This window comes from Hyperoodon ampullatus (genome assembly GCF_949752795.1).
Source record: "Hyperoodon ampullatus genome assembly, chromosome: X".
Taxonomy (NCBI): domain Eukaryota; kingdom Metazoa; phylum Chordata; class Mammalia; order Artiodactyla; family Ziphiidae; genus Hyperoodon; species Hyperoodon ampullatus.
The window spans coordinates 51,497,470-51,569,558 of NC_136913.1; the positions used below are offsets into that span (position 1 = coordinate 51,497,470).

At 41.7% G+C, this 72,089-nt stretch overlaps 1 long non-coding RNA gene and 1 pseudogene across 2 annotated transcripts; both read right to left on the reverse strand.

The window, feature by feature from the left end:
* Window positions 1-9,018: 9,018 nt before the first annotated feature.
* On the reverse strand, window positions 9,019-12,037 carry LOC307069652 (germ cell-less protein-like 1; annotated as a pseudogene). Its single transcript has 2 exons — window positions 11,944-12,037; window positions 9,019-10,318 (listed from the first exon to the last, which is right to left on the reverse strand). The product of its transcript is annotated as a germ cell-less protein-like 1 (transcript).
* A 22,378-nt stretch (window positions 12,038-34,415) lies between these two features.
* Window positions 34,416-37,097, reverse strand: LOC307069507. The gene is made up of 3 exons (XR_013811499.1): window positions 36,972-37,097; window positions 35,233-35,304; window positions 34,416-34,456 (listed from the first exon to the last, which is right to left on the reverse strand). It is a non-coding gene; the product is annotated as an uncharacterized lncRNA (long non-coding RNA).
* Window positions 37,098-72,089: the final 34,992 nt, after the last annotated feature.

Genomic DNA, 72,089 nt, shown 5'->3' on the forward strand with positions numbered 1-72,089 from the left:
TTGAGGACACAGTGCCAAGAAGAATTTTCAATGCTCCCTCCTGTGATCGTAACTGCTTTGTGTGAACACAAGTCACCTCCCTCCTCAGTCAGTAAGGACTTCCCGCACTCAAGGAACAACACGAACCCAGGATTTCTTTCCCACATGCAGCAATGAACCAACTCCCGCCTTCCTTGTAGGAGCAGTATCTTCCAACTTGCTGCTGAAAGGCTTTCTCGTCCCGTCCCCTGGAGCACCCTTTGCTAAGCTCCACCTCCAAGAAGCATGCACAAATGATAAGTTTTTAATTCAAACCACTCATCACCACAGGTGTCACTGCACTCGGTATGACCTTCTATTGTTGAAGGAACCCTTGTGGGAGAAACGTTTGCAAACCCTTCTGTGTCCACAGGGCTTCGTATTGGAGACCGGCAATGTTTTGTTGTGATGCGCTCAATCTGCTATTCTGCTACTAGTCTCTACAGATTGCTCCATGAGAGCAGAGTGTTTTGAGGGAGCCGATGCACCACAGTGGCAGAGGATGTCTGTGACTGAAGACACTGCATGCTCCCCGGACCAGTGTCCAGTTCCCTTTATACTGAATGAATTCTGCATTTGAAATTTCCTTCATCAAGACTCTCAGGTACACATCCCATTTACCCTGTGAGAAACTGCCTTCCTAGGCAGTTTGAAAGGCTGTCACTAGTTATCACCCTGAGAAACAAGGAGCGTAGTGCTGTTTGCATTAACCGGGGACTGGCGTGTAGGGAAAAGGGGCGCAAACCTTTCAGAACCTGCTTGGAACCAGCCGGCTCATAACTGCCTGATCCCGTAAGAATCGTGGATGTCACATTGCTTTCACCTAGCTTGTCAGATGCACGTGCACATCTGGGGAACGAGCCTGGCCGTGCTTTCTGCACAAGGCTTCATTCACTCCATTTGGAATATTGAACACAGAGCTCAGGGCAGCACGACGGCACCTCTGGCGAAAGTGCTATTTCCAGGTCTACCAAATAATTCACTCCCGTATGGAATTCTGTGGCTAAGCTCCAGATCCAGAAAGGGCCAGATGCCTAACATTCCTTTCACCTAGCTTTAAGGACACATATTTGTTTTCCATAAGGGAGACCCGTTTGCCAAGCCGTCAGTAAGGCTTTCCCAAACACATAGGCTCCAATATTGGGGCCATCCTGGCCCTGATAGTCAAATTTGCTCATGGTATTCCGTTTGTTCATGATAGTCAGCCTGCTTTGTGCAACTGGTTAACTATGCTAAATACATAGTTTACCTTGAGGAACACAAACTTGGTTTCTCTTGTTGTGATAAATGATACTTATACTCCGGATACAGTCTGTGCCACACTGGGGTACTATTTCTTACATAACATCTTACATAACACCCATATGGCATATGCTAACTTATCTTGTGTGTTCAGGATAATTGTTAGAGATGTTCAGATATGTAAAACTGAACATTCCAGCAGATCTTGTTCCCCTGGGGTGGCTGGGTGGGGGGGGGGGTTTATCCAGTAACAGTCAAACCAATTTCTTTTTAAAAAACTCCCAGGAAGAGTAACTGACTCCCTATTCACATATGCTTTGTGACCTGCTATCCTCACATTAGGGAAAATAATAACTAGCAAGGAGGGCCCCAAACTTGTCTTTGATTCTGACAAAAGTCATGTGGCTCTCAGAAGTGAACACAGCTAGATTCATCGCCCTGGTTTTTATAATCTAGGCCCTTGACGTCAAGACTTGCTTCAAGGACTAATAATCATTGTGTTTTGTATGATTACTTGTTTTGCAGTTGGCCAGTGCATCCTGTCCAGAGTCTTAAATGCTATTGCACAGCCAGTGTCACATCAGAGCACTCAACGATGCATTCTGCAACGAAAGGAGTGGGAGAGATCAGCCCATGTCCAACTAAAGACTACATTCTCTAAATAAATTCCTCACCAGCAAAATCAGAGCAATGGTTGAAGACTAGATAACATGGATTAAGGTCTTGTGGCCAAAGAGGGGTACTAAAATTATCTCTTGACATCCAGGCTAGGGCATGTGATTCTCCCATTAGACATTAAAAAATCTCACAGAATGCCAACTTCAGATGAGATCATGAGATCTCTTCACTCTGAGATCATGATAAAGTGAGACACAACAAAGGTCGCTTCATCATTTTTTTTCTAAGCACAGACAAAAGCAAGATCACTGTACAAATCACCAGATGTCCCTCTCCTAGTTAATATGAGTGACAGTTAGTTGGGGGTTTTTGTTTTTGCTTTTCTGCTTTGTTTGTTTGTTTGTTTTCACCAATTGCATCTTTAACCTCACTCTAATCTATTCTCTCTCTACAAGAGGTTTATGAAGATACTCAGTCATAGGAATACCCTGTCTTCCTGACAGTATCCAATCCAGATCAAAACTCTGCTTCCTTAAAACCTCACCCAAATCACCTAAAACAAGTCCGAGTGTTTTAATATCCCTTTTCTATCACCCTCTTACTTATATGGCCCACAGTTCCTCACTGTGTGTGTTCTCCTTCACTGCTAGGAAAAGTAAACCCAGCTTGTTCAACTACAGATGTGTTCCTGGTGGTCGTTAGCTGGGAGGCATTGATAAATTTTGTCGCGTTAAACTTGATGACAAAGCAAAACGAAGAATCAGATGTGTTTACTACAATAACCCCACATGCTAATATTTCTAACATAATTTTCAGTTCACAAAGACATTTATTTTGTAACCTTTCAACTGGCAAGGTTGAACAAGGCCTTGAGACTGAGAAGTGGGCTGGCATACTGGTGGAGATATTAACAAGATGAACAGTAAAAAAAAATCAAACATAAAATATATTGAAAATAGATTTTCATGATAGTGGAATGGGAGAAGGAAGGAAAAAGTTGAGTTTTGGACAATGAGTTTGAGATGATGGTCTGACTACCAGGTCACATGCTCTATGGGCCACAGAAGATAAGACCCCAATTCCCCAAATTCCAGAGCATGGGGCTTCAGAACAAACCATCCCTGTGGCTGGCTACCAACCTTCCTCAAGCCCAGGCCCCAGCCTCCATAACATCTCAACAAGCACGGTGAGACAGATGAGATCCTGATGAGACCCTGCAAATCCAAACGTGACCACTTTGTATTTCCATTGTTCTAATTCCTCCCCACCCCCACAAACATCATCAACGCACTTCGAGGTTATCCAGGAAACCTATGTATTCAGAAGTAGAAAGAAACGTAAAATTTACTCGGGGCAACTGATTATAGAACAGCACTATCTAACAGAACTCTCTGCACTGATAGAAATGTCCCATATCTGTGCTGCACACAGTGCAGTAGCCACTGTTTACACGCAGCCACTGAGCACTTCAAATGTCGCTAGTGAGACTGAGAGACTGAATTTTCAACTTTACTTAATTGTAATCAATTTAAATAGTCACATATGACTATTTAGGGGCTACCATTTTGGAGAATGTAGCTCTTACAGGAAGTCTCCTCACCTGCTGGTGGACCATACTCAGCCACCAGCCTTCATTCAAAACATGCTCTTCGTGACTGCTTGGAAATTTTTAATTCACTTAGAGTCACCGTTCTTCACAAAATTCCATGTGCTTCAAACATGCTAATGAAAACAATCAGTTGCTTGTAGATTCCTATTTTTACCATCACCTTGTAATATTTTTATTTTTTTAAAAAATTACTTGACAGGGGCTTCCCTGGTGGCGCAGTGGTTGAGAGTCCGCCTGCCGATGCAGGGGACACGGGTTGGTGCCCCAGTCCATGAAGATCCCACATGCCACGGAGCGGCTAGGCCCGTGAGCCATGGCCGCTGAGCCTGCGCGTCCGGAGCCTGTGCTCCGCAATGGGAGAGGCCACGACAGTAAGAGGCCCGCGTACCGCAAAAAAAAAAAAAAAAAAAAAAAAATACTTGACAGGTATCACCAATGCAATGCATTGTGTTTATGTGATGAATACTTTTCAGAGACTTAAGGATCTTTTGGGTATTCAAATCTTAGCATGAATTTGCACACATTGTTTTTATCCCTTCCACTGCATCATATCATCCTGCTAGTCCTTAAACCAAGTTTGATAGTTGAATTTTGCTACAATATGGAGTGAAATTATTCTTTGTTGTCCAATCTCAGAATCTGATCATAACAATCGATGTGGAAAATGTGTTCACAGACTAAACCAAACTTTCCCCTGCACCGTTAGAACAAATCTTTCCAAAGACTGTTCATTTATCAATTGGCTATTTGTTGTCTAAGTAAATGAGGTAAATTTCAGTTCTCTGGCCTACTAGAGAAAACGCCACCTATCTTTAGAACATCATGAACAGACAAATTTGATTCCGGAAACTCAAACAAACACTTGAGGAAGTATAACTTTCAGCCAACGTCTTGGTTGTTATCTCCTTACCACCATCAATGTCTTTCTATTTATTTATTCAAGTGAGGAAGGAAGCTACAGTTAGATTAAAATTGGTTGCCTGGACCATAAGTTCGATTTTGTTCCTTTGTAGATTGCAGCACCTTTGAGATTTCCATGTTGTGGGGCAGACCGTTGCCTATAGGTCTGGATGCAAAGAAGAGGTCCGTGCATGGGCTATGAATTTGAGAGTCTATGACATTTAGATGGTAACAGGAGTCAAGCAAGTAAACCTTGGAACGTGAGGCAGGTGATACACCCCTTTCAAGAGATTTATCCTGAATAAAGGGAAGGGCATCAAGGCCCAGGTAGCTGAGTAGACAAGGAAAGGGCGGAACCTTATGTGGGCTCATAAAATATGAATGTCTTAGGAGTCATGTTACTAGCTAAACAGGTGATGACATTGGAAACTTGGATCTTGTTTCAATCCACTTATTTCAATGTGTTTCTTACTGACCCCAATTCAAAATTTTATGTTTAATCCCATGGTTTGTGCTGTGTACTTACATAAAATAGGTGCATTTTGCTATTTTAACTCTCATCAGGCAGCTTCATGTCCAAATTCTGAGGTTGAGACTTGGCAAGCACCTTCCTGTAGACCCTGTGGCTAGACACTCCCTCTTGTTTTTCTTTTCCTCTTAAAGAAGATGGTTTTCTTTTTCTAGGACATGATGCATCTTTCACTAAAATTCCAATGTCATCTTTGTGCTGTTTCTATATAGACCCTTTCCACAGTAGCATACTTTACACTTGTGTGCTGTCTGTGTCCAGCCCACCTACATCCCTGGGACACCGCTTTCTCCTTCATAGGCCATTGTTTATTTAGGTCTCTTATGTCTTTGAACATGAATGCTAACCTTTATCTTCTTACAGCGTCTGTCTCTGGGACGCCACTGGAAGGGAACATAGGAGAAGAGGGTTTGTGTACTGAATTGTAATAATCTTTCATCCCAGTCTCCTTAAGACAGGCAGAGACAGAGACAGACTCCCTAAAGATATGTAACAGAGCCAGAGGCAGAAACAGCCAGAGACAGGACAGCCTGACAGAAAAACAGAGACAGCTGGTTGGGCAGGCTGAGAAAGTCCAACAGATGGACAGAGCCAGATATTACACCTCCTCCCCAAAAAGAGACAGGTAGAAAGGGATACACAGAAAGGGGCAGACACAGACAGATAGAAATAGATATATAGAGAGACAGGGAGACAGAGAAAGACAGACCCAGACAGGCACAGACAGACACATGTACAAACTAAGAAAGAGAGTGACGGTTACAGACAGAGACAGGGAGACAGGCAAAGGCTGATAGACACAGATGGGAAGACAGAGACAGACAGACTGAGAGACAGATGCAGAGACAGAGAAAGACAGAGAAAGAGAGAGGCACATTGAAATGGAGATGTAGAGATAGTGATGGAGAGAGACAAAGACAGAGACAGAGAGAGGGAGGGAGGGACAGAGAGAGAGAGAGGAGAGGGACAGAGACAGAGATAGAGGCAGAGGCAGATGGAGAAAGAGACAGACGAAGACAGAAAGGGAAAGACAGAGACAGACAGATAGAGAAAGAGACACATGGACACAGACAGATACAGAAACAGACGGATATAGAAACACCAGGGAGATACAGAGACAGAGATAGAAAGATAGAGACCCAGACAGAGACAGTCAGTCAGGCACAGATTGTCAGATACAGAGGGAAACAGAAAGATAGGGACGGTAAGACAGAGACAGAGAGTGACAAAGATAGACACACTGAGACAGACAGAGGTAGACAAAGGCAGACGTAGATAGAGATAGGGATGCAGACAGAGACAATAGAGACAGAGATAGGAAATGACAGGCAGACAGAGACAGACATACAGAGAGGGAAAGACAGAGACAGGGATAAATCCTCATCATTGTCAAGGACTGCACTGTATCCCATAGGGGTACACCTCCTTTGGTGTGGTGTTTACTTTGCTGTTATTTAGTGTGATTGTTTCCTGTAGCATTACCATGACTATACATCTGGTTCTGTCTCCCCATCTCCCCACGCCTTGAGTAAGTGGCTGCAAAACAAAGTGAGTGTCAAGGTGGGAGAAGCTTTCCTCCTCATCCTTAGCAGTCAAAAAGAAACGAAAAAAAAAAACAAAAACAAAAACACCATTGAAGTAAAAAAATAGGGACTGATATTGGATAAATTGCCCAAACTGGCAAATGGCAACACTCACGGATTGTGAGAATTTAAATGTTTATTAAATGAGTGTATTTCAGCTGTCACTGTGTGCACATTATTGAACATCTTTCTATTGTAAACATCAAAAAGCAATTTAAGAATTTAAAGTTAGTTGGGGAGGAAAACAAAAGCAGATCTCTCATTCAAGGTGCATTTCCAGATAACCTGTCTTTAGATGAAATGGCATCCTGGCATTCAGTTCAAGAAAAAATAATTGGAAATTGCTTAGAGATTTTATATAAACGAAGTGAAATTGTTACATAAAAAATACGTAATAATTTTTACCTTTCTACTGAATCAATAACTTACTCTTTCCTTCAGTTTAGTTATTAAAAAAATGTAATGAAGTTTATTGTTTGTAATTGGTCAGATATACAGAGTATAAGGGAACACTGGGAAGGGGGGCGGAATGAGAAATTAAGGGCAAACATCAAAGGATGCAACAGCAGCTTCCTGATTGAACTATTTCTTATAACTAACTGTTATGTAAATATTACTCTAATACTAGTATGTGGGTTTGGGTTAATGAAGCCTTTAAAACCTCCTTAAAGGGTAAAAATGAATAAATGAATGAGTGAATGAAGAAAGAAAAAAAGAAAATCAAAAGTAACTTGTTCACTGGATGACAAAGGATAAAATCTCATTGGGAAGAGAAATATAAGCAAACGGTAAGGAAAATTCTGGTTTCAACTAAGTAAAACATTAAATCTGGTGATTATTCTTTTTAATTTATTTGTTCATCTTGTATGAACTTTTCACACTCCTTCCAAGCATGTATTTATAATTTGTATGGATTCTTAAACAGAGCTTTCCATTCCTTGACCTTCTTTAACCACAAAAATCACTCAGTGAAATGCAAACAAGTAGGGCATTTAAAAGGGAATGGGATGGGGCCAGTTGGCAAGTTAACAATAATCAGAAACCAACATGTTGGAATCATAACTGGTGTGTTTCTACTTTTGTGACAAAAACACATTCTACCTTATCCTTTTGATTAGTGGCTTGGACTGCTTGTCTTTTGATCCCATTTCCAGATGCCAAGTAATTCCCACTATAATTCAAAGGCATTCCATTCCAGAGGTTACCAGTCCTGTCCTTAAGTGGGAAAGAGTTTTTCCTAATACAATTTGAACGTCAAAGGTATCTGAAGAGCAAAGGCCATCAACTTGCTTAAAGAGTACTTTCTCTGGTGCATAAATAATTCATGACTGTATGCCACAGAAAAAAACTATAGTACAGGAATAATCTCACAGAATTCATCTGCTTCCTTCCACTCCACTCCCAATATAGGGAGTTATAAGACTTGAAATGTTTCTCTGGGGTTAAAATGCTAGGGAAGTTTAAGTCTAACTAACATCAAGATATGTTTAGGTTCATAAAAAGAAATGAAATTGGGTTATTTGTGGTGAGGTGGATGGACCTAGAGTCCATCATACAGAGTGAAGTAAGTCAGAAAGAGAAAAACAAATGCCATATGCTAACACAAATATATGGAATCTAAAAAAAAAAAATGGTTCTGATGAACCTAGGGGCAGCACAGGAATAAAGACGCTGATGTAGAGAATGGACTTGAGGACACGGGGAAGGGGAAGAGTAAGCTGGGACGAAGTGAGACAGTAGCATTGACATACATACACTACCAAATGTAAAACAGAGAGCTAGTGGGAAGCAGCCGCATAGCACAGGGAGATCAGCTTGGTGCTTTATGACCACCTAGAGGGGTGGGATAGGGCGGGTGGGAGGGAGACACCAGGGGTAGGGGATATGGGGATATATGTATACATATAGCTGATTCACTTTGTTATACAGCAGAAACCAATACAACATTGTAAAGCAATTATGCTCCAATAAATATGTTTAAAAAAGATATGCTTAGGTTGAAGAGCAACCAATAAAAAAGGAAGATCATCAGTGTGGTCTGGGTGGTGTGCTCACATAGTGAGAGACCATGGAAACCAAGTAGCAGCTCTAAACACACCAATTGAAAGAGAAATGAAACTGTTACTTTAACATTCATTTAATCAAACTAAAGGAAACACATATATTAAGAGAGTTTCACTAAGAGTAGTAGAGTAGGTAGGCTCACAGTTTCTCTCTAAAGTCAATAGCTCTTTGGCTTCACAGAAGTGATGGGCGGGGCGGGGGGTGGTGTCGATGGATCCTAAACCAGGATGACAGGTTGCCACATTAACAGCCCAAATGAGTTCTCGAGGTGTCTGCGGGGCTTCAAAATTTGTCCTCTTCATATGCTCATGTAAACAATCTCAAGTATTATGAGCTACAGTTCAACAAAGCCTCTGACAGAGTTGGTTACCAGAGATGGGCAAGCCTGGTTGGTCCCACAGAAGGAGCTGGCATCTGGACCAAGCTGGTCGTCCCTGACCCCAGGAAAGAGCTGCTCAGTTCTCTGAGGTTTTTTGCAGGGGCAAACGCCCTGGGAAACGCCCCTCTCGGTGGCGGTACCGGAAGTTGCAGGCCACATATTTGGGGAAAACCACGTCTTGGTTTTCCAGGTCCATTACCTCTAGCTCTTGATTCTGTCTCAGGGAAAGCATCCGGTATTCTGTGCGCTTCCTGAAAACGGCTCTCCCAGCCCTGTCCAAGGAGGACAGGCGCAGGTGGAACGTGACTTTTCTCTGCCAGAGTAAGGTGACCCCGAGGCTGCGGGACTTGTTCCGTGCACTGCACCGGAAAATGATGTGCTGGTTGGCGTAGCACACCACCAGGTCCCAGCTGAAGTCGAAGCCTTCCCACTGCCAGCTGCACTGCTTGTCCATATGGAGGTGGCCCCTGCACCGCATGCTGTTCCCCTGGGGGTCGGACACATAGACGTCCACGGGCCAGAGCTTTCTGGTCTGCTCAGCCCGGAGGGGGCCAAGCCAATGCTCTTTGTACACTGGGGACAGCCAAGCAGCAGGGATTGCGCATCCTGGTGGATGACACGTGCTGACGTCAGGTCCCAGATTATGTAGGTAAGCCGCAGCTGCTGGAACACTGGCACGAAGGCTCTGCCCTGCTCGGTCTCCAGGAAAGCGGTGCCCTCCGAATCCCTCCTGGACCTGGCAAACCGTGAGTCGGTGTCAGGCAATAGGGCCCTGCGCGGGCCCCTGCATGTCGGCTGCAGCTGCAAGAACATCCACTTTTTCAGCATGGCGTACACGTCCATCTCCACCCCCATCACCAAGAGCCGTGAAGAGGCAACGACCTCTTTCATGAGATCCAGGCTGACTTCTCGCAATAGCCCCTCACTACACTGGGTCATCATGTTGTCCAGCAGCCACTGAAGACACCTGGTCCTGATGGTCGGGAGTCCGTAGCTTTCAGCAGAGTAGTAGTAGCTGCATACGGTCTGGGCACTGACAGTCTCCTTCATGACCTCCCCGCACTGCTGAATCACCTCGTCCAGCTGCAGCATGCTGGCTGTGGCCAGGATGGCGACGACTCGACCGGATGGGATGAGCATGGAGTCTCAGTACAGGGAACCTAAAGCCTCGTGCAGTGCCTCATGATCAATGTTCTCGTCAGGCACCTGCAACTCTATAGTATCCATGGTTTTCTCCCGTCAAGCGCCACTGAACATGCTAGCAAAGTACCCTGACTGGCACAAGGAGACCTTATGCAAGTTCCACTCCTCCCCCTGTGCGCAGATCCGCACGTCGCTCTGTTCTCCTCTCAGGAAGAGTGCCTCATAAACGGACCCTGAACAATCTGTAGCATGTTTCCGGCAGCTCTCTTTTGTGAGCGGCCCCACTGGGCCTGTCTCCCGCTTGCGGCTCCCCTGACTGGCGGCAGGTCTGGCCTCTTCACTCTCCTTCCCGTCCTCTCTCTCTGCCACTACTGCCTCCTCAGCCTACTCCTCCCCGCCACTGGCACCTGGCTCCTCTGGGGCACGCCCCCACCAGTGCCATGGGATCCCACTGCTTCGTGCTCCCATGGCCTATACCTCAGTGGTGCAGTGGACAAGCTTCCTTTTCAGGCGCCGTTGCCGCGGGCACGAGCTCAGCCCAGAGTGCTGTTGGGTACAGATGACGTTTGCTCTAACGGTCTCTCGAGAGTGCGCCACGCTAAGCCACACCCACTAGGCCCCACCCCGCCGGGTAAGGGCACTCCGTACCAGGGATTCCACTCTGTTTATCTTTCCCTCCTGGGATGATTGCTGTCAGGCTCCCTTCATAGGATGATGGTGGAACAGGGGCCTTTGTGTGAGAATTTTCCCCATTAATTCCAAGAACACAATTCGCTCTTCCCCATCTAAAACAGTTAGTGATTATTCCTTTATGGAGAATTACATCTTGGTTCCAGCTCTGTCCTCTAGGCACCTTAATTTCCATAATTAACTTCTTAGGCTATCTCATCACTTGACCTGTGAAACCATGTTTTTGTGATAAAAGTGGCAATTTTGCCCCAGTCTTTGCTTTGGTCTTTAACTTTTGTTTTAATATAGCATTGCCAATTATAGAATCATTTGGAACTCTGTGTGTGTGTGCATGCCCGTGTGCACGTGCATTCACATGTGTGTCCAATCAGCTTCTCAGAGCGCATGACTCCATTTTCCATAGGCACACATACCTTTAGTTTGTGGGAAGATCTTATGTTCCCAAAATAATTTTAGCTTTTCTTAATGTTTTTATTTTTGTTCCCACTCCACCTGTGTGAACATCTTGAGCTCTCTTGGCACTTTCCTTGTTTCTTGCAAACAACTACTCATTCCTCGTGGTTTGAGCTCTGGATCAAAGACCACCGTTTCTCACACCTCCAAGGCAGTTATATATATCTTTCTTCAACTGTACTCCCATCAGGCCTTGATAAAACATTTCTCCCCATATGGCTGTAGTTATTTCATTGTATTATTTTTCAGCACTAGATTTTTGAATGTTTGAGGCAAGGACTTTGAATTACCAGCACCAGACACAAGGCTTAGCAAGTAACAAACTTACAGTGAAAGAAAATGAGGAATGAATGGGATGTTTTCCATTTTTGAGGAAATGAATAATATTAAATACTGCACTGACAAGTGTAATATGCTAAACAAATGATGTGTTGCAGAGAGAGTCTGGATCTTTCAATGACAAGGGAAGTACAGTATAAGAGAAAATACAAACAAACAAAATCCTCTTGAAAATGGCAAGCCTCTAAGTTCATTTGATCCTGCCTAAGGAGAATGTTTACATAATTTGAATAGTGCAGTATAACCATATGTTACATTTTAAGAATTCTCTGTTATATAGCTTTACAGAGGTGCTGATAAGAGGGTCTACAAAAAGGCTGCATGTTCAGTGGCGCTTGACGGGAGAAAACCATGGATACTATAGAGTTGCGGGTACCTGACGAGAACATTGATCGTGAGGCACTGCACGAGGCTTTAGGTTCCCTGTACTGAGACTCCATGCTCATCCCATCCGGTCGAGTCGTCGCCATCCTGGCCACAGCCAGCATGCTGCAGCTGGACGAGGTGATTCAGCAGTGCGGGGAGGTCATGAAGGAGACTGTCAGTGCCCAGACCGTATGCAGCTACTACTACTCTGCTGAAAGCTACGGACTCCCGACCATCAGGACCAGGTGTCTTCAGTGGCTGCTGGACAACATGATGACCCAGTGTAGTGAGGGGCTATTGCGAGAAGTCAGCCTGGATCTCATGAAAGAGGTCGTTGCCTCTTCACGGCTCTTGGTGATGGGGGTGGAGATGGACGTGTACGCCATGCTGAAAAAGTGGATGTTCTTGCAGCTGCAGCCGACATGCAGGGGCCCGCGCAGGGCCCTATTGCCTGACACCGACTCACGGTTTGCCAGGTCCAGGAGGGATTCGGAGGGCACCGCTTTCCTGGAGACCGAGCAGGGCAGAGCCTTCGTGCCAGTGTTCCAGCAGCTGCGGCTTACCTACATAATCTGGGACCTGACGTCAGCACGTGTCATCCACCAGGATGCGCAATCCCTGCTGCTTGGCTGTCCCCAGTGTACAAAGAGCATTGGCTTGGCCCCCTCCGGGCTGAGCAGACCAGAAAGCTCTGGCCCGTGGACGTCTATGTGTCCGACCCCCAGGGGAACAGCATGCGGTGCAGGGGCCACCTCCATATGGACAAGCAGTGCAGCTGGCAGTGGGAAGGCTTCGACTTCAGCTGGGACCTGGTGGTGTGCTACGCCAACCAGCACATCATTTTCCGGTGCAGTGCACGGAACAAGTCCCGCAGCCTCGGGGTCACCTTACTCTGGCAGAGAAAAGTCACGTTCCACCTGCGCCTGTCCTCCTTGGACAGGGCTGGGAGAGCCGTTTTCAGGAAGCGCACAGAATACCGGATGCTTTCCCTGAGACAGAATCAAGAGCTAGAGGTAATGGACCTGGAAAACCAAGACGTGGTTTTCCCCAAATATGTGGCCTGCAACTTCCGGTACCGCCACCGAGAGGGGCGTTTCCCAGGGCGTTTGCCCCTGCAAAAAACCTCAGAGAACTGAGCAGCTCTTTCCTGGGGTCAGGGACGACCAGCTTGGTCCAGATGCCAGCTCCTTCTGTGGGACCAACCAGGCTTGCCCATCTCTGGTAACCAACTCTGTCAGAGGCTTTGTTGAACTGTAGCTCATAATACTTGAGATTGTTTACATGAGCATATGAAGAGGACAAATTTTGAAGCCCCGCAGACACCTCGAGAACTCATTTGGGCTGTTAATGTGGCAACCTGTCATCCTGGTTTAGGATCCATCGACACCACCCCCCGCCCCGCCCATCACTTCTGTGAAGCCAAAGAGCTATTGACTTTAGAGAGAAACTGTGAGCCTACCTACTCTACTACTCTTAGTGAAACTCTCTTAATATATGTGTTTCCTTTAGTTTGATTAAATGAATGTTAAAGTAACAGTTTCATTTCTCTTTCAATTGGTGTGTTTAGAGCTGCTACTTGGTTTCCATGGTCTCTCACTATGTGAGCACACCACCCAGACCACACTGATGATCTTCCTTTTTTATTGGTTGCTCTTCAACCTAAGCATATCTTTTTTAAACATATTTATTGGAGCATAATTGCTTTACAATGTTGTATTGGTTTCTGCTGTATAACAAAGTGAATCAGCTATATGTATACATATATCCCCATATCCCCTACCCCTGGTGTCTCCCTCCCACCCGCCCTATCCCACCCCTCTAGGTGGTCATAAAGCACCAAGCTGATCTCCCTGTGCTATGCGGCTGCTTCCCACTAGCTCTCTGTTTTACATTTGGTAGTGTATGTATGTCAATGCTACTGTCTCACTTCGTCCCAGCTTACTCTTCCCCTTCCCCGTGTCCTCAAGTCCATTCTCTACATCAGCGTCTTTATTCCTGTGCTGCCCCTAGGTTCATCAGAACCATTTTTTTTTTTTAGATTCCATATATTTGTGTTAGCATATGGCATTTGTTTTTCTCTTTCTGACTTACTTCACTCTGTATGATGGACTCTAGGTCCATCCACCTCACCACAAATAACCCAATTTCATTTCTTTTTATGAACCTAAACATATCTTGATGTTAGTTAGACTTAAACTTCCCTAGCATTTTAACCCCAGAGAAACATTTCAAGTCTTATAACTCCCTATATTGGGAGTGGAGTGGAAGGAAGCAGATGAATTCTGTGAGATTATTCCTGTACTATAGTTTTTTTCTGTGGCATACAGTCATGAATTATTTATGCACCAGAGAAAGTACTCTTTAAGCAAGTTGATGGCCTTTGCTCTTCAGATACCTTTGACGTTCAAATTGTATTAGGAAAAACTCTTTCCCACTTAAGGACAGGACTGGTAACCTCTGGAATGGAATGCCTTTGAATTATAGTGGGAATTACTTGGCATCTGGAAATGGGATCAAAAGACAAGCAGTCCAAGCCACTAATCAAAAGGATAAGGTAGAATGTGTTTTTGTCACAAAAGTAGAAACACACCAGTTATGATTCCAACATGTTGGTTTCTGATTATTGTTAACTTGCCAACTGGCCCCATCCCATTCCCTTTTAAATGCCCTACTTGTTTGCATTTCACTGAGTGATTTTTGTGGTTAAAGAAGGTCAAGGAATGGAAAGCTCTGTTTAAGAATCCATACAAATTATAAATACATGCTTGGAAGGAGTGTGAAAAGTTCATACAAGATGAACAAATAAATTAAAAAGAATAATCACCAGATTTAATGTTTTACTTAGTTGAAACCAGAATTTTCCTTACCGTTTGCTTATATTTCTCTTCCCAATGAGATTTTATCCTTTGTCATCCAGTGAACAAGTTACTTTTGATTTTCTTTTTTTCTTTCTTCATTCACTCATTCATTTATTCATTTTTACCCTTTAAGGAGGTTTTAAAGGCTTCATTAACCCAAACCCACATACTAGTATTAGAGTAATATTTACATAACAGTTAGTTATAAGAAATAGTTCAATCAGGAAGCTGCTGTTGCATCCTTTGATGTTTGCCCTTAATTTCTCATTCCGCCCCCCTTCCCAGTGTTCCCTTATACTCTGTATATCTGACCAATTACAAACAATAAACTTCATTACATTTTTTTAATAACTAAACTGAAGGAAAGAGTAAGTTATTGATTCAGTAGAAAGGTAAAAATTATTACGTATTTTTTATGTAACAATTTCACTTCGTTTATATAAAATCTCTAAGCAATTTCCAATTATTTTTTCTTGAACTGAATGCCAGGATGCCATTTCATCTAAAGACAGGTTATCTGGAAATGCACCTTGAATGAGAGATCTGCTTTTGTTTTCCTCCCCAACTAACTTTAAATTCTTAAATTGCTTTTTGATGTTTACAATAGAAAGATGTTCAATAATGTGCACACAGTGACAGCTGAAATACACTCATTTAATAAACATTTAAATTCTCACAATCCGTGAGTGTTGCCATTTGCCAGTTTGGGCAATTTATCCAATATCAGTCCCTATTTTTTTACTTCAATGGTGTTTTTGTTTTTGTTTTTTTTTTTCGTTTCTTTTTGACTGCTAAGGATGAGGAGGAAAGCTTCTCCCACCTTGACACTCACTTTGTTTTGCAGCCACTTACTCAAGGCGTGGGGAGATGGGGAGACAGAACCAGATGTATAGTCATGGTAATGCTACAGGAAACAATCACACTAAATAACAGCAAAGTAAACACCACACCAAAGGAGGTGTACCCCTATGGGATACAGTGCAGTCCTTGACAATGATGAGGATTTATCCCTGTCTCTGTCTTTCCCTCTCTGTATGTCTGTCTCTGTCTGCCTGTCATTTCCTATCTCTGTCTCTATTGTCTCTGTCTGCATCCCTATCTCTATCTACGTCTGCCTTTGTCTACCTCTGTCTGTCTCAGTGTGTCTATCTTTGTCACTCTCTGTCTCTGTCTTACCGTCCCTATCTTTCTGTTTCCCTCTGTATCTGACAATCTGTGCCTGACTGACTGTCTCTGTCTGGGTCTCTATCTTTCTATCTCTGTCTCTGTATCTCCCTGGTGTTTCTATATCCGTCTGTTTCTGTATCTGTCTGTGTCCATGTGTCTCTTTCTCTATCTGTCTGTCTCTGTCTTTCCCTTTCTGTCTTCGTCTGTCTCTTTCTCCATCTGCCTCTGCCTCTATCTCTGTCTCTGTCCCTCTCCTCTCTCTCTCTCTGTCCCTCCCTCCCTCTCTCTGTCTCTGTCTTTGTCTCTCTCCATCACTATCTCTACATCTCCATTTCAATGTGCCTCTCTCTTTCTCTGTCTTTCTCTGTCTCTGCATCTGTCTCTCAGTCTGTCTGTCTCTGTCTTCCCATCTGTGTCTATCAGCCTTTGCCTGTCTCCCTGTCTCTGTCTGTAACCGTCACTCTCTTTCTTAGTTTGTACATGTGTCTGTCTGTGCCTGTCTGGGTCTGTCTTTCTCTGTCTCCCTGTCTCTCTATATATCTATTTCTATCTGTCTGTGTCTGCCCCTTTCTGTGTATCCCTTTCTACCTGTCTCTTTTTGGGGAGGAGGTGTAATATCTGGCTCTGTCCATCTGTTGGACTTTCTCAGCCTGCCCAACCAGCTGTCTCTGTTTTTCTGTCAGGCTGTCCTGTCTCTGGCTGTTTCTGCCTCTGGCTCTGTTACATATCTTTAGGGAGTCTGTCTCTGTCTCTGCCTGTCTTAAGGAGACTGGGATGAAAGATTATTACAATTCAGTACACAAACCCTCTTCTCCTATGTTCCCTTCCAGTGGCGTCCCAGAGACAGACGCTGTAAGAAGATAAAGGTTAGCATTCATGTTCAAAGACATAAGAGACCTAAATAAACAATGGCCTATGAAGGAGAAAGCGGTGTCCCAGGGATGTAGGTGGGCTGGACACAGACAGCACACAAGTGTAAAGTATGCTACTGTGGAAAGGGTCTATATAGAAACAGCACAAAGATGACATTGGAATTTTAGTGAAAGATGCATCATGTCCTAGAAAAAGAAAACCATCTTCTTTAAGAGGAAAAGAAAAACAAGAGGGAGTGTCTAGCCACAGGGTCTACAGGAAGGTGCTTGCCAAGTCTCAACCTCAGAATTTGGACATGAAGCTGCCTGATGAGAGTTAAAATAGCAAAATGCACCTATTTTATGTAAGTACACAGCACAAACCATGGGATTAAACATAAAATTTTGAATTGGGGTCAGTAAGAAACACATTGAAATAAGTGGATTGAAACAAGATCCAAGTTTCCAATGTCATCACCTGTTTAGCTAGTAACATGACTCCTAAGACATTCATATTTTATGAGCCCACATAAGGTTCCGCCCTTTCCTTGTCTACTCAGCTACCTGGGCCTTGATGCCCTTCCCTTTATTCAGGATAAATCTCTTGAAAGGGGTGTATCACCTGCCTCACGTTCCAAGGTTTACTTGCTTGACTCCTGTTACCATCTAAATGTCATAGACTCTCAAATTCATAGCCCATGCACGGACCTCTTCTTTGCATCCAGACCTATAGGCAACGGTCTGCCCCACAACATGGAAATCTCAAAGGTGCTGCAATCTACAAAGGAACAAAATCGAACTTATGGTCCAGGCAACCAATTTTAATCTAACTGTAGCTTCCTTCCTCACTTGAATAAATAAATAGAAAGACATTGATGGTGGTAAGGAGATAACAACCAAGACGTTGGCTGAAAGTTATACTTCCTCAAGTGTTTGTTTGAGTTTCCGGAATCAAATTTGTCTGTTCATGATGTTCTAAAGATAGGTGGCGTTTTCTCTAGTAGGCCAGAGAACTGAAATTTACCTCATTTACTTAGACAACAAATAGCCAATTGATAAATGAACAGTCTTTGGAAAGATTTGTTCTAACGGTGCAGGGGAAAGTTTGGTTTAGTCTGTGAACACATTTTCCACATCGATTGTTATGATCAGATTCTGAGATTGGACAACAAAGAATAATTTCACTCCATATTGTAGCAAAATTCAACTATCAAACTTGGTTTAAGGACTAGCAGGATGATATGATGCAGTGGAAGGGATAAAAACAATGTGTGCAAATTCATGCTAAGATTTGAATACCCAAAAGATCCTTAAGTCTCTGAAAAGTATTCATCACATAAACACAATGCATTGCATTGGTGATACCTGTCAAGTATTTTTTTTTTTTTTTTTTTTTTTTTGCGGTACGCGGGCCTCTTACTGTCGTGGCCTCTCCCATTGCGGAGCACAGGCTCCGGACGCGCAGGCTCAGCGGCCATGGCTCACGGGCCTAGCCGCTCCGTGGCATGTGGGATCTTCATGGACTGGGGCACCAACCCGTGTCCCCTGCATCGGCAGGCGGACTCTCAACCACTGCGCCACCAGGGAAGCCCCTGTCAAGTAATTTTTTAAAAAAATAAAAATATTACAAGGTGATGGTAAAAATAGGAATCTACAAGCAACTGATTGTTTTCATTAGCATGTTTGAAGCACATGGAATTTTGTGAAGAACGGTGACTCTAAGTGAATTAAAAATTTCCAAGCAGTCACGAAGAGCATGTTTTGAATGAAGGCTGGTGGCTGAGTATGGTCCACCAGCAGGTGAGGAGACTTCCTGTAAGAGCTACATTCTCCAAAATGGTAGCCCCTAAATAGTCATATGTGACTATTTAAATTGATTACAATTAAGTAAAGTTGAAAATTCAGTCTCTCAGTCTCACTAGCGACATTTGAAGTGCTCAGTGGCTGCGTGTAAACAGTGGCTACTGCACTGTGTGCAGCACAGATATGGGACATTTCTATCAGTGCAGAGAGTTCTGTTAGATAGTGCTGTTCTATAATCAGTTGCCCCGAGTAAATTTTACGTTTCTTTCTACTTCTGAATACATAGGTTTCCTGGATAACCTCGAAGTGCGTTGATGATGTTTGTGGGGGTGGGGAGGAATTAGAACAATGGAAATACAAAGTGGTCACGTTTGGATTTGCAGGGTCTCATCAGGATCTCATCTGTCTCACCGTGCTTGTTGAGATGTTATGGAGGCTGGGGCCTGGGCTTGAGGAAGGTTGGTAGCCAGCCACAGGGATGGTTTGTTCTGAAGCCCCATGCTCTGGAATTTGGGGAATTGGGGTCTTATCTTCTGTGGCCCATAGAGCATGTGACCTGGTAGTCAGACCATCATCTCAAACTCATTGTCCAAAACTCAACTTTTTCCTTCCTTCTCCCATTCCACTATCATGAAAATCTATTTTCAATATATTTTATGTTTGATTTTTTTTTACTGTTCATCTTGTTAATATCTCCACCAGTATGCCAGCCCACTTCTCAGTCTCAAGGCCTTGTTCAACCTTGCCAGTTGAAAGGTTACAAAATAAATGTCTTTGTGAACTGAAAATTATGTTAGAAATATTAGCATGTGGGGTTATTGTAGTAAACACATCTGATTCTTCGTTTTGCTTTGTCATCAAGTTTAACGCGACAAAATTTATCAATGCCTCCCAGCTAACGACCACCAGGAACACATCTGTAGTTGAACAAGCTGGGTTTACTTTTCCTAGCAGTGAAGGAGAACACACACAGTGAGGAACTGTGGGCCATATAAGTAAGAGGGTGATAGAAAAGGGATATTAAAACACTCGGACTTGTTTTAGGTGATTTGGGTGAGGTTTTAAGGAAGCAGAGTTTTGATCTGGATTGGATACTGTCAGGAAGACAGGGTATTCCTATGACTGAGTATCTTCATAAACCTCTTGTAGAGAGAGAATAGATTAGAGTGAGGTTAAAGATGCAATTGGTGAAAACAAACAAACAAACAAAGCAGAAAAGCAAAAACAAAAACCCCCAACTAACTGTCACTCATATTAACTAGGAGAGGGACATCTGGTGATTTGTACAGTGATCTTGCTTTTGTCTGTGCTTAGAAAAAAAATGATGAAGCGACCTTTGTTGTGTCTCACTTTATCATGATCTCAGAGTGAAGAGATCTCATGATCTCATCTGAAGTTGGCATTCTGTGAGATTTTTTAATGTCTAATGGGAGAATCACATGCCCTAGCCTGGATGTCAAGAGATAATTTTAGTACCCCTCTTTGGCCACAAGACCTTAATCCATGTTATCTAGTCTTCAACCATTGCTCTGATTTTGCTGGTGAGGAATTTATTTAGAGAATGTAGTCTTTAGTTGGACATGGGCTGATCTCTCCCACTCCTTTCGTTGCAGAATGCATCGTTGAGTGCTCTGATGTGACACTGGCTGTGCAATAGCATTTAAGACTCTGGACAGGATGCACTGGCCAACTGCAAAACAAGTAATCATACAAAACACAATGATTATTAGTCCTTGAAGCAAGTCTTGACGTCAAGGGCCTAGATTATAAAAACCAGGGCGATGAATCTAGCTGTGTTCACTTCTGAGAGCCACATGACTTTTGTCAGAATCAAAGACAAGTTTGGGGCCCTCCTTGCTAGTTATTATTTTCCCTAATGTGAGGATAGCAGGTCACAAAGCATATGTGAATAGGGAGTCAGTTACTCTTCCTGGGAGTTTTTTAAAAAGAAATTGGTTTGACTGTTACTGGATAAACCCCCCCCCCCACCCAGCCACCCCAGGGGAACAAGATCTGCTGGAATGTTCAGTTTTACATATCTGAACATCTCTAACAATTATCCTGAACACACAAGATAAGTTAGCATATGCCATATGGGTGTTATGTAAGATGTTATGTAAGAAATAGTACCCCAGTGTGGCACAGACTGTATCCGGAGTATAAGTATCATTTATCACAACAAGAGAAACCAAGTTTGTGTTCCTCAAGGTAAACTATGTATTTAGCATAGTTAACCAGTTGCACAAAGCAGGCTGACTATCATGAACAAACGGAATACCATGAGCAAATTTGACTATCAGGGCCAGGATGGCCCCAATATTGGAGCCTATGTGTTTGGGAAAGCCTTACTGACGGCTTGGCAAACGGGTCTCCCTTATGGAAAACAAATATGTGTCCTTAAAGCTAGGTGAAAGGAATGTTAGGCATCTGGCCCTTTCTGGATCTGGAGCTTAGCCACAGAATTCCATACGGGAGTGAATTATTTGGTAGACCTGGAAATAGCACTTTCGCCAGAGGTGCCGTCGTGCTGCCCTGAGCTCTGTGTTCAATATTCCAAATGGAGTGAATGAAGCCTTGTGCAGAAAGCACGGCCAGGCTCGTTCCCCAGATGTGCACGTGCATCTGACAAGCTAGGTGAAAGCAATGTGACATCCACGATTCTTACGGGATCAGGCAGTTATGAGCCGGCTGGTTCCAAGCAGGTTCTGAAAGGTTTGCGCCCCTTTTCCCTACACGCCAGTCCCCGGTTAATGCAAACAGCACTACGCTCCTTGTTTCTCAGGGTGATAACTAGTGACAGCCTTTCAAACTGCCTAGGAAGGCAGTTTCTCACAGGGTAAATGGGCTGTGTACCTGAGAGTCTTGATGAAGGAAATTTCAAATGCAGAATTCATTCAGTATAAAGGGAACTGGACACTGGTCCGGGGAGCATGCAGTGTCTTCAGTCACAGACATCCTCTGCCACTGTGGTGCATCGGCTCCCTCAAAACACTCTGCTCTCATGGAGCAATCTGTAGAGACTAGTAGCAGAATAGCAGATTGAGCGCATCACAACAAAACATTGCCGGTCTCCAATACGAAGCCCTGTGGACACAGAAGGGTTTGCAAACGTTTCTCCCACAAGGGTTCCTTCAACAATAGAAGGTCATACCGAGTGCAGTGACACCTGTGGTGATGAGTGGTTTGAATTAAAAACTTATCATTTGTGCATGCTTCTTGGAGGTGGAGCTTAGCAAAGGGTGCTCCAGGGGACGGGACGAGAAAGCCTTTCAGCAGCAAGTTGGAAGATACTGCTCCTACAAGGAAGGCGGGAGTTGGTTCATTGCTGCATGTGGGAAAGAAATCCTGGGTTCGTGTTGTTCCTTGAGTGCGGGAAGTCCTTACTGACTGAGGAGGGAGGTGACTTGTGTTCACACAAAGCAGTTACGATCACAGGAGGGAGCATTGAAAATTCTTCTTGGCACTGTGTCCTCAAGTCCATTGCAAGGGAGGACTCTCCCGTGGCATGGGAAAAGAGTTTGTCCCCAGTTCAGAAATGCATATGACTGAGGTGGGCCGGACGGAAGCAATGGTATACCATGTTGCTTTCCGTGCAGGAAACACATAAGCCAAGGGTCTAGAATGTAGTGAAACCTATTGGAGAACTGTGGTAACCGGTTTCCACAAGGGCTCCCATAAGCTGCACTAAGCCCTCGGTTCTGAAGCCCACAGGGAGCAAAAGCATTTAAAGGCACTTGGCCACGTGCTGCTTGCCCACCTCGGCAAAGGATGGTACTTTCACTCAGTAGATGGATGGCCCACGTGGAACACAAATTTCATTCACTCCTTGACCACTGAGCCTAGTGGCAGAGGCAAAAGCTGGGTCATTTCAGAGGATTCTCCACCGAAGTTTTCGAGAGGTGCCTGCCTTTGAATTGAAGCTACACACAAGCGGGGACCTCAGGCCCAGGGGCAGCTTGTGCTTTCTCCACCTGCCTATCATGAAGACGGCCCTAAGGAATGGGATCCCTTTGATGTCAGCACTCAGCACCAAGGATTCCCGAGAGTGCTCCTTCGGTGACCAGAAGCTATCCCTTGTGAGGGACACATGCAGTGATTACTTTTGAACCTTCTAAACCCAGACACTGTAACTCTTAGGTCTTTGGAAGCTGAGCGAAGCTAACAAGGTGCGCTGAAGCCCCATGGGTGAAAAGAGGCTCATGGATCTCAACAGGAGGCCTGTTGAAATGTGTGGCTCCTAGAAAGATTGCAGAAGTTCGTTACCGGCTATACGAAAGAAATGTGATGCAGGCTGATAGAAATCCCTGGAGTGGTCCCATACTGAAAGTGTCATGCATGCACGGGGTTGTTTCTTCTACATTCCCAAACCCCACATATACCTAACCGACGTGTGCCCCTGCTCCAGGCTAGGCATGGTGAAACCACATGTTTGGCAAATCCTTACAGATAAACTGGCACATGCGTCCCCCAAATGGGAAATGCTTATGTGTCCTTCAAGTTTGCTGAAAGGAATCGATGGAAGATGAATTATCTGCAGTTGTGTGGCAGTGGCAGTTTTGAGGGAAAAAAAGTTGAGTTGTGAGGCAAATAAAAGGTCACTTTGCTATGGTTGAACATGGCCCGGGGTCTCATAAGTTTAACTGTTCAATGTGAGAGGCCTCATGTGGCTACGGTCTATGTATCTACCTTTGAAGTCAATGTGGAATATTGGGAAGCCCCTGATGTTTACAGTCAAAGGGACCTAGATTCACTCCAGAAATTACTAGCTATGTCATAAGGGAAAGGTTAACCTCTCTGATTCTCACTTTTCCCATTTCGAATGAGGATATAAGAATGCCTACCTGGTATGGTGTTTGTGGGGGTCAAATGAGAAAAATGCATATAAAGTGCTTGGAATATTAAAGCTGTTCAGTAAATGTTAGCTCCCTGCTCTACTACAACCCTTCCACCCCCAAATCAGAACAACTGAGTTTAAATCTTTGTCATGATGTCCATTAGATTGTGCTGATGTCTTAAATTTGCCCTAAGGAATACTGGGTTAGGGTAAAGCAGTCTATGAACAAGTATTTACTCATAGCATCACACCTGACTTGGCAACACTGGACAGCATGTTAAAATGTCATGGGTAGTTCACCCATTTCTTGAGAAATAGAAATAAGATATATTACTTCCAAACCACTAGAGGGAATAAGGTACTAAAGAACACTCAGTCCATCCAACAGAGACTCAATCAGTGCAATACAAAACAGAAGAAGAGAATAATACATGAGAAGTGTAGGGAAAAAATCACAATAAATAGGAAGCAGAAATAAGATGACAGGAACAACTGCAAACTACAGATTACTAGGAAAAATTCAAAATGGAGCCATATGATCTTTAAAAGAGCACTATCTAAACCATAAGGGCATGGAAGGGTCAAAAGTATATAGTTGTGAACATTTTTTAAATGATTATTTCAGTTCTTAAATTATTAAAAAGAGGGATTCAGGGCTAATGAGTGTGATTATAATTCTGAAGGCTCAAAATACACATATGCCAAAAATTCAGTGAATTTGAGAAATTCACAGAGTGGGAACTTTTAGTGTCTCAGTAACTGATTTATTAAGAAAACAATAACTATCAGCAATGACAAGGAAGATTTGAAGAACCCTATTAAAATCTTGACCTAATGGGTATGTACAGAATACTAGGTCCGAAGATTAGAGAATATATATTCTTTGGAAGCACAATTGGAACATTTAGAAAAGCTGGTCATACACTAGGTCACAAATATGTCAGCAATTTTCAAAAAAGAGTTGTGAAGGTGGAAACCACGCTCTCTGAACACAATGTAATTAAGTTAAAAAAATAATAACCCAAGGAAAACAGAAACAAACCACTTAGGGTGGAAACGTTTAAAAATACGACCTGAACCAAGTGATAAATATGACCAACAAGGGATAAATTGTAATTATTAATCATAATAGAAATTAGGAAATATTGCAACCAAATGATAATGAAAATAGCACCTATAAAATCTTGTGGAATACAACAAAATGGTAGTTTGAGGGACATTTATAACACATCCCCCCGTCTACTGGATATCAACTCCATCTGAAGACCTTAAACTGAGGATTCTTAGCAGTCTTCTAGGTGACACTGACTTCAGAAGTGGACAGATTCCTCCCAAGATGACAGAATAAGATTAATTTTCTGATTCTCTAAGACCTTTTTCTCCTCCTTTACTCTACTATTAATATTGTCTATCATTACACTGTGATGTCTTCTAGCACATTACTGTGACCTTCCCTTATCTTTACTGTATTATTTTTTTACTCCTGTGACCTCCTTCTACCACTTAAGGAAAAACATCTGACATTCCCAATCAGACCCTGCAGACAAAAGAAACAAATGCTGCTCCTTTAAACACTCTTAAAGACAGACTTCTTTTTGAAGGCCCCTTCTGATTTGTCAGTTTCACTTACAGCATTAATCCCAACCTCCGGACTTTGAAAATTGAACACTGACCTCCTGCTGAGGTCAGTACAATCCTATAAGCAAGTCCTACTCAATCAGGGGTAGTCTCCAATATTGGGGCCATCCTGGCCCTGATAGTCAAATTTGCTCATGGTATCCCGTTTGTTCATGATAGTCAGCCTGCTTTGTGCAACTGGTTAACTCTGCTAAATACAGCTTGTTTGCCTTGAGGAACACAAAATTGGCTTTCTCTTGCTGTGATAAATGATACTTATATGACGGATACAGTCTGTGCCACACTGGGGGTACTATTTCTTACATAACATCTTACATAACACCCATATGGCATATGCTAACTTATCTTGTGTGTTCAGGATAACTGTTAGAGATGTTCAGATATGTAAAACTGAACATTCCAGCAGATCTCGTTCCCCTGGGGTGGCTGGGTGGGGGGGATAATCCAGTAACAGTCAAACCAATTTCTTTTTAAAAAACTCCCAGGAAGAGTAACTGACTCCCTATTCATATATGCTTTGTGACCTGCTATCCTCACATTAGGGAAAATAATAACTAGCAAGGAGGGCCCCAAACTTGTCTTTGATTCTGACAAAAGTCATGTGGCTCTCAGAAGTGAACGCAGCTAGATTCATTGCCTGGTTTTTATAATCTAGGCCCTTGACTTCAAGACTTGTTTCAAGGACTAATAATCATTGTGTTTTGTATGATTACTTGTTTTGCAGTTGGCCAGTGCATCCTGTCCAGAGTCTTAAATGCTATTGCACAGCCAGTGTCACATCAGAGCATTCAATGATGCATTCTACAACAAAAGGAGCGGGAGAGATCAGCCCATGTCCAACTACAGACTACATTCTCTGAATAAATTCCTCATCAGCAAAATCAGAGCAATGGTGGCAATCTAGGTAACATGGATTAATGTCTTGTGGCCAAAAGGGGGTACTAAAAATATCTCTTGACATCCAGGCTAGGGCATGTGATTCTCTGATTAGACATTAAAAAATCTCACAGAATGCCAACTTCAGAAGAGATCATGAGACCTCTTCACTCTGAGATCATGATAAAGTGAGACACAACAAAGGCCGCTTCATCATTTTTTTCTAAGCACAGACAAAAGCAAGATCACTGGACAAATCACCATATATCCCTCTCCTAGCTAATATGAGTGACAGCCACTTGGGGGGTTTTGTTTTTGTTTCTGTTTGCTTTGTTTGTTTGTTTTCACTTAACCTCACTCTAATCTATTCTCTCTCTACAAGAGGTTTATGAAGATACTCAGTCATAGGAATACCTGTCTTCCTGATAGTATCCAATCCAGACCAAAACTCTGCTTCCTTAAGACCTCACCCAAATCACCTAAAACAAGTCCGAATGATTTAATATCCCTTTTCTATCACCCTCTTACTTATATGGCCCACAGTTCCTCATTGTGTGTGTTCTCCTTCACTGCAAGGAGAAGTAAACCCAGCTTGTTCAACTACAAATGTGTTCCTGGTGGTCCTTAGCTGGGAGGCATTGACATATTGTATCACGTTAAACTTGATGACAAAGCAAAACGAAGAATCAGATGTGTTTACTACAGTAACCCCACATGCTAATATTTCTAACATAACTTTCAGTTCACAAAAACATTTATTTTGTACCTTTTCAACGGGCAATTACAAGGCCTTGAGACTGAGAAGAGGGCTGGCATACTGGTGGAGATGCTAACAAGATGAACAGTAAAAAAAGAAATCAAACATAAAATATATTGAAAATAGATTTTCATGATATTGGAATGGGAGAAGAAAGGAAAAGGTTGAGTTTTGGACAATGAGTTTGAGATGATGGTCTGACTACCAGGTCACATGCTCTATGGGCCACAGAAGATAATACCCCAATTCCTCAAATTCCAGAGCACAGGGTTTAAGAACAAACCATCCCTGTGGGTGGCTACCAACCTTCCTCAAGCCCAGGCCCCAGCCTCCATAACATCTCAACAAGCACGGTGAGACAGATGAGATCCTGATGAGACCCTGCAAATCCAAACGTGACCACTTTGTATTTCCATTGTTCTAACTCCTCCCCACCCCCACAAACATCATCAACGCACTTTGAGGTTATCCAGGAAACCTATGTATTCAGAAGTAGAAAGAAACGTAAAATTTACTCGGGGCAACTGATTATAGAACAGCACTATCTAACAGAACTCTCTGCACTGATAGAAATGTCCCATATCTGTGCTGCACACAGTGCAGTAGCCACTGTTTACACGCAGCCATTGAGCACTTCAAATGTCGCTAGTGAAACTGAGAGACTGAATTTTCAACTTAATTGTAATCAATTTAAATAGTCACACATGACTAGGGGCTACCATTTTGGAGAATGTAGCTCTTACAGGAAGTCTCCTCACCTGCTGGTGGACCATACTCAGCCACTTGCCTTCATTCAAAACATGTTCTTCGTGACTGCTTGGAAAATTTTAACTCACTTAGAGTCACCGTTCTTCATAAAATTCCATGTGCTTCAAACATGCTAATGAAAACAATCAGTTGCTTGTAGATTCCTATTTTTACCATCACCTTGTAATATTTTTATTTTTTAAAAAAAATACTTGACAGGTATCACCAATGCAATGCAGAGACTTAAGGATCTTTTGGGTATTCAAATCTTAGCATGAATTTGCCCAGGTTGTTTTTAATCCCTTTCACTGCATCATACTACCCTGCTAGTCTTTAAAGCAAGTTTGATAGTTGAATTTTGCTACAATACGGAGTGAAATTATTCTTTGTTGTCTAATCTCAATTAGAAAAGAAAAAAGGTTTACAATCAATCTAAGGTTCTATGCTAAGAATCTAGAAGAAGATGAGCAAATTAAACCCAAAGTAAATAGATGGTAGGTAATTATAAAGGTAAGAACAGATATAAATGAAACAGAAAATAGACAATAGCTTAAATTAACAAGGCAAAAGTTTGGTTTTCTGAAAAAAATTAAAAATATTGATAAATCCCTAGCAAGACTGACTAAGAAAATTGCCAGTATCTACAATAAATGACCTTATGGATGTTACATGAATAATGACAGAATATTATGAACAAATTTATGACAATATATCCAATAACTTAAATGAAATAGAAAAATTTCTTGAGAAACGAAACTTACCCAAACTGGCATAAGATGAAATAAAAAATAAGAGTAGTTCTATATCTTTTGAAGACATTGAGTTTGATATCATAATCTTTTCCTCAAATAGCACTCCAGAAACAAATAATTAGCTGGTGAATTCTATCAAACGTTTATTAAATAAACAATAACAACCCTACCAAACCTTCTCAAAAAACAGATGAAGAGATAACTCCCACCTTGTTTTTATGAGGTCAGGAGAATCCTGAAACCAAAACCTGACAGAGACGTACCCACCCCACCCCCCAAAAAAATTCAGTAACCAATAACCCTCATTAACATAGATGTAAGGTTTTTCCACAAAATATCTGTAATCCAAATCCAACAATATATGAAAAGGACAATGCATTTTGACCAAATGAGGATTATCTCAGAAATGTAAATTTTAGCATTCAATTATCAATCAATGTAACACGTCATATCAACAGAATAAAGGAGAAAAGGAATCAACTCAATAGGTGCAGAAAGAACATCTTACAAAATTCAACATCCATATATATAAGAACTCTCAGCAAACCAGAAGTAGAGGGAAGCCCCCTCAACCTGATAAAGGCATCTATAAAAATCCTAATGTTAACATCATACTCAATGATGACATAGTTGTTGCTTTCCCCCCGACACTGGGAACATGCAAGGATGTGCACGCTCTTTTTTTCCTAAGAAAAAAACAAAAAACAAACAAAAAAAACCTGTAAATAAGTATTTAACTCTAGCTTGCTGGTTTGCTTTTCATTGTGGCACGGGTTAGCAGTTCCAAAACCATTTTTTGTATTGAAGACTTGAAGAAAAGAATAAATACATTGAGAACAATGGGAAGAAGGAGCTACAAATACAGAAAGTGAGAAGCATGCATTACATACAGCCTGCAGTTTTTGACTGGAAGTGCATGTATCAGTTTTAAAACACTGACAAAAATAAATATCCGTGTCTATGTTTTAATAGAGATAGAAACAGACAGAGATATACAAGCACACATGTGTTTTCTAAGACCCCTTAGAAAACTTAGGTCTTAGGAACTAAGACCCCTTGGAGAAATGACAGATTGCAGGGCTGGAACAGGAAAAATACAGGGGGGAGCCTGGAACATCTGATTGAATCAGCTAGGGAAGCAAGTGCTCAGGGAGTGACTGGGTCATGCCAAATTACACAGGAGTTATGATGAAGGGGCTCAGGCTAGACAAACCTGGAACAATTTGAATGTCAAAATAACTATTCATAGATTATAGTTATAGTTAGTGTTTATAACTAAACAATATATTATATCCCATTGAATAATAAAAGTACGTATGAGGCCATACTGATATAAATAAACCAGTGAACAGATAAATGAATGGGGAGGAAAAGAAAGGCCTTTCTCACCATAATATGCCAAGAAAAGGGGTAGGTGAGAAAGAGAGAGAGAGGGAGAGAGGGAGAGAGAGAAAGAAAAAGGAAGGAGGGAAGGAAGGAGGGAAAGGAAGGAAGGAAAGAAGATAGAAGGAAAGAAAATAGAATTAAGAAATCAATTGATACTAAAATTAGTAGGTGAGAGTTTGATGAAGAACAAGATATTTTCAGTCTTTGTATTTATTAATTACAAAGGAAAATAAAAACTTTATATTGGACAAACCTGGTGGAACCACCTTACCTTAGTAATCAAAATGAACATCATGAATATTGGGACAAACCAGCATCATGGACCTTTTGACCTGATGCTGAGAAAGACACATCACCTCACTGATACTCCCACCAAAAATGCATAACCCAATTTTTTTCAACATTTCTAAATGAGCTAAATAGACAGGTGGAAAACAACCCTAGCTTATTTAAAACAAAACAAAACAACAACAACAACAAAAAACCCATACCTGTGTTGTTCCTGAAAATATGTAAGATAGCTAAAGTAAAAGTTAACATTTTGAAATAATTTTAAACCCAGAAATAAGTCTGTACTAAAATAAATTAAACTGTCTCCTAGGGTGAAATATTACTACAGGAACAATAGCAAGTAATAAAAATGAAAATTTCTTGAAAATATATTTGCACTCTTTATCTTATTAGATCATCTATAATTAAGACTATCCTGGATACTTTTACACCCCAAATAGGGATAATCTTCAGATTTCACTAGTGTATAGTTATGCAGATGTTTGTGGGAGAATAAGGACACACTGGTTTTCTGAATTAGCAATCAGGCTATTGATCCCCCGAAGAAATCCTTCCAAGTGAGTAGACACACTTATAAAGGTCTCAATTTCCTTTTGAAAGAAAATGATAATAAATAGTGAAAACTGATGAGAAAAGGAAAAAATAATAAGAATACCAGTAATACCTGCTTATGAATTTACTATTGACCAGCACTTTCACATACTTTTTTTTTGATCTCACAACCAACCCTTGAGGTGGGTAGGTTTCAGTTATTCATTCCAATGAGGTTTTTATTTCCCACAAGTGCCAAGGATGCCAAGAAAAGTTTGTCCTTGGATTTGGTTTCCGTGTATTCAGAAAATAAATAAAAGTCAGGGCTTCCCTGGTGGCGCAGTGGTTGAGAGTCCGCCTGCCAATGCAGGGACGTGGGTTCGTGCCCCGGTCTGGGAGGATCCCACATGCCACGGAGCGGCTGGGCCCGTGAGCCATGGCCGCTGAGCCTGTGCGTCCGGAGCCTGTGCTCCGCAACGGGAGAGGCCACGACAGTGAGAGGCCCGCGTACCACAAAAAAAAAAAAAAAAAAAAAAGTCAAACAAGTCGTTTTACTGACTAGCTTTAGTTCAGAAATAGCATTAGACATTTCTCAAAATCCATTCTTTACAGAGGAGACAAGAAATGTCTGAAATCCACTTTGGATTCTTTTGGAATTCTTTCTGACTAAGCAGCATTTTTAGTTAAGAGAAGTGTTTCTTTGTTTTGCTCACATCCTTTGAGGAGCAAATGGGTATTGACTGTCCAGATGTAGGTGCTTTGAAAACCAGGCTGGGCTCTTGCCATTGCAACCAGACTTGCAGAACTCGGAGCTTTAGTCTCCTGTGTCTTCCTGCAAGGGTTAAATCTGAGGAGTGGTGGAATTGTTTCTCATCACCTATAGGAAGCTTCTACTTTTCCCATTATTTTACTGGTTACTGTTCTGTTGCATATTTTACAAGTAATCAACAAAATAGTTTTGGAGCCTTTGTACTTCATAATTTTTGCTTCTTTAAAACTGAGTGCTTGCTTCTCAATTAATAAGTATCTGTATTTGGGGGTGTTGGTTTAGCCTTGGGCTGGAGGCACATTCCAGTTTTATCCAGCACCTGCAGCTGCAAGCAGTATGGACATGCTTCTTCAAAATTCTGTGAGGAACTCCAGGCCAAGAAGCAGCAGCAGGTGTGACCCAGGCAGGTATCTTGCAGTTTCAGCTGAAACCTGATGACAGCCCCATCGTGGATTTTATTGTGAAGAAACGCCAGCCAAACCCAAATGGAGTGACACTGCACAAAATAAGTGGCCTAAACTCTTCTAAAATGTCAAGAGCAAGAAACTAAAAGAAAGGGGGTAGAACTGTTCCCTATTGAAGGAGTAAGTGCTAGGTATGAACCTGGGCTGGATCTTGAACTAGGAAATATTAACTATAAAGGACATTATTCGGACAATTGATGAAATTGGATTATGGACTGCATATATGTGTGTGTATGTGTATGCCTATAATTATATGAGCCTGGAGAAGGATATAGACTAAGTTGTTAACATTGGTTATTTGGGGAAAAGTGGGGGTTGAGGATGAAGGGGGAAAATACCACACTTTACTTATTTTTCTTTTAACTTTATTGGAGTAGAGTTGCTTTACAATGTTGTGTTAGTTTCTGCTGTACAGCAAAGTGAATCAGTTTTACGTATACATATATCCCCTCTGTTTTTAGATTTCTTTCCCATTTAGGTCACCACTGAGCACTGGGTAGAGTTCTCTGTGCTATACAGTAGGTTCTCATTAGTTATATATTTTATACACAGTAGTGTATATATGTTAACCCCAATCTCCCAATTCACCCCACCTCTCCTTCCCCCCCTTGGTATCCATACGTTTATTTTCTACATCTGTGTCTCTATTTCTGCTTTGCAAATAAGTTCATCTGTACCATTTTTCTAGATTCCACATATAAGCGATATTATACGATATTTGTTTTTCTCTTTCTGACTTACTTCACTCCGTATGAGTCTCTAGGTCTATCCACGTCTCTGCAAATGGCACCATTTCATTCTTTTTTATGGCTGAGGAACATTCCATTGTATATATGTACCACATCTTCTTTATCCATTCCTGATGGACATTTAGGTTGCTTCAAAATTAAATTATATTTAAATTCTATTTCATTATTACAAAATAAAAACTGTTTTCAAGGTACCATATTCAACATTTCTTCCCTTCTTTAGTGGACTCAATGAAGGAGGTTAACAACAGCATTCAGGAGCAGAAGGCACCACCATGAAGTGGTTGCGAGCCACGGACACTGTATAGCAAGCAACAGATGGCACAGAGCACTTAAGAACAGTTCAGACCGGGTTCAGAGCTCAGACGCCCTACTTGCTCACCAGTTGTGTGACCTCAAGACAAATTCTTCAGGCCCTCCGAGCCCACTCTTCTCTAAAATAGGCAAGCAGTCCCTTCTAGAGCGTCCATGTGAGGAATAAATAGGTTATTGTATGTATCATGGCTGGCACATGGAAAGCATTGGCCACATGGCAGTGTTTTGTTTTATGATGCTTACAAAGCTTCAGAGAATTTTAGAGGACAGATCAGGTGGAAAGTTAATCATTTACCTTCCAGGGAGAGTCTCTTAGGGTTCAGGACAGGAGCAATGCTTCAGACTCCTGTGACTTTGGACTCCAGCCACAATTCAGAAACCTGGAAATAAAGAGGTCCATTGTGTGTTAGTCTTTCTCAGCCCAGAAATTAAAGTAATAACCCCCTTGCCTCAGGGCAATGGGTACAACTGCAAAGTTAGCAGAAGACACTTCTGATTTAATCTCAGTATCACCACTCCAGCTAGTGATACCCCACACCTCACCAAAAGCACCCAACATTTCTTCACTTCCACAATCACTGTCTGTGAATTGCAGCTTCTATCCAGTGCACATCATGGTCCCCTAAGTGTCATACCTTTATTCCGGCTAACTTACTCTCTCTTTCAGGGGAGGAAGAACCTCATGGTTGTCTAATCTTAACCCAAGAACTTCCCCTGCCTCACTCTGATCTCCTTGAAACTTTTTTTTTTTTTTTTTTTTTACAAGGCCCAGACATAGAAGTCTCTGCAGGCGGGTCATATCTTAAGAGAGTACCGGGATATTTTCAAGCTGGTTATGCACTCACCACTTCCCAAGAGCTTATAGAAACCAATCTCCTTCCTGAAGTCAAGTCAGCACAACTAGCTAAACTTAGAGACTTGACTCGGGCCAGTCAGCTAGCAAGGGATAAAAGGGCTAACATAGACATGGCAGCAGATAAACCTTTGGGGTGCTTCATGATTTTTGTCATGCTATGGAAACAACACTTTTAACTTTTATGTCAGATGTCTTGTTCCTTCCCAAGAATTTAGATGTGATTAATCTGGAAGTTCATACTAGGGAACAAACCGGTGAGGCAAAAGGAAACGTTTTGGCTGACCACTACGCTAAAGAGGCTGCCCTCACTCAAGTTTGATCGGTTCAAGTTAAAGACAATCTGGTTAACTCTGGATCATTTCTTTGAAACCTTGCGCAAACTTCAATCACAAGCCCCAGACTCTTGTAAAAATACATTGGGAGAAATCTGGACACGACTCCCAATTACGTGGATTATGGAGACACCTAGATGGCTGCTTGGTCTCTCTAAACACTCTAAAATGGAGCTTGGTGAAAAAATTTGCACACCATGGCCTACCACAGTGAAGCAACTTGAAAATCATTCTGGGACATCATAGGGAAATTTTTAATCGGTTGGCAGAGGGATGTCCCCAGTGCCTGTTGTACCTGCTTGCCACTCTAAATTCCAGCTTCTGTGAAAGGACTAAAATCAGAGATTTAAGAGGATGTAAGAAATCTTACCTTTGCTGGTTTCTCTGTTGCAAGCGGGAACCACGTCATGTGTATATCCATGTATTCAGTCATTTACTCAACAAATACTTGCTGAGCACCTAATGTTTGTGTCTCATCCTGTTCTGGGAAGTAGAGATAGAGTGGTGAGCGAGAGAGACCAAGTTCCTGCTCTCGGAAATTTACATTCTGTTAGGGGGAGAAAATAAAACATAAACACAAGACACACTTTCAGACAAATGGGTAAAGGGATGGAAAGTGACTAGTTATCTCACTATACTTAGGGGGTTGAGGGACATGTGACATTTGAACTCAGTGCTAAATGACAAGAAGGAGACAGCCATATGAAAATCTGAAGAATTAATTGCCAGGTGTCTGAGAAGGGAGTGAGTTTGGTGTGTTTTACAAACAGAACAAGATCCCATGTGGTGATTCTGTAGTGAACATAGTGGAGAGTGGTTGGGGATGAGGTCCAAGAAATAGTCAGGTATCTGATGACTCACGGCCTTGTAGGCCAAGGAGATGGATTGAATTTTATTCTTAGAGTAAAGAGAAGCCATTATAGGATTTTATGCCAGCAAGTGATAGGAGCCAATCTGGGCTTTGGGACGGTCACACTGTCTGCTTTGTGGAGAGCAGATTGTTCCTGGCCATAGCAGATATTGCCACTTGCCCACACCAACAGTCATTATCCCCTCCCTCATTTCTTGCCAGCCACTTTGCTGTCTGGAACAAAATATTACATTCAAAATTGTTGGAAGTGATTCCTGGGAATGCAGCTTAAGTGGAATTTACTCAGTGAGAAGAGCTCCTATTTTTGCCTTTTGCATTACTATTTTCTTCAGGTACACAACTTTGGCTGGAATTTGGCATGATGGCTGGAATTCTAGTGGCCACTTTGGATCATGATGGGACCCTGAGGCTTGAATCCATGTGCACAGGTGGTGGAAGAGAAAGATCGTTACCTGGGTCCCTCATGACTTTATGGAGCCTTCATAACTGCCCTGGACTGGCAATCTCCTGGAGTGGCAAATCTTCTTTTATGTGAGAGAGAAAGGAAAAAACAACTTTTTATTTGCTTTAGCCATTATTGTGCACAGCCAAAGCCACTCAATACTGATACAAGAGTGGAATCAAGGAGTCCAGTCTAGGAAGCTATTATAGTAATCCAGGCAAGAGAAGAGGGTGCCTTTGGGTGAGAGTGATAGCCTTGGATTTGGGGAACAGTGATCTAATGCTAGATATAACCTGAAGGTAGAATCAATAGGATAATGTCAAAGATTGGATGTATGGTGAATGACGGTAGCATTTACTGAGACAGGGGAGACGTAGAGAGCAGTAAACTGTGTGGAAAATCAAGAGTTCTATTTTGAACTTGCCAATTCCCTGATGTCTTGTCTATGGGGGATGCTGGGGAGGCACTTAGATATGGTAGAGGTAGAGTGAGAGGTAAAGATTTGGAAGTTATGAGGATAGTATTTTTTTTATCTGTAAACACTTTATTTTGTATCTCTTAAAGATAAGGGCTAAATTCTTCCTCCTAAATATCAAACCCATCCACTTCCCTCCAAATCCCATTATCACCATTCTAGTTTCAGACCATCGCTGTCTTGTGCACAAATTACTTACATGACATTCTAGCTTGCCTTTCTTCCTTTGGGCTTGTTTACACTCCAATCTACTCTCTACACTGGAGTGTTCCAACTTTTTCTTCTCTTCAACAGTATTACTGAAATTTTTAAAATATGCACCCTAATATGTGCATATTTACTAACCACATATATTTAGTAATACATTCTAATATGCAAGGACATAATAAAGTTGTTGATTGCTTCCTGTCTTGTTCTCACCCCCTCCCCCTTTTATCATTTGGGGGAGTGGAGTGTGTGAAGAGAGTGCAGCAGGAAGCTGAGAGGCTGAAGTGGGTGGGTTCCTATGTCCTTGGGACCTTGCTTTCCTAAGCCCAGCATCTCAGATCAAGTCGACAACAGGGCACCAACCAATGTCCTGGAAGTTTCAGCCAGCCTGTGTAAAGAATTGTCCCCAATGATGATTAAACTAGAGTGGGACATGACCACCAGGTGGAACCACAACACAAATGAGACAAAGATGGACTTGGTTCTCAGTCAGATGCCCAAATCCCTGGCTGCCTAGCTCTGCCAAGTTCCACTGTAATGCATTGGATGTTTTTTCGTTTTGTTTTGTTTAGTTTTGTTTTTGTATTTTTTTTGGCTGCACTGGGTCTTCGTTGCTGTGTGCGGGCTTCCTCTCATTGTGGCGAGCTGTGGCTACCCTTCGTTGAGGTGCGCGGGCTTCTCCATGCAGTGGCTTCTCTTGTTGTGGAGCACGGGCTCTAGGCACACAGGCGTCAGTAGTTGTGGCCCACGGGCTTAGTTCCTCCACAGCATGTGGGATCTTCCCAGACCAGGGCTCGAACCCGTGTCCCCTGCATCGGCAGGCGGACTTTTAATCACTGCACCACCAGGGAAGTCCCCGGGTTGTTGTTGTTTTTTAAAAAAAACTCCATTTTGTCAGGATTTTACTGTGCACAGTGAAATAGAAATCTTAAAGAAATGAGATTTAAAAATATAAACAATTTTACAAGTTCCTTTCTACAACTGAATGGACTTCAACATACAGTTCCTTGGTACACACACACACACACACACACACACACAATTGCATTGTAAATAATGTTTAATACCTTTCATTTTTAATAGTTTTCATTTATTTATTTGGCTGCTTGAGATCTTAAGTTGCAGTACTTCGGCTCTTCGTTGAGGCATGTGGGATCTTTCGTTGTGGCACGGGCTTCTCTCTAGTGGTGGCGTGTGGGTTTTTCTCTCTGTAGTTATGGCTGCGGGCTCCAGGGCGCGTGGACTCTGTAGTTTGCGGCATGCAGGCTCTCTCATTGAAGCGCACGAGTTCGGTAGTTGTGGCATGCAGGCTTACTTGTCCCGTGCTCCCGGGATCTTAGTTTCCCAACCAGGGATCGAACCCGCGTCCCCTGCATTGGAAGGCGGATTCTTTACCAGCAGGGAAGTCACTCATTTTCAATAATTTTAAAACCTATTTATTTTTTATTATTTAATAATTTACATTATTAATACTTTTTTAACATCTTCACTGGAGTGTGATTGCTTTACAATATTATGTTAGTTTCTGCTGTATAACAAAGAGAATCAGCTATGAGTACACATATATCCCCATATCTCCTCCCTCTTGCGTCTCCCTCCCACGCTCACGATCCCACCCCTCTAGGTGTTCACAAAGCACCGAGCTGATCTCCCTGTGCTATGTGGCTGCTTCCCTCTAGCTATCTCTTCTACATTTGGTAGTGTATATATGTCCATGCCACTCCCTCACTTCGTCCCAGCTTACCCTTCCCCATCCCTGTGTCCTCAAATCCATTCTCTACATTTGCATCTTTATTCCTGTCCTGCCCCTAGGTTCTTCAGAACCGTTTTTTTTTTAGATTCCATACATATGTGTTAGCATACGGTATATGTTTTTCTCTTTCCAACTTACTTCATGCTGTATGACAGACTCTAGGTCCATCCACCTCACTACAAAAAACTCAATTTCGTTTCTTACTATGGCTGAGTAATATTCCATTGTACATATGTGCCACATCTTCTTTATCCATTCATCTGTCAATGGACACTTAGGTTGCTTCCAAGTCCTGGCTATTGTAAACAGAGCTGCAATGAACATTGTGGTACATGACTCTTTTGGAATTATGGTTTCCACAGGGTATATGCTCAGTTGTGGGATTGCTGGGTCGTGTGGTTGCTCTATTTTTAGTTTTTTGAGGAACCTCCATACTGTTCTCCGTAGTGGCTGTATCAATTTACATTCCCACCAACAGTGCAAGAGGGTTCCCTTTTCTCCACACCCTCCCCAGCATTTATTGTTTGTAGATTTTTTGATGATGGCCATTCTGACCAGTGTGAGGTGATACCTCATTGTAGTTTTGATGTGCATTTCTCTAATGACTAGTGATGTTGAACATCTTTTCATGTGTTTGTTGGCAACCTGTATTTCTTCTTTGGAGAACTGTCTGTTTAGGTCTTCTGCCCATTTTTGGATTGGGTTGTTTGTTTTCTTGATACTGTGCTGCATGAGCTGCTTGTATATTTTGGAGATTAATCCTCTGTCAGTTGCTTCGTTTGCAAATATTTTCTCCCATTCTGAGGGTTGTCTTTTGAGCTTGTTTATGGTTTCCTTTGTTGTGCAGAAGATTTTAAGTGTCATTAGGTCCCAATTGTTTATTTTTGTTTTTATTTCCATTTCTCTAGGAGGTGGGTCAAAAAGGATCTTCCTGTGATATATGTCATAGCGTGTTCTGCCTTATATTTTCCTCTAAGAGTTTCATACTGTCTGGCCTTACATTTATTTCTTTAATCCATTTTGAGTTTATTTTTGTGTACGGTGTTAGGGAGTGTTTTAATTTCATTCCTTTACATGAAGCTGTCCAGTTTTCCCAGGACCAATTATTGAAGAGGCTGTCTTTTCTCCATAGTACATTCTTGCCTCTTTTGTCAAAGACAAGATGACCATATGTGCGTGGGTTTATCTCTGGGCTTTCTATTCTGTTCCACTCCTCTATATTTCTGTTTTTGTGCCAGTACCATACTGTCTTGATTACTGTAACTTTGTAGTATAGTCTGAAGTCAGGGGGCCTGAATCCTCCAGCTCCGTTTTTCTTTCTCAAAATTGCTTTGGCTATTCGGGGTCTTTTGTGTTTCCATACAAATTGTGAAATTTTTTGTTTTAGTTCTGTGAAAAATGCCATTGGTAGTTTGATAGGGATTGCATTGAGTCTGTAGATTGCTTCGGGTAGTATAGTCATTTTCACAGTGTTGATTCTTCCAACTCAAGAGCATTGTATATCTCTCAATCTGTTTGTATCATCTTTAATTTCTTTCATCTGTGTCTCATAGTTTTCTGCATACAGGTCTTTTGTCTCCTTACATAGGTTTATTCCTAGGTATTTTATTCTTCTGTTGCAATGGTAAATGGGAGTTTTTTCTTAATTTCTCTTTCATATTTTTCATCATTAGTGTATAGGAATGCAAGAGATTTCTGTGCCTTAATTTTGTATCCTGCTACTTTACCAAATTAACTCTAGTAGTTTTCTGGTAGCACCTTTACGATTCTCTATGTACAGTATCATGTCATCTGCAAACAGTGACAGTTTTACTCCTTTTCTGATTTGGATTCCTTTTATTTATTTTTCTTGTCTGACTCCAAAACTACGTTGAATAATACTGCTGAGCGTCAGCAAACTTGTCTTGTTCCTGATCTTAGTGGAAATGTTTTCAGTTTTCACCACTGAGAATGATGTTGGCTGTGGGTTTGTCATATATTGCCTTTATTAGGCTGAGTTAAGTTCCCTCTATGCCTATTTTCTGGACGGTTTTTATCATCAGTGGGTGTTGAATTTTGTCAAAAGCTTTTTCTCATCTATTGAGATTAACATATGCTTTTTATCCTTCAATTTGTTAATATGGTGTATCACATTGATTGATTTGCATATTTTGAAGAATCCTTGCATTCCTGGGATAAACCCCACTTGATCATGGTGTATGATACTTTTAATGTGCTGTTGGATTCTGTTTGCTAGTATTTAGTTGAGGATTCTCGCATCTATGTTCATCAGTGATATTGGCCTGTAGTTTTCCTTTTCTGTAACATCTTTGTCTGGCTTTGGTATCAGGGTGATGGTGGCCTCATAGAATGAGTTTGGGAGTGTTCCTCCCGCTGCTATATTTAGGAAGAGTTTGAGAAGGATAGATGTTAGCTCTTCTCTAAATGTTTGACAGAATTCGCCTGTGAAGCCATCTGGTCCCAGGCTTTTGTTTGTTGGAAGATTTTTAATCACATTTTCAATTTCAGTGCTTATGAGGGATCCATTTATACTTTCTATTTCATCCTGGTTCAGCTCTCGGGAGGTTGTGCTTTTCTAAGAATTGTGCCATTTATTCCAGTGTCCATTTTATTGGCATATAGTTACTTGTAGGAATTTCTCATGATACATTGTATTTCTGCAGTGTCAGGTTTTTCCTGTCCTAATTCTGTTGAATTGAGTCTTCTCCCTTTTTTCTATGATGAGTCTGGCTAATGGTAAATCAATTTTGTTTATCTTGTCAAGGAGCGAGCTTTTTTTTTTTTATTGACCTACGCTATCGTTTCCTTCATTTCTTTTTCATTTATATCGGATTGGATCTTTTTTTTTTTTACATCTTTATTGGAGTATAATTGCTTTACAGTGGTGTGTTGGTTTCTGTTTATAACAAAGTGAATCAGTTATACATATACATTTCCCATATCTCTTCCCTCTTGCATCTCCCTCCCTCCCACCCTCCATATCCCACCCCTCTAGGTGGCCACAAACCACTGAGGTGATCTCCCTGTGCTATGCGGCTGCTTCCCACTAGCTATCTATTTTACGTTTGGTAGTGTATATATGTCCATGCCTCTCTCTCACTTTGTCACAGCTTACCCTTCCCCCTCCCCATATCCTCAAGTCCGGCTGGGCCCATGAGCCATGGCCGTTGAGCCTGCACGTCCGGAGCCTGTGCTCCATAACGGGAGAGGCCACAACAGTTAGAGGCCCGCATACTGCAAAAAAAAAAAAAAAAACAAAAAAAAAAACAAAAACTTCTCTCGGATTGGATCTTTATGATTTCTTCCCTTCTGCTAACTTTGGGGGTTTTTTGTTCTCCTTTCTCTAACTGCTTTAGGTGAAAGGTTAGGTTGTTTATTTGAGATGTCTCTTGAGGTAGGACTGTACTGATATAAACGTTCCTCTTAGAACTGCTTTTGCTGCGTCCTATAGGTTTGGGGTCATCGTGTTTTCATTGTCATTTGTTACTAGGTAATTTTGATTTCCTCTTTGATTGATTCAGGGATCTCTTGGTAATTTACTAGTGTATTGTTTAGCCTCCATGTGTCCGTATTTTTTACAGTTTCTTTCCTGTAATTGATATCTAGCCTCACAGTGTTGTGGTCGGTAAAGATACCTGATACGATTTCAATTTTCTTAAATATACCAAGGCCTGATTTGTGACCTAAGATACAATCTGTCCCGGAGAATGTTCCATGAGCACTTGAGAACTGTTTTCTGTTGTTTTTGGATGGAATGTCCTATAAATATCAATTAAGTCCATCTTGTTTAATGTGTCATTTAAAGCTTGTCTTTCCTTATTTATTTTCATTTTGCATGATCTGTCCATTGGTCAAAGTGGGGTGTTAAAGTCCCCTACTATTATTGTGTTACTGTCAATTTCCCCTTTAATGGCTGTTAACATTTGCCTTATGTATTGTGGTGCTCCTATATTGGGGGCATAAATATTTACAATTGTTATATCTTCTTCTTGGATCGATCCCTTGATCATTAAGTAGTGTCCTTCTTTGTCTCTTCTAATAGTCTTTATTTTAAAGTCTATGTTGTCTGATATGAGAATTGCTACTCCAGCTTTCTTTTGATTTCCATTTGCATGGAATATCTTTTTCCATCCCCTCACTTTCACTCTGTATTATGTGTCCCTAGGTCTGAAGTGGGTTTCTTGTAGGCAGCATACATATGCATCCTGTGTTTGTATCCATTCAGCCATATGCCTTTTGGTTGGAGCATTTAATCCACTCACATTTAAGGTAATTATCAATATGTATGCTCCTGTTACCATTTTTTTTTAACTGTTTTGGGTTTCTTATTGTCAGGGTTTTTCTCCTCTTTGATTCCTGTCTAGAGAAGTTCCTTTAGCATTTGTTGTAAAGCTAGTTTGGTGATCCTGAATTCTTTTAGCTTTTGCTTGTCTGTAAAGGTTTTGATTTCTCCATCGCATCTGAATGAGATTCTTGCTGGGTAATCTTGGTTGTAGGTTTTTCCTTTTCATAACTTTAAATATCTGCTGCTATAGGTTGGAAGATGGCGGAAGAGTAAGACGCGGAGATCACCTTCCTCCCCACAGATACACCAGAAATTCATCTACACGTGGAACAACTCCTACAGAACACCTACTGAACGCCGGCAGAAGACCTCAGACCCCCGAAAAGGCAAGAAACTCCCCACGTACCTGGGTAGGGCAAAAGAAAAAAGAATAAACAGAGACAAAAGGATAGGGACAGGACGTGCACCAGTGGAGGGAGCCGTGAAGGAGGAAAGGTTTCCACACACTAGGAAGCCCCTTCGCGGGCGGAGACTGCGGGTGACGGGTGGGGGGAAGCTTCGGAGTAGCGGAGGAGAGCACAGCAACAGGGGTGTGGAGGGCAAAGTGGATAGATTCCCGCAAAGAGGATCAGTGCCGACCGGCACTCACCAGCCTGAGACGCTTGTCTGCTAGGCCGCCGGGGCGGACAAGGCTGGGAGCTGAGGCTCGGGCTTCAGTCGGAGAGCAGGGAGAGGACTGGGGTTGGCGGCATGAACACAGCCTGAAGGGGTTAGTGCACCACGGCTAGCCGGGAGGGAGTCCGGGAAAATGTCTGGACCTGCCGAAGAGGCAAGAGACTTTTTCTTCCCTCTTTGTTTCCTGGTGCGCAAGGAGAGGGGATCAAGAGCGCTGCTTAAAGGAGCTCCAGACATGGGCGCGAGCCGCGGCTAAAAGTGTGGACCCCAGACACGGGCGTGGGACGCCGGGGCTGCTGCTGCTGCTGCCGCCGCCAAGAGGCCTGTGTGCGCATGCAGGTCACTGTCCACGCCCCCTTTCTGGGGAGCCTGTGCAGCCCGCCACTACCGGGGTCCCGGCATCCAGGGACGGCTTCCCCGGGAGAGCGCACGGCGCGCCTCGGGCTGGTGAAACGTGACTCCGGCCTCCGCCACCACAGGCTCGCCCCACACTCCATACCCCTCCCTCCCCCCGGCCTGAGTGAGCCAGAGTCCCCGAAGCAGCTGCTCCTTTAACCCCGTCCTGTCTGAGCGAAGAACAGACGCCCTCCGGCAATCTACACGCAGAGCCTGGGCCAAATCCAAAGCTGAGACCCGGGAGCTGTGAGAATAAAGAAGAGAAAGGGAAGTCTCTCCCAGCAGCCTCAGTAGCAGTGGATTAAAGCTCCACAATCAACTTGATGTACCCTGCAATTGTGGAATACGTGAATAGACAACGAATCATCCCAAATTGAGGAGGTGGACTTTGAGAGCAAGATTCATGATTTTTTCCCCCTTTTCCTCTTTTTGTGAGTGTGTATGTGTATGCTTCTGTGTGAGATTTTGTCTGTACAGCTTTGCTTCCCCAATTTGTCCTAGGGTTCTATCCGTCCGTTTTTTATTTTAATAACTTTATTTATTTTATCTTTATTTTATTTTACTTTAACTTTTCTTCCTTCCTTCCCTCGTTCCTTCCTTCCTTCCTTCTGTCCTTCCCTCCTTTAGACAACGAATCATCCCAAATTGAGGATGTGGACTTTGAGAGCAAGATTTATGATTTTTTCCCCATTTTCCTCTTTTTGTAAATGTGCATGTGTATGCTTCTTTGTGAGATTTTCTCTGTATAGCTTTGCTTCCACCATTTTTCCCAGGGTTCTATCCGTCTGGTTTTTTTGTTTGTTTTTCTTTCCTTTCTCAATAATTATTTTTATATTAATAACTAATATATTTTATCACACTTTATTCTATTTTACTTTATCTTCTATCTTTTTTTCCTACCTTCCCTCCTCCCTCCCTCCTTTCTTTCTTTCTTTCCTTCCTTCTCTCTTTCTTTCTTTCTTTCTTTCCACTTCTACTATTTCTTTCTTTCTACTTTTTCGCCCTTTTATTCTGAGCCGTGTGGATGAATGGTTCTTGGTGCTGCAGCCAGGAGTCAGTGCTGGGCCTCTGAGGTGGGAGAGCCAACTTCAGGAGACTGGTCCACAAGACACCTCCCAGCTCCACATAATATCAAATGGCTAAAATCTCCCAGAGATCTCCATCTCAACACCAGCACCCAGCTTCACGCAATGACCAGCAAGCTACAGTGCTGGACACCCTATGCCAAACAACTAGCAAGAGAGGAATACAACCCCACCCATTAGCAGAGAGGCTGCCTAAAATCATAATAAGTCCACAGACACCCAAAAACACACCACCAGACGTGGACCTGCCCACCAAAAGACAAAATCCAGCCTCATCCACCAGAACACAGGCACCAGTCCCCTCTACCAGGAAGCCTACGCCACCCACTGAACCAACCTTAGCCACTGGGGACAGACACCAAAAACAAAAGGAACTACGAACCTGCAGCCTGCAAAAAGGAGACCCCAAACACAGTAACATAAGCAAAATGAGAAGACAGAAAAACACACAGCAGGTGAAGGAGCAAGACAAAAACCCACCAGACCTAACAAATGAAGAGGAAACAGGCAGTCTACCTGAAAAAGAATTCAGAATGATGATAGTAAAGATGATCCAAAACCTTGGAAATAGAATAGACAAAATGACAGAAACAGTTAACAAGGACCTAGAAGAACTAAAGGTGAATCAAGCAACGATGAGCAACACAATAAATGAAATTAAAAATACTCTAGATGGGATCAATAGCAGAATAACTGAGGCAGAAGAACGGATAAGTGACGTGGAAGATAAAATAGTGGAAATAACTGCTGCAGAGCAGAAGAAAGAAAAAAGAATGTAAAGAACTGAGGACAGTCTCAGAGACCTCTGGGACAACATTAAACGCACCAACATTCGAATTATAGGGGTTCCAGAAGAAGAAGAGAAAAAGAAATGGACTGAGAAAATATTTGAAGAGATTATAGTTGAAATCTTCCCTAATACGGGAAAGGAAATAGTTAATCAAGTCCAGGAGGCACAGAGAGTCCCATACAGAATAAATCCAAGGAGAAATACGCCAAGACACATATTAATCAAACTGTCAAAAATTAAACACAAAGAAATCATATTAAAAGCAGCAAGGGAAAAACAACAAATAACACACAAGGGAATCCCCATAAGGTTAACAGCTTATCTCTCAGCAGAAACTCTACAAGCCAGACTGGACTGCCAGGACATATTTAAAGTCATGAAGGAGAAAAAACTGCAAACGAGATTACTCTACCCAGCAAGGATCTCATTCAGATTTGATGGAGAAATTAAAACCTTTACAGACAAGCAAAAGCTGAGAGAGTTCAGCACCATCAAACCAGCTTTACAACAAATGCTAAAGGAACTTCTCTAGGCAGGAAACAGAACAGAAGGAAAATACCTATAATAACGAACCCAAAACAATTAAGAAAATGGGAATAGGAACATACATATTGATAATTACCTTAAATGTAAATGGACTAAATGCCCCCACCAAAAGACACAGATTGGCTGAATGGATACAAAAACAAGACCCATATATATGCTGTCTACAAGAGACCCATTTCAGACCTAGAGACACATACAGACTGAAAGTAAGGGTATGGAAAAAGATATTCCATGCAAATGGAAATCAAAAGAAAGCTGGAGTAGCAATTCTCGTATCAGACAAAATAGACTTTAAAATAAAGACTATTAGAAGAGACAAAGAAGGACACTACTTAATGATCAAGGGATCGATCCAAGAAGAAGATATAACAATTGTAAATATTTATGCACCCAACATAGGAGCACCTCAATACATAGGGCAAATACTAACAGCCATAAAAGGGGAAATCGACGGTGACACACTCAGAGTAGGGGACTTCAACACCCCACTTTCACCAATGGACAGATCATCCAAAATGAAAATAAATAAGGAAACACAAGCTTTAAATGACACATTAAACAAGATGGACTTAATTGATATTTATAGGACATTCCATCCAAAAACAACACAATACACATTTTTCTCAAGTGCTCATGGAACATTCTCCAGGATAGATCATATCTTGGGTCACAAAACAAGCCTTGGTAAATTTAAGAAAACTGAAATGGTATCAAGTGTCTTTTCCGACCACAATGCTATGAGACTAGATATCAATTACAGGAAAAGATCTGTATAGAATACAAACACATGGAGGCTGAACAATACACTACTTAATAACGAAGTGATCACTGAAGAAATCAGAGAGGAAGTAAAAAAATACCTAGAAAAAAATGACAATGGAGACACGACGACCCAAAACAAATGGGATGCAGCAAAAGCAGTTCTAAGAGGGGAAGATTATAGCAATACAATCCCACGTTAAGAAACCGGAAACATCTCGAGTAAACAATCTGACCTTGCAACTAAAGCAATTAGAGGAAAAAGAAGAAAAATCCCCCAAAGTTAGCAGAAGGAAAGAAATCATAAAGATCACATCAGAAATAAATCAAAAAGAAATGGAGGAGACGATAGCAAAGATCAATAAAGCCAGAAGCTGGTTCTTTGACAAGATAAACAAAATTGATAAACCATTAGCCAGACTCATCAAGAAAAAAAGGGAGAAGACTCAAATCAATAGAATTAGAAATGAAAAAGGAGAAGTAACAACTGATGCTGCAGAAATACAAAAGATCATGAGAGATTACTACAGGAAACTCTATGCCAATAAAATGGACAACCTGGAAGAAATGGACAAATTCTTAGAAATTCACAACCTGCCAAGACTGAATCAGGAAGAAATAGAAAATATGAACAGACCAATCACAAGCAGTGAAATTGAAACTGTGATTAAAAATCTTCCAACAAACAAAAGCCCAGGACCAGATGGCTACACAGGCGGATTCTATGAAACCTTTAGAGAAGAGCTAACACCTATCCTTCTCAAACTCTTCCAAAATATAGCAGAGGGAGGAGCACTCCCAAACTCATTCTACGAGGCCACCATCACCTTGATACCAAAACCAGACAAGGATGTCACAAAGAAAGAAAACTGCAGGCCAATATCACTGATGAACATAGATGCAAAAATCCTCAACAAAATACTAGCAAACAGAATCCAACAGCACATTAAAAGGATCATACACCATGATCAAGTGGGGTTTATTCCAGGAATGCAAGGATTCTTCAATAAACGCAAATCAATCAACGTGATACACCACATTAACAAACTGAAGGAGAAAAACCATATGATCATCTCAAGAGATGCAGAGAAAGCTTTCGACAAAATTCAACACCCATTTATGATAAAAACCCTGCAGAAAGTAGGCATAGAAGGAACTTTCCTCAACATAGTAAAGGCCATATATGACAAACCCACAGCCAACATCGTCCTCAATGGTGAAAACCTGAAACCATTTCCACTAAGATCAGGAACAAGACAAGGCTGCCCACTCTCACCACTCTTATTCAACATAGTTTTGGACGTTTTAGCCACAGCAAAGAGAGAAGAAAAGGAAATAAAAGGGATCCAAATTGGAAAAGAAGAAGTAATGCTGTCACTGTTTGCAGATGACATGATTCTATACAGAGAGAATCCTTAAGATGCTACCAGAAAACTACTAGAGCTAATCAATGAATTTGGTAAAGTAGCGGGATACAAAATTAATGCACAGGAATCTCTGGCATTCCTGTACACTAATGATGAAAAATCTGAAAGTGAAATCAAGAAAACACTCCTATTTACCACTACAACACAAAGAATAAAATATCTAGGAATAAACCTACCTAAGGAGACAAAAGACCTGTATGCAGAAAATTATAAGACACTGATGAAAGAAACTAAAGATGATACAAATAGATGGAGAGATATACCATGCTCCTGGATTGGAAGAATCAACATTGTGAAAATGACTCTACTACCCAAAGCAATCTACACATTCAATGCAATCCCCATGAAACTACCACTGGCATTTTTCACAGAACTAGAACAAAAAAATTCACAACTTGTATGGAAAAACAAAAGACCTGGAATAGCCAAAGCAATCTTGAGAAGGAAAAACGGAGCTGGAGGAATCAGGCTCCCTGACTTCAGACTATACTACAAAGCTAAAGTAATCAAGACAGTGTGGTACTGGCACAAAAACAGAAAGATAGATCCATGGAAGAGGATAAAAAGCCCAGAGATAAGCCAACGCACATATGGTCAACTTATCTTTGATAAAGAAGGCAGGAATGTACAGTGGAGAAAGGACAGCCTCTTCAATAAGTGGTGCTGGGAAAACGGGATAGGGACATGTAGAAGCATGAGATTAGATAACTCCCTGACACGATACACAAAAATAAGCTCAAAATGGATTAAAGACCTAAATGTAAGGCCAGAAACTATCAAACTCCTAGAGGAAAACATGGGCAGAACACTCTATGACATATATCACAGCAAGATCCTTTTGGACCCACCTCCAAGAGAAATGGAAATAAAAACAAAAATAAACAAATGGGACCTAATGAAACTTCAAAGCTTTTGCACAGCAAAGGAAACCATAAACAAGACCAAAAGACAACCCTCAGAATGGGAGAAAATATTTGCCAATGAAGCAACTGACAAAGGATTAATCTCCAAATTTTATAAGCAGCTCATACAGCTCAGTAGCAGATAAACAAACAACCCAATCCAGAAATGGGCAGAAGACCTAAATTGACATTTCTCCAAAGAAGATATACAGACTGCCAACAAACACTTGAAAGAATGCTCAACATCATTAATCATTAGAGAAATGCAAATCAAAACCACAGTGAGGTATCGCCTCACACCAGTCAGAATGGCCATCATCAAAAAATCTACAAACAGTAAATGCTGGAGAGGGTGTGGAGAAAAGGGAACACTCTTGCACTGCTGGTGGGAATGTGAATTGGTACAGCCGCTATGGAGAACACTATGGAGGTTCCTTAAAAAACTACAAATACAACTACCATATGACCCAGCAATCCCACTACTGGGCATATACCCTGAGAAAACCATAATTCAAAAAGAGACATATACCAAAATGTTCATTGCAGCTCTATTTACAATAGCCCGGAGATGGACACAACCTAAGTGTCCAGCTTCCGACGAATGGATAAAGAAGATGTGGCACATATATACAATGGAATATTACTCAGCCATAGAAAGAAACGAAATTGAGCTATTTGTAATGAGGTGGATAGACCTAGAGTCTGTCATACAGAGTGAAGTAAGTCAGAAAGAGAAAGACAAATACCGTATGCTAACACATATATATGGAATTTAAGAAAAAAAAATGTCATGAAGAACCTAGGGGTAAATCAGGAATAAAGACACAGACCTACTTGAGAGTGGACTTAAGGATATGGGGAGGGGGAAGGGTAAGCTGTGACAAAGCGAGAGAGAGGCATGGACATATATACACTACCAAACGTAAGGTAGATAGCTAGTGGGAAGCAGCCGCATAGCACGGGGAGATCAGCTCAGTGCTTTGTGACCTCCTGGAGGGGTGGGATAGGGAGGGTGGGAGGGAGGGAGATGCAAGAGGGAAGGGATATGGGAACAGATGTATATGTATAACTGATTCACTTTGTTATAAAGCAGAAACTAATACACCATTGTGAAGCAACTATACTCCAATAAATTTGTAAAAAAGAAAAAGAAAAAAAAAAGCAAGTTACAAAACTGCAGGTACAGTCCGGAGGAAGATGGCGGAAGAGTAAGACGCGGAGATCACCTTCCTCCCCACAGATACATCAGAAATTCATCTACACGTGGAACAACTCCTACAGAACACCTACTGAACGCTGACAGAAGACCTCAGACCCCCCCCAAAAGGCAAGAAAATCCCCACATACCTGGGTAGGGCAAAAGAAAAAAGAATAAACAGAGACAAAAGGATAGGGACGGGACCTGCACCAGTGGGAGGGAGCCGTGAAGCAGGAAAGGTTTCCACACACTAGAAGCCCCTTTGCTGGCGGAGACTGCGGGTGGCCGAGGGGGAAAGCTTCAGAGTAGCTGAGGAGAGCACAGCAACAGGGGTGTGGAGGGCAAAGCGGAGAGATTCCCGCACAGAGGATCGGGGCCGACCAGCACTCACCAGCGCGAGAGGCTTGTCTGCTCGGCCGCCGGGGCGGGCGGGGCTGGGAGCTGAGGCTCGGGTATTGGCTTTCGGTCGGAGCGCAGGGAGAGGACTGGGGCTGGTGGCAGGAAGAGCCTGAAGGGGTTGGTTCGCCGCGGCTAGCCCGGAGGGAGTCCGGGGTAAAAGTCTGGAGCTGCCGAAGAGGCAAGAGACTTTTTCTTCCCTTTTGTTTCCTGGTGCGCGAGGAGAGGGCATTAAGAGCGCTGCTTAAAGAAGCTCCAGAGACGGGTGCGAGCCGCGGCTAAAGGCGCGGACCCCGGAGACGGGCGTGGGACGCTGGGGCTGCTGCTGCCGCCGCCGCCACCACAAGGCCTGTGTGCGAGTGCAGGTCACTGTCCATCCCCACTTCCGGGGAGCCTGTGCAGCCCGCCACTGCCGGGGTCCCGGGACCCAGGGACGTCTTCCCCGGGAAAGCGCACAGAGCACCTCGGGCTGGTGCAATGTCACGTCGGCCTCTGCCGCCGCAGGCCCGCCCCGCACTGCGTGCCCCTCCCTCCCCTCGGCCTGAGTGAGCCAGAGCCCCCGAATCAGCAGCTCCTTTAAACCAGTGCTGTCTGAGCGAAGAACGGACGCCCTCCGGCGACCTACACGCAGAGGCGGGGCTAGGTCTAAGGCTGAGACCCGGGAGCTGTGAGAGCAGAGAAGAGACAGGGAAATCTCTCTGTGCAGCCTCGGTGGCAGCGGATTAAAGCTCCACGGTCCGCCTGATGTGCCCTGCGTCTGTGGACTGCATGAATGGACAGCGAATCATCCCAAATTGAGGAGGTGGACTTTGAGGACAAGATTTAAGATTTTTAACCCTTTTCCTCTTTTTACAACGAATTATCCCAAATTAAGGAGGTGGACTTTGAGAGCAAGATTTCAGACTGTTTCCCCTTTTCCTCTTTTTACAACGAATTATCCCAAATTGAGGAGGTGGACTTTGAGAGCAAGATTTTTGATTTTTTTCCCCCTACGCTCTTTTTGTGAATGTGTATGTGAATGCTTGGTGTGAGATTTTCTCTGTATAGCTTTGCTTCCACCATAGGTCCCAGGGTTCTATCCGTCCGTTTTTTGTTTGTTTGTTTGTTTGTTTTTCAATAATTACTTTTTTATTTTTAATAACGCTACTATATTTTATACTTTATTCTATTTTACTTTATCTTCCCTATTTCTTTTTTCCTACCTTCCCTTCCTCCCTCCCTCCCTCTGCCCCTTTCTTTCTTTCCTTCCTCCCTCGCTCCCTCCCTCCTGTCTTTCTTTCTTTCCTTCCTCTCTCCCTCCCTCCCTTCTTCCTTTCACTCTTTCTTTCCTTCCTCCCTCCCTCCTTTCTTTCTTTCCGTCCTCCCTCCCTCCTTTCTTTCTTTCTTTCTTCCTTCCTTCCTTCCTTCCTTTCTTTCCTTCTTCATTTCTTTCTCTCTCTCTCTCTTTCTTGTACTAACTCTTTCTTTCTACTTTTTCTCCTTTTTATTCTGAGCCGGGTACATGAAAAGTTCTTGGTGCTGCAGCCAGGAGTCAGTGCTGTGCCTCTGAAGTGGGAGAGCCAACTTCAGGACACGGGTCCACAAGAGACCTCCCAGCTCCACATAATATCAAGCGGCGAAAATCTCCCAGAGATCTCCATCTCAACACCAGCACCCAGCTTCACTCAACGACCAGCAAGCTACAGTGCTGGTCACCCTATGCCAAGCAACTAGCAAGACAGGAACACAACCCCACCCATTAGCAGATAGGCTGCCTAAAAACATAATAAGGCCACAGGCACCCCAAAACACACCACCAGACGTGGACCTGTCCACCAGAAAGACAAGATCAAGCCTCAACCACTAGAACACAGGCACTAGTCCCCCCCACCAGGAAGCCTACACAACCTACTGAAACAACCTTAGTCACTGGGGACAGACACCAAAAACAACGGGAACTACGAATCTGCAGCCTGCAAAAAGGAGACCCCAAACACAGTAACATAAGCAAAATGAGAAGACAGAAAAACACACAGCAGGTGAAGGAGCAAGATAAAAACCTACCAGACCTAACAAATGAAGAGGTAATAGGCAGTCTACCTGAAAAAGAATTCAGAATACTGATAGTAAAGCTGATCCAAGATTCTATTTCCATGATCCAAAATCTTGGAAATAGAATAGACAAAATGCAAGAAACAGTTAACAAGGATCTAGAAGAACTACAGATGAATCAAGCATCGATTAAAAACACAATAAATGAAATGAAAAATACTCTAGATGGGATCAGTAGCAGAATAACTGAGGCAGAAGAATGGATAAGTGAGGTGGAAGATAAAATAGTGGAAATAACTGATGCAGAGCAAAATAAAGAAAAAAGAATGAAAAGAACAGAGGACAGTCTCAGAGACCGCTGGGACAACATTAAACGCAGCAACATTCGAATTATAGGGGTTCCAGAAGAAGAAGAGAAAAAGAAAGGGACTGAGAAAATATTTGAAGAGATTATAGTTGAAAACTTCCCTAATATGGGAAAGGAAATAGTTAACGAAGTCAAGGAGGCACAGAGAGTCCCATACAGAATAAATCCAAGGAGAAATACGCCAAGACACATATTAATCAAACTGTCAAAAATTAAACACAAAGAAATCATATTAAAAGCAGCAAGGGAAAAACAACAAATAACTCACAAGGGAATCCCCATCAGGTTAACAGCTGATCTCTCAGCAGAAACTCTACAAGCCAGAAGGGAGTGGCAGGACATAATTAAAGTGATGAAGGAGAGAAACCTACAACCACGATTACTCTACCCAGCAAGGATCACATTCAGATTTGATGGAGAAATTAAAACCTTTACAGACAAGCAGAAGCTGAGAGAGTTCAGCACCACCAAACCAGCTTTACAACAAATGCTAAAGGAACTTCTCTAGGCAAGAAACACAACAGAAGGAAAATACCTACAATAACGAACCCAAAACAATTAAGGAAATGGGAATAGGAACATACATATCAATAATTACCTTAAATGTAAATGGACAAAATGCTCCCACCAAAAGACACAGATTGGCTGAATGGATACAAAAACAAGACCCATATATATGCTGTCTACAAGAGACACACTTCAGACCTAGAGACACATACAGATTGAACGTAAGGGGATGGAAAAAGATATTCCATGCAAATGGAAATCAAAAGAAAGTTGGAGTAGCAATTCTCATATCAGACAAAATAGACTTTAAAATAAAGACTATTAGAAGAGACAAAGAAGGACACTACATAATGATCAAGGGATCGATCCAGGAAGAAGATATAACAATTGTAAATATTTATGCACCCAACATAGGAGCACCTCAATACATAGGGCAAATACTAACAGCCATAAAAGGGGAAATCAACAGTAACACACTCATAGTAGGGGACTTTAACACCCCACTTTCACCAATGGACAGATCATCCAAAATGAAAATAAATAAGGAAACACAAGCTTTAAATGATACATTAAACAAGATGGACTTAATTGATATTTATAGGACATTCCATCCAAAAACAACAGAATACACATTTTTCTCAAGTGCTCATGGAACATTCTCCAGCATAGATCATATCTTGGGTCATAAATCAAGCCTTGGTAAATTTAAGAAAATTGAAATTGTATCAAGTATCTTTTCGGACCACAATGCTATGAGACTAGACATCAATTACAGGAAAAGATCTGTAAAAAATACAAACACATGGAGGCTGAACAATACACTACTCAATAACGAAGTGATCACTGAAGAAATCAAAGAGGAAATTAAAAAATACCTAGAAACAAATGACAATGGAGACACGACGACCCAAAACCTATGGGACACAGCAAAAGCAGTTCTAAGGGGGAAGTTTATAGCAATACAATGCCACCTTAAGAAACAGGAAACATCTCGAGTAAACAACCTGACCCTGCACCTAAAGCAATTAGAGAAAGAAGAACAAGAAACCCCCAAAGCTAGCAGAAGGAAAGAAATCATAAAGATCAGGTCAGAAATAAATGAAAAAGAAATGAAGGAAACGATAGCAAAGGTCAATAAAACTAAAAGCTGGTTCTTTGAGAGGATAAACAAAATTGATAAACCATTAACCAGACTCATCAAGAAAAAAAGGTAGAAGACTCAAATCAATACAATCAGAAATGAAAAAGGAGAAGTAACAACTGACACTGCAGAAATACAAAAGATCATGAGAGATCACTACAAGCAACTCTATGCCAATAAAATGGACAACCTGGAAGAAATGGACAAATTCTTAGAAATGCACAACCTGCCAAGACTGAATCAGGAAGAAACAGAAAATATGAATAGGCCAATCACAAGCACTGAAATTGAAACTGTGATTAAAAATCTTCCAACAAACAAAAGCCCAGGACCAGAAGGCTTCACGGGCCAATTCTATCAAACATTTAGAGAAGAGCTAACACCTATTCTTCTCAAACTCTTCTAAAATATAGCAGAGGGAGGAGCACTCCCAAACTCATTCTACGAGGCGACCATCACCTTTATACCAAAACCAGGCAAGGACGTCACAAAGAAAGAAAACTACAGGCTAATATCACTGATGAACACAGATGAAAAAATCCTCAACAAAATACTAGCAAACAGAATCCAACAGCACCTTAAAAGGATCATACACCAGGATCAAGTGGGGTTTATTCCAGGAATGCAAGGATTCTTCAATATACGCAAATCAATCAATGTGATACACCATATTAAGAAATTGAAGAAGAAAAACCATATGATCATCTCAATAGATGCAGAGAAAGCTTTCGACAAAATTCAACACCCATTTATGATAAAAACCCTGCAGAAAGTAGGCATAGAGGGAACTTTCCTCAACATAATAAAAGACATATATGACAAACCCACAGCCAACATCGTCCTCAATGGTGAAAACCTGAAACCATTTCCACTAAGATCAGGAACAAGACAAGGCTGCCCACTCTCACCACTCTTATTCAACCTAGTTTTGGAAGTTTTAGCCACAGCAATCAGAGAAGAAAAGGAAATAAAAGGAATCCAAATTGGAAAAGAAGAACTAAAGCTGTCACTGTTTGCAGATGACATGATACTATACATAGAGAATCCTAAAGATGCTACCAGAAAATTACTAGAGCTAATCAATGAATTTGGTAAAGTAGCAGGATACAAAATTAATGCACAGAAATTTCTGGCATTCCTGTACACTAATGATGAAAAATCTGAAAGTGAAATCAAGAAAACACTCCCATTTACCATTGCAACAAAAAGAATAAAATATCTAGGAATAAACCTACCTAAGGAGACAAAAGACGTGTACGCAGAAAATTATAAGACACTGATGAAAGAAATTAAAGATGATACAAATAGATGGAGAGATATACCATGCTCCTGGATTGGAAGAATCAATATTGTGAAAATGACTCTACTACCCAAAGCAATCTACAGATTCAATGCAATCCTTATCAAACTACCACTGGCATTTTTCACAGAACTAGAACAAAAAATTTCAAAATTTGTTTGGAAAAACAAAAGACCCCAAATAGCCAAAGCAATCTTGAGAACGAAAAACGGAGCTGGAGGAATCAGGCTCCCTGACTTCAGACTATACTACAAAGCTACAGTAATCAAGACAGTGTGGTACTGGCACAAAACCAGAAAGATAGATCAATGGAACAGGGTAGAAAGCCCAGATATAAACCCACACACATATGGTCAACTTATCTTTGATAAAGGAGGCAGGAATGTACAGTGGAGAAAGGACAGCCTCTTCAATAAGTGGTGCTGGGAAAACCGGACAGGGACAAGTAAAAGTATGAGATTAGATCATTCCCTAACACCATGCACAAAAATAAGATCAAAATGGATTAAAGACCTAAATGTAAGGCCAGAAACTATCACACTCTTAGAGGAAAACATAGGCAGAACACTCTATGACATAAATCACAGCAAGATACTTTTGGACCCACCTCCTAGAGAAATGGAAATAAAAACAAAGATAAACAAATGGGACCTAATGAAACTTCAGAGCTTTTGCACAGCAAAGGAAACCATAAAGAAGACCAAAAGACAACCCTCAGAATGGGAGAAAATATTTGCAAATGAAGCAACTGACAAAGGATTAATCTCCAAAATTTATAAGTAGCTCATATAGCTCAATAGCCAAAAAACAAACAACCCAATCCAAAAATGGGCCGAAAACTTAAATAGGCATTTCTCCAAAGAAGATACACAGGCTGCCAACAAACACATGAAAGAATGCTCAACATCATTAATCATTAGAGAAATGCAAATCAAAACTCCAATGAGATATCATCTCACACCAGTCAGAATGGCCATCATCAAGAAATCTAGAAACAATAAATGCTGGAGAGGGTGTGGAGAAAAGGGAACACTCTTGCACTGCTGGTGGGAATGTGAATTGGTACAGCCACTATGGAGAACACTATGGAGGTTCCTTAAAAAACTAAAAATAGAACTACCATGTGACCCAGCAATCCCACTACTAGGCATATACCCTGAGAAAACCATAATTCAAAAAGAGACATGTACCAAAATGTTCATTGCAGCTCTAGTCACAATAGCCCGGAGATGGAAACAACCTAAGTGTCCATCATCGGATGAATGGATAAAGAAGATGTGGCACATATATACAATGGAATATTACTCAGCCATAAAGAGAAACGAAACTGAGCTATTTGTAATGAGGTGGATAGACCTAGAGTCTGTCATACAGAGTGAAGTAAGTCAGAAAGAGAAAGACAAATACCGTATGCTAACACATATATATGGAATTTTTAAAAAAAATGTCATGAAGAACCTAGGGGTAAAACGGGAATAAAGACACAGACCTACCTGAGAATGGACTTGAGGATATGGGGAGGGGGAAGTGTAAGCTGTGACAAAGCAAAAGAGAGGCATGGACATGTATACACTACCAAACGTGAGGTAGATAGATAGTGGGAAGCAGCCGCAGAGCACGGGGAGATTAGCTCTGGGCTTTGTGACCGCCTGGAGGGGTGGGATGGGGAGGGTGGGAGGGAGGGAGATGCATGAGGGAAGGGATGTGGGAACGGATGTATATGTATGACTGATTCACTTTGTTATAAAGCAGAAACTAATAAAAAAAAATAAAAAAAAATTAAAAAAAAAGAAGATGTGGCACATATATACAATGGAATATTACTCCGCCATAAAAAGAAACGAAACTGAGTTATTTGTAATGAGGTGGATAGACCTAGAGTCTGTCATACAGAGTGAAGTAAGTCAGAAAGAGAAAGACAAATAACGTATGCTAACACATATATATGGAATTTAAGAAAAAAAAATGTCATGAAGCACCTAGGGGTAAAACGGGAATAAAGACACAGACCTACTGAGAATGGACTTGAGGATATGGGGAGGGGGAAGGGTAAGCTGTGACAAAGCGAAAGAGAGGCATGGACATATATACAGTACCAAAGGTAAGGTAGATAGATAGTGGGAAGCGGCCGCATAGCACAGGGAGATCAGCTCGGTGCTTTGTGACCACCTGGAAGGGTGGGATAGGGAGGGTGGGAGGGAGGGAGACGCAAGAGGGAAGGGATGTGGGAACAGATGTATATGTATGACTGATTCACTTTGTTATAAAGAAGAAACTAATAAAAAAATGCAATGGAAAAAAGAAACTGCAGGTACCATACCTACATATTTAACAAAAATGAGATCACAGCTATACTGAGATGTATACATAAAATCGGGAAGACAAGAAAATTTAAATAGCGATTATTAGTGAGCGACAGAATTACGGAAGAACTTTTTTTCTTCCCATCTTTATTTTCTAATGCTTTCACATATTACATATACACTGAAAAATACATATTTACAATTTGATTTACCATTTAAAAGCTACAGAAGATTCTTACTTATATCTAATCTCATTTCTCTTTCACTTCCACAGTATTCCTTTGGCTGGCATTTTGATTTGCTACACTGGTACCATCCATGAAGAGAAAGCACTGATGACCTGTGATGGTTAATTTACATGTCAACTTGGCTAGGCTATGGTGTCTAGTTGTTTGGTCAAACACCAGTCTAGATGTTGCTGGGAAGGTATTCTGCAGATGTGATTAACCTTTCTAATCAGCTGACTTTAAGTACAGCAGACTATCCTCCATAATGTGGACAGATCTCATCCAAAGAGTTTATAGAGCCTTAAGAGCAAAAACTACAGCTTCCCAGAGAAAAAGGAATTTTGTCTCAAGACTGTAACACAGAATCTTGTCCGAGTTTCCAGACTGTGGGCCTGTCCCACAGATTTTGGATTCAAGATTGCAACATCAACTCTTCACTGAATTTCCAACCAGCCAGCTTACCCTGATTCTATTTCTCTAGAGACCCTGCCTGATACATAACTGAAATCCCTCCCATCAAAAGCTAACCACTCCCTCATCTCTACCTACCCGCCTCAGTTATCTTTGACTCCATTACAGGACTAAGTGAAAGGGATAAAGGAAACTCCACGGCCTACTACTTTCAATTACATTTTATGGGGCAGAAGGCTGAGATACTAGAGCTGTCTTACCATAGGTGTTTAGAGTGGAATTTTCTTCCCTCTGAAGGTCTTCCAGCCATACTGCAAGCACAGTGGAATCTGCATTGCAGAGAAGGTCATTAACCTAGTAGGGAAAAAAGACCTGTCACTGGCCTTTACGTATTTACCTCAAAATCTTTATGAGAGCTAAATTCCCTGCTCTCACAAGTCAAATAATCCCACACCTGAGTTGACCCCTAGCTGTAAATTACTAACCTATGGAGTTATTAAACAAATCTCTGTCATCATATGTAGAGGACTTCAAAAAAAATGCATTATGTTTAAATATTTAACCAAATGAAGGCGACACTTTTAGACAATCAGGGAAATTTGAACACAGACGAGGTATTAGGTAATATTAAGGAATTATTACTAATTTTATAAGGTGTGATAATGGAATTGTGCTTATATAAAGAAAAATGTTCTCAACTGTTAGAGAAATGAATACTGAGAATATGATTTTTAAAATTAAAACCCTAGGAAAATTTTTACAAAGTGTGTGTGTGGGGGGGGGCCAGAGAGTGAAGAATAGATGAAAATAATTTTGCAAAATGCTGGTATATATCTGTTGGAAGTAAGTAATAGGTACATGGGAGTTCATTAAACTCTTCTCTCAACTTTTAATATATTTAAATTTTTATACAATTAAAAATTACCATGATTTGTTTCCGCTCCAGCAAAGATCCAAATGGTACACAACCTCCTTAAGGTTTAAATGTTAAAACTGACAAGTATCTTTATCACTGGAAGAATTATGCTTTTGTCAAAATGAACAATAAAAACTGACATTTTTATTTCCTTTCTGTGTTTTATCTAGGGTGAGGAAGGAATGCTATTTCTTCTCTGCAAAATCTCCTTAAGAAAAACAATTTGGTTTGTAAAAAAAAAATTCAGTCATAGGAAGCCACTATTTTTATTACTGTCTACTCTGGGGCTTCTATTTACATACCCATATCAAATACAAATCTTCTCTATGGCTGTGGAAAGTCCTCTAAATGTGATGCTAGAACAACTCAGGCACCTACCTTAACCTCATCTTTGAGGAAAGGAAGTGTAAAATGTCCATGGAGAAGTCCATTTTTCGCAAACAACACAACATCCTGCCGATTGGGTTTATCTTGCGTAGATGCAATCAAACTGCCTGAGGGCCTTAAAGCAAACCCAGAGTGTTAGGAGCATCCAAAAGCTCATCCAGCTGGCTAAGAACAAGATGAAATTCAGAGAAACAATTCTTTCAGCAAAAAACAAAAAGCCTCCATCCAAGGAAGTTTTAAATCCCATGTTTCCTGGCAAGCAGTCACCCTAGTGTGGGACTGTATCTGCCCAGAGGACATAGTGCCTTTTTCTCATTTGCACAAGGGCTCTATGTGCCCACAAAGACTCACAGATTTAGACTGCACTTGGGTGGCTTTTTAAAAGAACCAATAAATTACTTAAACCATTCCCAGTATAATGTCCTATAAAACCATGAACTATTTCTCCTTCAATTATATGACTTCAGCAACTCAGGTAGGTATTTTTAAAGACTTCTCAATCTACAGAAGACACCTTGATCGCCCCATATTGTTTATATTTGTCTCTAGTTTTGATTCAAATACATTTCTCTCTTTCCTCTGTCATCCAATTGCCACTCAAATACTGGTGGGAAACAGATGTCTAAAACCTAGAGACCTAGGTTTTGCCTGTAACAGATGCTACTGAGGCAGGAAATATTTCTTCTATCTATAATCAGGACAGCCATATATCACAAGCAGGTTGTGACCTGCACAAGGGTACTAGGCCAACAGGTGAATAGGGCCCAAATCCAGCCCGCGTGTTCCTCAGCAAACAGGTCCCCTTAGTGTGGGAGTTTGTGCAGAGAAAGGAAGCCCTTTCCTAGTTTTCACCAAAGCTCTGCTGCCCCACAGAAATTCACAGACTGCAACTTTCCTTCTAAGCACCACTTTCTGTTTTACACAGTGGCTTCATGTAGGCCCTGCCTATAACCTACAAAACGTGTGGGCCTTGGAATGATGAGGTCTGTGAAGCTCAGAATCTACTATTCAAACCACATTCAGACTTCAAGGAACAAAAAAAGAAAGATACGGGCTTACAGCCAAATGAGAAAAAGTAATTATCTCTTTGTGTTTTATAAACACCTACATTCAATAGGTACCACCACTCCCACCCTAGTACCAAGAAATTCTCTGGGAAGAAGTTACAAGGTTTCTTCTCCCACTCACTTCCAAGCCAGAGCAGGTCCCAGTCCTGCCACAGGCTCACTGGCTGACTGTGAAGCAAACTCCCAGCTCCACACTCTGACCTTTCGAGCCCCTGTGTAGTAGATAGAGGGAGAAAAACAACAACAGCAAAACTTAAAGCATTGTGATAAATGTTGTCAAGTCCAAACTTCCAAACACCTTCCTTATTAATAAAAACTGCCATGGTTTCACAAAGCCAATTAGATGAATCTTGTTAAAAATTCGTATCCAACAGGTAGGAGGCTGGGCCAAAGAGCCTCAATGAACTCTTCTGATTCTTAGCTCTATATTCATTTAACACCTAAAGCAGCACATCGTTACCTCATGGGTGTAATGAAAGAAAACCCTCAAAGCAAAAGGAAGAAAAATTTATTTCCATACCTGTCTCTGGGCAAACAACACTCATAGCAAAAAACTGTCCATCACCACGCCAGGTAACTTGTGGTCTATGGTCATCCCAGGGAAAAGCAGACTCGTGCTAAAGAGAGGAAAAACCACAAATGTTACTGGGGGCCTTAAATGGCCCAGAACCAAACAAGCCCCAGGCTACTAAAGTTAAACCTTTTATTTAAGGTTTAAGCTATCTAGAAATCGAGTTTCACAGAATCCTCAGGAACCCTTCCAGAAGGGCCCTTAGACCCAGAAATCGAGAGAAAAGAACTTAACAAAGCAAAACAAAATCTTTCTCTGGGCATTAAAAAGTGGCCTCCAAGCACAGCAACAGGGAAAAAGAGCTACAGATCTAGATATTAAAAATAACGAGCTGAGGAATCTATCAGGTAACTATACAAGGAAATTTATGTTTGTCTAAATTTAAGCGGGTAGAGTTTCATTCACTGGGTAAACTTCGCAACTCTGCACAGAAGAGATAAGAAGATGAGAGGAAGGTGGGCAGGGAAGAGCCAGAGGAGATAAAGCCAGCAGCAGTGATGAAAACATGGACAAGCTCCGCATTCTGCAGCACAGAAAGAAGAAAGGTTTCCAGTGCCACTTGCGCCTCCGTCCCGAAAGCCTTGAAGACAGAAGCCAATTCTGTGGGGCTGGGGACAAATGACCACCTGAGCATCCATCATCACATTCCAGTGATAGGCTAAGTCGGAATGGTGCTAGTGCCACAAGCTGCACAGTAGGGAATACACAGCAGCCTAACAAGATTTATTCTCAATGAAATCGCCCTGTGGTATACACAAACTTCCTCTAGTGAAGGGTTAGGAGACAATATGAGTTACACGGAATGTAGCCAGAAATAAAGTAAGGATGGAAAATGTAACGGCAGGCAGTATATGATTCCATCTATCCTAGAAGGTCAGCTCAGGGAAGTTTCCACATATAATACAGACAAAACGCTTCCATTTGCTCTGGCCCACATCTGGGGATTATCCTCAATTCCTCTCTCTCTCTCTTACCCTACATCTATCTATTATCAATAAATCCTGTAGCTCTATCTTCAAAATGTATCCAGAAAGAAGGAAAACATAGTTTCATCCAGGAAGGGAAATCAGAAAAAAAAAAAAAGACTAATATATACATATGTAGGAAAAGGATAAAAACATGCATGTGAATGATCAACAGTGAACGCAGGGCAGCAGCTCCTTCTCGGGAGGAAGGGGAAGGGTATCAGGAAGGGATACAGAATGTTTCATTTCTGTCTGTGATGACTTATTTTTTTAAATGAATATTGGTGATAATTATTCTCTATGTGAAAAAAAGAATAACAAAACAACTTGGCAATAGAAAGGAAAAAAGGATCTTTCTAGGATGACTCATTCCCTAAGGTCTCTAAACAGCTTCAGTTTTACTAGAGCAGAAGAGATCTGTCCATTAACACCCTCTACCTGTGAAACAGAGCAGGACCCTATGGTCCCCACCCCACCCCATGTCCTCAGCCTGCCTTTTGTCTGCAGAAAACCTTTAGCCAAACAATAAGTTTAATCAGAGAAGTGAGAAAATGCAGAAACAAAGGAAAACAGTCCAACATGACTACATAATAATAGTTTAGTCATTAAGCACAGTCAAGGACCTTTTTAGTTCCTCCTCAAGGGCTATAGATAATATTCTGAGCCATATCCTTTGAACTGTCTTATAGATACTGAAACCCCCACTGGGTGGAAGAAGTTAACTACATGATGACCAGACTGTGGCCATGACATAAGCTGCCACAAATCCGAGAATTGGCCTCAAAGAAATGGGAACAAACCGACCCTGGAAGTAAAGACTAACTGTACTTAATAATCAAGATGATGCTGGTCAGACCACCACATGACCAATTTCAAGATGACTGTCAGAGCTGCCTGTACTGTTTCTGCATATAGCCCCCTCTCTCGGCCTATAAAAGCTCTTGCCCACTGGTTGTCAGGGAGGGGAGTCGGCCTTTGCACAAAAATCCGCCCCCAACCCTCCCACCCCCCCCCCCCCCGGTTGCTGGCATCCAGCGGAATAAAGCAAACTTTCCTTTCCACCAACCTTGCCTCTTTATTGGCTTTAGAGCGGCGAGCAGCCGGACCCCACTTTTGGTAACACCTGGACACCTAAGAGCTCCTGGTGTGTAGCAGAACTTCTATTTGTTCCAAAGAAGGTTCTTTATCCATCAGACCAACCTTACCATTTGCAGCTGAAAGGCAGCTTGCCTGCCTTCTGATCCATGGAACCGCGTCTCCTTCCTGCCCCAGCCAACAGTGATGAACTTGCCTAGAGAACAACTGAGTGAGAATATGCACGACAACCAATAAGCTAAATAAAATAAATGCAGTTTCATAGCTATTCTTCATGAAGTTGGGTCCTCTGAGACCTCTCAATAAATTGACCAGCAGTCAATATTTTAAAAACTTATGTTCCATATTATATGCTGAAGTGATTTTGAAGACTTTGAAATGCCCTTATTTTGGAAAGAGCTCTACTGCCATCGTATATAAATTCCCTTGATGACAGTCAGCAATCCATCCCCAGTTTACAAGGAGAATGAAACATGAAGAATCTATGCAATACGTCCACAGATAACAAAACATAAAACTCAAGAAGACAGGAGCTGGGAATAAAATTCCGATTGTAAGTGTTCAATCCACTAAATGTATCCAACCTCCCTGCTAGCGTTGGAGGAGACCATGATTATGGAACTCAACCCCTCACAGAGACAGAGACTGAGACCCCCTAGTGACAGAGGCCAAAATTAGAACACAGGGCTTCTGCCTTCCAGGCTGGGCTTCTTTCTAAATTATAATGCTGATCTTACCTAAAATATAAAGTCAGAGTTGCTGAAATAATGCAGCCTTCTGTTGTTGAAGGTAGGACTTGGCATCCACCTATAAGAGGTACTACAGAGATGCCCCTGAAAGCATCAGCCAGATCCAGGACCCAATATTTCCCTCCTATAACTGATGCTGATTCTGACGAAGCAGGGCTGTTTATAATTCCTATAAATTATGGGTCAGCATGACCGTTTCCTGTCTGCTCTGCTTGGGCACATCCAAGTATTGTAGTACCCCAAAGCATACCTTGCTGCTGTATACAAACAGTAGTGCCTATCCTGGTGCAGACCCCTGGGCTTCTATCCGAAAGTTTCCACAGAGAGATAAAGGGTCAAGGAGCAAAGCAAGACAACTTTTCCAGTGGGATCAGGTAATAGGTGGTGGAGTTACAGCAGCAATCAGTAAACTACAGCCTGCATCTGCTTTTACAAATAAACTTGTATTGGAACACAGCCATACCCATTTCTTTATGTACTGTCTTTTGAGTGTTTTCATACTACATCAGCAGAGTTGAGTAGCTGCAACACAGACCATATGGCCTGAAAGCGGAAAACAGTTACTGTCCAGTTCTTTACAGAACAAGTTTGTCGACACCCCGGTTAGAAGAAAAATATCTATTCACCACTCCACAGAGTGACTTTTTGTACTGACAAATACATTTCTGAGACCTAAGACCCTGACTTGGACTCCCTCTCCTTTGATTTACTCTATTAGACTTCTTATGGAAAAGTCGGTGGGATGAGCCAGGCCCAGAGCACCTTCCCATGCAAAGATGTGTTGGTTACTACCTCTATGACTATCCTCAAAGCTGGATGCCCCAGAGTCCCACCCTGGGCCCTAGATCCAGCACCATACCTGCTCCTTGAGCAAGCACATCTAATCCCAAGATTGTAAAGATTCCCCACATGCCAATGACTCCCAGTCCACAGCTCTGGCCTCTCCTGAGCTTCAGCCCCTTCTACTCACCTGCTTTACTTGGTGATCCCATAGCGCCCTTAAACAAATCCAAAAAGGAACTCATCACCCACCCTTTACAGACCAGCACTTCCCCCACCTTCCCTCTCAGATACTGACATCTTTATTTCCACCACCTGAGCTTCTGGCTAGAGTCCTACTAAACTTTCTTCTTCACCTTACATACCCAAAGCCTATTTATTTCACTTTCTAAACTGGTATTTCTCAAACTAGCTAGGGCAGGAGGGGGACCATGCACATATATTCAAAAAAAGTTTCCCGTAATTCCAAAAAATGTACTCCTATCCTCATTGAGAATCAAAATTTTCCTGCATTTTCCCCTTTTCTAGTCCCACACCCACCTTCTTTATCTCTCACCTGGATTCCTGCAGCAACCTCCTACCAGGTAACCCTGTCTCGTCTCTTCCCTCTCCACCAATCAATCAATCTTGCATCATCAGAATGTTTAATGACTGATCTCCTATAACTTAATGTCCAAACTCCCTATCAAACTTAATCAAAATCCCTCCCCTTTATTTCATTCCACATCCATGTCCTGTCACTAGGCAATGCTGAAGTACTCATAGTTGCCTGAATAAGCCATGCTGTGTCAAAGGCTTCTATGAAACATCCCTGCCTTGGAATGAACTAATTCACTTGCTTGGACCACTCCCCCACCCTCAACCCTCATTTACCCAACACCAAATCAGCCAAAACTCAGCTCAAGTCGGCCTCCTCTGGGAAGTCTTCCGTCCCCATTACTCCCTTTCTTTCCTTATGCTACCCTAATACCTGCACATCCTGTTATTATTGACTCCTTAAGGGAAAAGATGAATTAGCCACAGCACCAAACACACTGCTGGGTTCATACTACCTACTCAAACATTATTTCTGAACAAACAAATTATTTTTGAATGAATAAATGAGTAGCACCTTTCTAAATGATTTCTTACTTAGTAGAACGAGAAGTCATGAGGTTAGACCTCAGCAAAAGTTAAAATACCATCTCCCCCATCCTTGAGAACCTCAATCAGGCCAGCTACCTGGTGCCCTCAAGTTGGCCAGAGCTTCTTATACTCAATAAGCATCTCCCCTTCAATAGTTCCACAGCCTAATGCCCATATCACCTCAGCTAGACCTTAGCAAGAAAACAATATGATGGTTCCCATGAAAATTCAGGTCTAATCAGTAGGAACAAAAATCAGCTCTCTATCCTGCCTCTCTTATCTTCTCCCCAAAATTGTACCTCAGAAATGCTCTCCTTATTCTAGCTAGTACAGTCCTTTTCATTAAACACCCCGGCTAAGCCTGTCCTGGGGTTTGGGCAACAACTACCCAGGTGATTCTAAGCACAGATCCCTATTCCCCAAGTTATTGACCAAGCCAACTCTGAGACTTGGAGAGGCGCCAGAGGTATGCCTTTTAAAATCTGGAATGAACTAAAGGAATTGGGCTATCAGACAGTGAATTAAGTAGGGGTTTAAGTTCCTTGGGCTTATGACGTGCCTACTAGTGTGCAAGACAAGTCACAAAATGTTTCAAACAAAGCTATACTTACTTTCACCAAAATCATCCTGGTGGATTTGCTGTTCCATGATTGGTTCAAACTCCTTTGTCATCATAATTAGGGTCTGTTGACCTTGGGGGAGCAAAAACAAGAATGATTTTGTTCTCATTTAGCAAATCTGCCATTCCGTAAGTATCTATAGCACTGGAAGCTACTGAGCTGGAGTGGAGGAGCTTATAGTCAAAACAGGGAAGACAGAACTTATTCAAAATGTTCTGACTCTCATTTTTATAAAGAACTTTTGACTGGGTACGTCACCTAGTGCTTATTCTCAGCTATTTATGTATGTCAAGCTAACATTAAAGTCCACATAGCCCTCCTCCACTAACTTCAACGATTTAGTCAGCAAGGTATCTCTTCAAATGTATACCTCATCAGGGTGCTAGTTTGCAGAAACTCATCTGGAATGAAAAGACTTAAGGGAAAAAAATAGGAATGGGAGAGCAGTTCTTAGAATCAGTTTATTTTATGTAGCAACTCTTCCTCTTAGAGTAGGTTAAATATTGCTGACATTTTAAACCATAACTATGGACCTTAGCAGCAACTTTTTTTTTTTTTTTTTTTTTTTTTTTTTTTTTTTTTTGCGTACGTGGGCCTCTCACTGTTGTGGCCTCTCCCGCTGCGGAGCACAGGCTCCGGACGCGCAGGCTCAGCGGCCATGGCTCACGGGCCCAGCTGCTCCGCTGCATGTGGGATCCTCCCGGACCGGGGCACGAACCCGTGTCCCCTGCATCGGCAGGCGGACTCTCAACCACTGCACCACCAGGGAAGCCGAGCAGCAACTTTCTAAAACAATATATTAAGAAGTAAAACTTAACTCAAAAACACCACATTCCCTATAGATTATCATGCTGGTATCCTTGTTCCAAGAAATGTTTTTTTTTTGAATCTTAAGCACCCTAAAACTTAAGCCTGTGAGATATTAGGAGTCATGTTTTATAAAAGTCAAGAATTAGGGACCAGTGACATGCTTACCTGTGGCAAGAAGCACCAGTTCTTGGTCAGGACTCCAACTCATGACAGAGATACCACTGGCTACACTCCCGACACATTCCAGCTGAGAGAGACATTTCAAAATGTTAAGGGAGATATGAAAATATAAGCGTCTCAGTAAATATTTACTATGACCTTAATCAAAACAATTAACAAAACACACAAAGGTGAAATTATTCAGTAAACACTTATTCAGTAACACGTATTAGAAGACCAGGCGTGACACAGACCATAGGGACTGGAGGTGACTACGGCCACTCCATTCCTCCCGTTAAGGAGATAAAAGAGAGATAAAAGATGCCTCTACAGCAGGGTTAGGGATGTAACCGTGGTCTCTGGGAATTAAGTGGGGGCTCAGAGCAGAGACTGACAAATGGCCCCAGAGAGTTCAGGAAAGCTTCTCTGAGGAGGTGCTTTGAAGGGTAGGAATAGGGCTAGGAGGCAGACACTGGGGGGAAAATGTGCAGTTAAAAAGAGCAGTTAAAAATCAGCTGCAACTAGAGCATAAGGTATATATACACACAGGAATGATGGGGGTGGGAGGTGAGGCTAAAAAGGAATTTGGGGAACAGATAGTGAAAGGTCTTATAAGGCACAGTAAGGAACATGGATTCTGTCTTGCAGACACTGTGATGCCACAAACATGGAGGATCAGCACCATCTGGTGGAGACCAATGGATTGGAGGAGCTCAGTAATTAGGAAAAAGTTCTACAAAATGTTTTGAAAGTAAAAGCATACCTTTTAAATGTGAGAAATACTAATTAAGTTATGGCTTTGATATTTCTCACCATGAACTGAGAACAAGATTTATTGTTTGATTAAATGGAACCGTTAAAAGCAAAGGTGCCAGAGTTAGACTGCCAGGGTTTAAATCCCACCTGATAACTGTTTGACCTTGGCCTAGTCATTTAAGCCCTCTCTGCCTCAATTTCCTCTTCTGAAGAATGGAAAAACAACAATCTACCTCATAAGGTTGTAGTGAAGATTAAATACAATTTTGCATGAAAAACACTTGAAAAAGTGCCTGGTGCATTGTAAACATTTAATAAATGTCAGCTGCTATTATTATCCTATGATTAGTAATATGACTTGTGATACATCCATGTTAAAGAGATCACAACTAAGGGAGTAATCAACAAAGTTTAAAAAGCTGTCACGAAGGTGAGAATAGAAATCCAGAAACTCAGCCTTATGCTAAGTAGAGAAGGAGGCAAATGGTTGAAGTCTATCTTCTCTGGTAGTCATAAGATGTGCACATAATGACAGCATTATCACCTTAGCACCTGTAGTTCAGGGACTCTTAAAGTTAGCCATCAAGGAGAGGCTTACTCAGCATTCATAAAAGAAAACATAAGCCATATAAACACTTCAAAGACTTCATAAATCGAGAAATAAAGGTTACAACTCAGGATCAGATTCTAGTAAGAGGTGAGCTATACCATACAAGAATGGCCAGGTTTGAGTTTTTGTTAAGTTCTTATTTGGAATGTTCTGATTGTTCTAATTAATAAATGCAGTAGACAAAACTGACTTTTAGAAGAATCCTGAAATATAGCTAAAGCCATGCCAACAATTTTCTGTAAAGAATTATATAATGCAAAGACTTAAATTTGCAAAATGCTTAAATATTATGGCTCCTGACATTTTAAACTTCTACGAAAAACTAGTGACATGAAACAAAAAAAGGCATTTGAGGATGCCTAAGATTTCCTCCTCACTGGTCTCTTCCACTTACCTGGTGTGTGTTGAGATTGCAAAGTAGGACATCTCCAGAGGCTGTGGCCACACACACAGACTCGTGATCCAGCAACTCCTGAATACCAACAACGCAGCCACTTCCACCCTCTGGGAGAAAGCCTTCTGCCACCAAAGGAGTGTCATTTTTCACCTTTCACCAAAACAAACAAATAAGCAAATTAAGTCAATCTACTTTCAAGAACAATTCATAACACTTCCAGAAATACTTTTTAATGTTTCTTTTATAATATAAAAGCTTTCTAAAATGTTTTTTCCTAGATTAAAACCCAAACTTTCGTTTGAGAAATATCACAACACTACCATCTTTAACACAAAACACAGTTAATATGACCTTTGTGCCACGCAAACATAAAAGCCTGGTATCTTTGAAAATATCCAATAAAACATGAAGCTACTAACTATGATTTCCTAAAATGGACACAGTATGGGGAAAGGGGACTAAGAATGTAATCACCTAAAATACATTAGTAGCAAAATATAGTTAAGGGAAGATATCAGAATCAACCTAAAGAGCTTTTAAATATACATACGCTCATGCTCCAGAAGCGAAGATTCTGATTTAGTTGGTATGAGATGGTGACTGAAACAGTTTAAAAAGCCCTACAGGAAATTTTCATCTGCATTCCCACTTGAGAACTGTTAATAGATAGTATTTACATGGTAGAAAGGGTAAAAAGTAGGGCACCCCCACAAAATACAATGTCAGAGTTTTGCCAACTTAGATTAAAACAGAAGCAGACTAAAAGATAGGGTACTAGTTAAGTTATGCCTAATACGACATCAGTATAAAGTGAAGGGAAACATCATTAATCATTAGAGAAATGCAAATCAAAACTCCAATGAGATATCATCTCACACCAGTCAGAATGGCCATCATCAAGAAATCTAGAAACAATAAATGCTGGAGAGGGTGTGGAGAAAAGGGAACACTCTTGCACTGCTGGTGGGAATGTGAATTGGTACAGCCACTATGGAGAACAGTATGGAGGTTCCTTAAAACACTAAAAATAGAACTACCATATGACCCAGCAATCCCACTACTAGGCATATACCCTGAGAAAACCATAATTCAAAAAGAGACATGTACCAAAGTGTTCATTGCAGCTCTATTCACAATAGCCCGGAGCTGGAAACAACCTAAGTGTCCATCATCGGATGAATGGATAAAGAAGATGTGGCACATATATACAATGGAATATTACTCAGCCATAAAAAGGAACGAAACTGAGCTATTTGTAATGAGGTGGATAGACCTAGAGTCTGTCATACAGAGTGAAGTAAGTCAGAAAGAGAAAGACAAATACCGTATGCTAACACATATATATGGAATTAAAAAAAAAATGTCATGAAGAACCTAGGGGTAAAACGGGAATAAAGACACAGACCTACCTGAGAATGGACTTGAGGATATGGGGAAGGGGAAGGGTAAGCTGTGACAAAGGGAAAGAGAGGCATGGACATATATACACTACCAAACGTAAGGTAGATAGATAGTGGGAAGCAGCCGCAGAGCACAGGGAGATCAGCTCGGTGCTTTGTGACCGCCTGGAGGGGTGGGATGGGGAGGGTGGGAGGGAGGGAGATGCATGAGGGAGGGGATGTGGGAACAGATGTATATGTATGACTGATTCACTTTGTTATAAAGCAGAAACTAAAAAAAAAAAAATATTATGTGTAGTATGAGTGAGACAACATAAAATGTGGGTTAAGAGGAAGGCAAGCCCACACATGGTGGAAGCGAGGAAGAGAATCAAGGCAAACAATGGTTTTGTAAGCTTTCATGACATTTATATTCAAGAACTTCTAGAAATTATTTGAACCTGTATTACACCATGAAGACTTTTTATTTAGATCTAATTCTATATAGAAAGCTTGCGTTTTTGAAAGCATACAAAAATTACATTATCTTTCATCTTGAGATAACATAAAGATGACCACTGACGTAGATCTGGAAGGATGGGTAGATTTGAGATGAGAGGATGTCTGACTAGAGGGGAGTAAACACGGGACAGAGTAGCAAGAGATGAAAACAGGCAACAGAAGACCAGGTGTATTTCATCCTGGTTTAACTAATAATAATTATGCTGTTATTGTTATGATCAGAGCATCAAAATGTCTCCCTGTGAACTTGGATTCTATTCACCAACAATCTGTGGAGCTCTGGGGTCCGTGAACCCCAGCATAAGAATTTGGAAGGCAAAGGCAGAAGGAGCTGAGGAGGACTCCCTTTTTCCTGTTACCTTGCTGTTTCAGTCAATATCGCCCCAGCAGTGGGCCTTCATCCTTCCAGGGGCCCTTGGTCCCAGCCTCTAGCACTCCCATGACCAGCATGATAACAAGCACCCCAGAGGTACCAGCACTAACCAGGCAGGTGCCCCCCTCCAGGTGCCTGAAATCTCGTAACAGGGAGCTCCTCCTCTGAATTCCAGAGTTATCAACACCAGCTTTATAATGCCTCTCCTCCAAGGTTAGGTCATGATAACCCCAATGGCTTCCCTTGTTTTGATCCTCAGACCTAGCTAAGTGTTGTAACTTCCTCCGTCAGTTTACTTTTTTAGTTACTTCACTGCTCCCTTTTGCTTTTTGTTCCTCCAGCAGCTATTTAACCAATTCTTCGTTTTAAAGTCTGTTGAAATATTGTGTGGTTTCTACTTTCCTG